At 49.3% G+C, this 72,089-nt stretch overlaps 1 long non-coding RNA gene across 1 annotated transcript; it reads left to right on the top strand.

Moving 5' to 3' along the window:
• The first annotated feature begins 5,586 nt into the window (after positions 1–5,586).
• On the top strand, positions 5,587–54,857 carry LOC140409632 (uncharacterized). The gene is made up of 3 exons (XR_011940448.1): positions 5,587–5,906; positions 43,235–43,497; positions 54,049–54,857. It is a non-coding gene; the product is annotated as an uncharacterized lncRNA (long non-coding RNA).
• The last annotated feature ends 17,232 nt before the right edge of the window (positions 54,858–72,089 follow it).

A 72,089-nucleotide genomic window follows, 5' to 3' on the forward strand; every position in this document is an offset into this window, starting at 1 on the left:
CCACGACAACTGGCTGTTCACCCTCCCCCTTCAGTATGTCCTGCAGCCGATCTGAGACATCCCTGACTGGTGCACCCAGGAGGCAACATACCATTTGGGAGTCTCGCCTTCGACCACAGAAACACCTGTCTACTCCCCTTATGATTGAATCCCCTATGACTATAGCCCTGCCAGTCTTTTTCCCGCCCTTCTGTGCAGCAGAGCCAGCCACGGTGCCATGAGCCTGGCTACTACTGCCTTCTCCTGGTGAGTCATCTCCCCCAACAGTATCCAAAATGGTATACCTGTTTTGGAGGGAGATGACCGCAGGGGACACCTGCACTGCCTTCCTGCTCTTTCTCTGCCTTTTGTCACCCATTCCCTGCCTCCCTCGCCAATACTAATCTGCGGTGTGACCAACTCACTGAACGTGCTATCCACGACCTCCTCAGCATCGCGGATGCTCCAAAGTGAGTCCATCCGCAGCTCCAGAGCCGTCATGTGGTCTAACAGGAGCTGCAGCTGGACACACTTCCCGCACATGAAGGAGTCAGGGATATCGGCCACGTCCCTGAACTCCCACATTGAGCACGAGGAGCATAACACGGGTCTGGGATCTCCTGCCATTTTTACACTTTACCTTAACTGATTACAAATATAATATCAAATAATGAATAAGTGAAAGGAATAAAGATTTTATTTACCAATCACAATACTTACCAACGCACGAAGAGTAAAATTTCTCCCAGCTACTTTCCTTACAAGCCAATCAGGTCACTGCTTTGCTGTGATGTCACTCTTCAAGGTAAGTTTTTAAAGAGGAAAACTTACCTTTCCGACAGACCCCTGGCCACTGCTCCCTCCGAAAATCTGTAGGCCGCTGTGTCCCCGCCGGTCTCCTCGCGCTATTTTATCTTGTATCCCTGCCGATCTCCTCGCATTCTTTTATCCTGTGTCCCCGCCGCTCTCCCCGCACTCTTTCACTGCAGGCTGTCACGTCACAGTTCAACTTCTTTCCACTTCTACCTGCCCTCGAGTCGCCCTCTTGATCTTTACTTGACTGGGATCCTTACAGTGATTGTCTTTTTTTTTTGGTTAGAGGAGGAGGTAGGGAGGGAAACACTGAAATAGTGTTTCGCGTTTAACTGTCACTTGACAACAGCTCCTCCACAAACCACCTTCAAGATACGGTGACCGCAAATTTTCCCTGCAACAGCCAATCAGCAGCTCTGCTCTACTGCCCTCTGCTGGAAGTTGTAGGACTGTGCATAATCAGACCATTCCTGGCTGTAAAAGCAAGGACCGTTGTCGCTCATTAAAGTGAGTGAAATCCCATGCCTGGTGAATGTTTCTTTGCAGGCTTTGATTACCGCCTTCGACGTGCGGTTGGACAGTTTCACCACTTCTGGTTAACTGGAGAAGTAGTCGACCAGGAGTACGTAGTCACGCCCCTTGGCGTGGAAAAGGTCTACACATACTTTGGACGGAGAGGTCACGATCTCGTGCTGTTGCAGATCTTGGGTTGAGCTGGTTGAAACTTCTGACAGATGGGACAGTTGAGGACTGTGTCGCAGTGTCCTGGCTGAGGCCCAGCCAATAGACCGCCCTCCCGAGCTCTGCGTCGGCATTTCTCGACCCCAAGGTGACCCTCATGGAGTTGGCCCAGCACCATAGCACACATACTCTGAGGAATTACGATCCTGTCGAGTTTCAGAAGGATTCCCTTCACCACCGTCAGGTCGGCTTTTACGTTATAGAACTGGGGACATTGTCCCTTCTGCCAGCCATTGGTAAGGGGCTGCATCACACGCTGCAGCAGAGGATCGTTGGCCGTCTCCTCACGAATTTGGACCACCCGTTCGTCAGAGGCCGGAAGGTTGGTGGCACACAACTGCACTTGCACTTCTATGTGGCAGATGAAGTCACTTTGTTCATGCGGTGTGGTAATGGACCTGGATAGGGCACCTGCAACGATCAGCTCTTTGCCTGGCGTGTAGACAAGTTCGAAGTCGTAGTGTCGTAGCTTCAGAAGAATTCGCTGTAACCGAGGTGTCATGTCATTTAAATCCTTTTGGATTATATGGACGAGAGGCCTGTGGTCCATTTCTACCGTGAATTTTGGCAGGCCGTAAACGTAGTCATGAAACTTGACTATCCCTGTCAGGAGGCCCAGACACTCCTTCTCAATCTGAGAGTACTGTTGGTCAGTGGGCGTCATGGTCCTGGAGGCGTACGCCACTGGAGCCCAGGACGAGGAGGCATCTCGCTGAAGGAGCACCGCCCCAATGCCTTCCTGGCTTGCATCAGTCAATATCTTGGTTTCCTTGGGTCGAAGAACGCTAGAACCGGGGCTGTGCTGAGCTTTGCTTTCAGCTCATGCCATTCCTCTTCATGCGTGGGCAGCCACTGGAATTCCGTTGACATCTGGACGAGATGGCGGAGGGCCGTGGTGTGGGATGCCATATTGGGAATGAATTTCCCGAGGAAGTTGACCATCCTGAGGAAGTGGAGGACCGCCTTCTTGTCCTCCGGGGTCTTCATGGTGTTGATTGCCGAGACCTTGTCAGCATCTGGCTGCACGCCCTGCTGCGAGATGTGGTCACCCAGGAACTTAATATCCGATTGACCAAATGAACACTTGGCCCTGTTGAGCTGGAGACCATGTTTATGAATTCTCTGGAATACCTTCTTGACGCGAGCGATGTGTTCCTGGGGTGTTGTGGACCAGATAATTACGTCGTCAACGTATATTCGCACCCCCTCGATGCCCTCCATCATCTGCTCCGTGATGCCGTGAAATACTTCGGAGGCAGATATGACCCCAAAAGGCATCCGGTTGTAGCAGTAGCGGCCAAACGGGATGTTGAACGTGCACAGCTTGCGACTGTACGCATCCAGCTGTATTTGCCAAAAACCCTTGGAGGCGTCCAGCTTAGTAAAGAATTTGGCATGAGCCATCTCACTGGTCAACTCTTCATGTTTTGGTATCGGGTAATGCTCCCGCATGATGTTGCGGTTTAGATCCTTAGGGTCAATGCAAATGCGAAGCTCCCCTGACGGCTTCTTGGACCGTGGAGCTGACCCAGTTTGTTGGCTCTGTGACCTTTGATATGATGCCCTGGTCTTGGAGGTCCTGTAATTGCTTCTTCAGACGATACTTGAGGGGTGCCGGCACCCTGCGTGGTGCATCAATTACAGGGGTGGCGTTCGGCTTGAGCAGGATTTTATATCGGTATGGGAGCGTGCCCATTCCATCGAATACGCTGTGGTACTGCGTCATAATAGGGCAGCACGGTAGCATTGTGGATAGCACAAATGCTTCACAGCTCCAGGGTCCCAGGTTCGATTCCGGCTTGGGTCACTGTCTGTACGGAGTCTGCACATCCTCCCCGTGTGTGCGTGGGTTTCCTCCGGGTGCTCCGGTTTCCTCCCACAGTCCAAAGATGTGCGGGTTAGGTGGATTGGCCATGCTAAATTGCCCATAGTGTCCAAAATTGCCCTTAGTGTTGGGTTGGGTTACTGGGTTATGGGGATAGGGTGGAGGTGTGGACCTTGGGTAGGGTGCTCTTTCCAAGAGCCGGTGCAGACTCGATGGGCCGAATGGCCTCCTTCTGCACTGTAAATTCTATGATAATGTCGTCTATGTCAGCTCGTAAGTTTCCATCAGGCGAGGCCGTCGCCGGTGATGATGACATGGTGTGGACTCGCTGAACCTGGTTCAGGAGCTTGCAGGCTCGGGCACCAAGCAGGGACGCTCTGTCAGGCCCGACGATTTCAAACCACAGTGTTGCCTTGATCGCCTTGTTGGATACCCCTAGTTGACAGGAGCCACTGGCAGCTAAGACATTGCCATTGTCGTCAAGGAGCTGGCAGGCCGGTGGAAGAATGCTTGGTCTGAAGCGGATGGTGTTGAGGTCGGATTTTGAGATGAGGTTCGCTGATGCGCCGGTGTCCAGTTTAAATCGGATGCGAGCCTTGTTAACTATGAGGACAGCTCACCACTCGTCATCGGAATCCACACTGAGGATCGAGAGGCGTTTCGCCGTTGTGGTGGAAGGCAGCACACGTGTAGTTACGATGCCCACCCGGTATGGGGACTTGAGGCATCAGGGTCTGTTGGGCTGTCGGGATCGGAATCTGGCTTGTCTTGTTGTATTGAGCGGACACTTCTGCGCCGCAGTTAGAATCGCTGGCTGCTGAGCGGTGGAGCAGATCTGCAAAGGTCTGCGTAGTGGCCAAGCTTGCTACACTGTGGACACCGGCGTCCTTTTGCTGGACATTGCCGCTTTAAATGGGCGGAGCCACAATTCGGACACTTCATGACGCCGACATCAGCGCGTTTCTTGCGCCATCGCGCATGCGCAGTGCGGTCGGTCGTTGTACGCACCTGCGCAGTCGGGTTATCGGTCTCGTCATCGGCTCGGTCATGGCGCACATGCGCAGGGACCTGGGAAAAGCACCTGAAACGGCCACTCTCCTCGATGCTCAGGCCCTGCATTTGTGCAATGGCCTGCACCCTTTCTGTCTCGTGGGAGGCCAGCTTTGCAGTTTCTGCCGCCCTGATGTGGGACTAACGATTCTTAGCATGCTCATGGACAACGCACGTCTCGATACTGACAGAGAGGGTCAACTGTTTGACTTTTGGCTGCTGCCGAAGGGAGTCGGAGAGGACCCTGAAAACGATCTGATCCCGGATCATGGAATCAGCCGTTGAGTCATAGTTACATGACTGTGCTAGGATGCCGAGATGGGTGACGAAGGACTGAGAACGTTCATCCTTACCCTGAAGCCTCTGCTGGAAGATGTACCGTTCAAAGCTCTCATTCACCTCAATGTCGCAGTGGCTGTCAAACCTCAGCAGGACTGTTTTGAATTTTGTTTTGTCTTCGCCGTCAGCGAACGTAAGGGAGTTGTAGATGTGGGTGGCGTGGTCCCCCGCGGTGGCGAGAAATAGCGCAAACTTCCTGGCACCCGATGCTGCTTCGAGGTCGGAGGCCTCGATGTACAAGAGGAACTTTTGCTTGAAGATCTTCCAATCGGCACCGAGGTTGCCGGAGATGCGGAGCTGCGGAGGAGGTTGGATGTTTTCCATTTCACCGGATGGCTGCTTGCTGGTCAATGGTGATTCACTCGAGGTAGGTCCGTCAAGATCAGTATCACTCTGGTACCGTGGTGTGTTAGGCAGGTAGGTTCGATGTGGACTGCACTCGATGCAGGGAAGCTAGAAACAGACGTCTAACACTGGAGAAGATCCAACACTGTTTTATTCAACGATAGAACTGATATACATATTCATCTGTGGGTCGACACTACTGAACTGACTGGAGACCTTGTACTAGCCTGACCAGACTTACTAGCTACCGCATGGTGTTTGCACTGAGCTAGCTCGTGGACTCTGACTGTCTCAGTGGCTGGGTCCCGAGAGAGCGGGAAACCTAGTGCCCTCTGGCTTTATAGTGGTAGTGTCCTGTCTGGTGATTGGCTGCAATGTGTTGTGTGCCTACTGGTCATCCTGTGTATCAATCTCTGCCTGTCTGCATCTCATTATATACATGAGTGGATATTATGACAGGTATCATCTCAACGAGAGAAATCCTATGAGTATGTCCCAGATGGATCTGTGGATTTTGTCTTCCGGGAATATACAAGGACAGGAATAAAAGCCATCTGAATAGTTGGCCGTGTGTGGGTGTGTGCATGTGTGTGACCTTTGCCAGGTTTATTCAGATATCTCTCTCTCTGATCGCAGATATCGGCCAAGTCAGCAAAGACTACAGCTGCAAAGGAAACTGAGAAGCTTATCAACCAAACTGCAGGACACGCGAATCTCGAAACGGACTGTTCACCTGCTGAAGTCAGGGCGACTGGAATCACTAATCACAACAGCCACAACCTTCAATCGTGCACTTATCCTGAGTCAAAGACTGGTGGGATACTTTTTTTTTACTTACTTATTTTTTTACCAAATTCTCAATTTTTTTGTTTATTTTTCCAACTAAAGGGCAAATTAACATAACCAATCCACCCACCCTGCACATCGTTGGGTTATGGGGGTGAAACCCGCATAGATACAGAGAGAACGTGCAAAGTCCACACAAACAGTGACCCCGAGATTGAACCCGGGTCCTCAGCGCCATGAGGCAGCAGAGCTAACCACTGTGCCGCCGTCCTGCCCCTCAATTCACATTTCCAACCTATATGAATGTACATGCGTGTGTTTTCCCATTTTCTTACATTTATAACCTCATGCTTTCTTTAACACAAGAAAGCCTGGTTAAAGTAACTACTTTTTAAAACATAACTATGGGACTGGGGAAAGGGATCCACAAAGGAATGGATCGTTTTTTGATTTAAATTTTGTTGCGATTAACAGAGGGGAATTGAATAAAGAAAGGGATCCATTCATCCCTCTTTATCCAGGGCATACCAATTTGGGGGTATGCCAGCCAGTCACTAACAAATTGGGATTCTCATCCAGGATTTTTAACAAATTGTGGGCCTGTGTCAAGATAGTTCTCACAGAGGAGAATGAGGCTAACAAATTGATGACGTTTCTGTGAAAATCCCCTCGTAACACCACACTCCAGCGCCTGTTCGGGTACACGGAGGGAGAATTTAGAATGTCCACTTTACCTAACAACATGTCTTTCGGGACTTATGGGGTGAAACCGGAGCACCGGAGGAAATCCACGTAGACACAGGAAGAATGTGCAGACTCCACACAGACAGTGACCCAAGCCGGGAATCAAACCTGGGACCCTGGCGCTGTGAAGCAACGGGGCTACCCACTATGCTACTGTCCTGTCCCTGAGAGTACCCAATTCATTTTTTCCAATTAAGGGGCAATTTAGCGTGGTCAATCCACCTATCCTTGGGTTGTGGGGGCGAAACCCACGTAAACACGGGGAGAATGTGCAAACTCCACACGGGCAGTGACCCAGAGCCGGGATTGAACCTGGGACCTCGGCACCGTCGGGCAGCAGTGTTAACCACTGTGCCGCCGTGCTGCCTCACCCAGGTTGATAAAATTGATGAACTTCACCTGGGGACCGGTCATAAGAGTGGTTCGGTTCTGGAATGTCTGCCTAAGAGTATAGTGGAGGCAGGCTCAATTGAAGGATCAAAAGGAAGTTTAACATAGAACATACAGTGCAGAAGGAGGCCATTCGGCCCATCGGGTCTGCACTGACCCACTTAAGCCCTCACTTCCACCCTATCCCTGCAACCCAATAACTCCTCCTATCCTTTTTGGTTACTAAGGGCAATTTATCACGGCCAATCCACCTAACCTGCACGTCTCTGGACTGTGGGAGGAAACCAGAGGACCCGGAGGAAACCCACGCAGACACGGGGAGAACGTGCAGACTCCTCACAGACAGTGACCCAGCGGGGAATCGAACCTGGGACCCTGACGCGGTGAAGCCACAGTGCTATCTACTTGTGCTACCGTGCTGCCCCAAATTATTAAGAATAATAATAATTGCTTATTGTCACAAGTAGGCTTCAATGAAGTTACTGTGAAAAGCCCCAAGTCGCCACATTCCGGCGCTTGGTATGGGAAGTGAACCCATGCTGCTGGCCTTGTTCTGCACTGTTTAGCCCAGTGTGCTAAACCAACCCCAGCCGTTATCTGGAAAAGAAGAATGTGCAGGGTTGCAGTGTGAAGGCAGGGGAATGGTACTAAGTAAGTTCCTGTTTTGGAGAGCTGGCGCAATCACGATGGGACAAATGACCTCCTTCTCTATAAAACAATTCTGGTGGCGTCATTAATTGCACTGCCAAAACGCTTCCCTTGAGTGAGTTTACAATGTGGGCATGTTTCAAGCGGGTTTTAGTTAATGGTGCGGTCATCTATTAAGGCCACAAGTGGATCAAATTGAAAAATGAAATATATTTACCAGCCTCAGATCAAACACATTGAGGATAAGTAACCTAACAACCAAGTTGTTCATTCTCGTCCTGCATGAACGCTCGCTCAATCTTTGGATTGTGTCTCACTTTACCATTAACAATATGCTTTGAAATGAACACTGACACAACCTTGGTCTAAAACACTCGAAGACATTTTAGAGATAACCTGCCTATTCACAATTCCTCGCCTGCCCCCTGTGTGCCAAATACCTGCAGCTTACTCTAACGCCTGACAATTCCAGTCTCACTATCTGTGATCACATGGCTGACCTCCTCTGCAGGTCAGGTCAGGCATTCCACTTCCAGTCCTTCCCCTCTCCCTCGCACTGTGGGTCTGCTTCTCCTGCAGACTAATGTGCAGATTAAGTGACACCTCAAGTGACACCTAACCCCCTGGTCTGCACACACCCCCATCACACATCCCGGCCATCACCAGTAAGTTGGATCCACACTCTCTCAAAATCCAAACTGCCACATACTTTGGCCTCTGTTACCATGCAGTCCAGAGGCTGATCACACATTCTCCCACCTGACCTAGCTTCCCACTCGCGATGGCCTTGCAAGAGACCCTTTGGTAACATCTGACTGTGCCACTTACCCTGGCAGATTGGAGCAGGTCATTGACCTTTTTCCTACACTGGACTCAAAATCATTGGTGGATCCCACCTCCTCTGCGATCTGCATTTGGGTCGTCTTGGTCACGTGGCTGGGTCTTTTGTTACCATCTGTGAGAAAGAGTTCCTCCATTTCCGTAACGGCCAGAAGGAGAATCTGCAAGGAAGTGTCGCTGAACCATGGAGCTGGACTCTGTCTCGGCTCTGATAAATCTGCAGTTAGGGGAGCTTGGGTGTGATGGGAGGGTGTTGGGAACTGGCAGGATGGGGGTGGGGTGGGTGGGGAGTAGGAGAACAATGGATTGATTGAATGGAGGTGAAAAGGAAGGTTATGGCTGTGATACTGGGTCTCCCTGTTTGTCCAAGAGGCTCTTTTCGAGCTGGCCCATTACCTGCTGCAGGACCCTATTTATAGGGGTCCCCCAGTGACCCCATGAATAGGGAGACTGCCGCTCTCCTGGATCCCCCAAACGAAGGAACCCCCCCCCCCCCCCACAGAGATGCCCTGACTAGAGGGATCCCCACAGACATCCCCTAGCTCAAGGGATCCCATAACTAAAGGAGCCGCCCCACAGAGACTCCCAAACTAAAGGAAGACCCCATAGAGACTCCCTAACTAACGGGACCCCAACAGAGACGTGCTAACTAAAGGAGTACTCCCACTGGGATCCCTGACTAAAGGGGACCCCCCCCTCCACGGACACCCTCCTACCCCAGAAAAAAGATCCCTGTCTGTAAGCTACAGAGAGTCCAAACAGGGACAGTGAAAACAAATATAGCTTTAACATTTACCTGGAGGATATATGTGCCCATCCCTGGAAGGAGAACAGCTGCGACCTATGTTTCAACCGCTCAGATCCATTAGCAGAAAAAACATTCATTCCTTTGCAGTAATGGTCCGTGATTGACAGCTCCCATAACCCAGCTGCAGCCTGGATTCATTTATCTACCTTCATGGGTGAGTGACTCTAAGTGATTAAACCCCAATGTTTGCAAACATCAACCACATCAAAGCGAGGTAAGTGTATTCCAGTCACATACCAGCCTCCCGAACAGGCGCCAAAATGTGGTGACTAGGGGCTTTTCACAGTAACTTCATTGAAGCCTACTCGTGACAATAAGCGATTATTATAATACTATCATTATTAAGTGCATTCCAATTTACTTAGGGGGTCTCTATGGTTGGGTTCTTTTGGTTAAGTGGACTCTCTGGGGGTCCCTCTAGTTAGGGATTCCTTCAGTTAGAGGGTCCCGCTTCCTATTAAGGGGGTACCTGGGGGGGAATCTTCCTGTTAAGGGGTCTCTGGGGGGGTCTCCCTTGTTAGGGTTAGGGTTAGGGTCAGGTCACCCCTGTACTTAGGGCAAGGGAGAACACCCAGGCAATCCTGGGCTGGGGAGTTGCTTTGCGGTGCTGTGTGTGTGTGTGGTGGGGGGGGCGAGGGGGGGGGGGGGGAGAGGGGTGGGGAATGGGAAGCTTTTTTGCAATCTGGGCAGGGGTGGTCGTGGGATTTCGCTATCAGGCCACCCGTTCAAACGGGCGGCCTGATAGCGGGATTCCCTCAGGAATCTCTCATAATCCTCACCATGCATTAATTTGCATAGCAAGAGATTCCGGGCTGGATTCTCCGTCCCTGAGACTAAGGGGCTGGTTTAGCACAGTGGGCTAAATCGCTGGCTTGTAATACAGAACAATGCCAGCAGCGTGGGTTAAATTCCCGTACCAGCCTCCCCGAACAGGCGCCGGAATGTGGCGACTAGGGGCTTTTCATAGTAACTTCATTGAAGCCTACATGTGACAATAAATGATGATTATGATTATTATTATTATTATTATTATTATTAAGGGCGAGTTTTTCTGTCCCGGCACGCTGTCGGGATTCTCCGTTTAGCCGGTTGGTCAATGGCGTTTCCCATTGTGGGGCTGCCCCACGCCATCGGGAAACCCCTGGGCTGCCGACAAAACGGAGCATCACGACGGTGGAGAATTCAGCCCGAAGTGTTGATGCCTGGGCAAGATTTGTGGACTTTCACGACAGCAGAACTGGTGCCAAACCTGGACCGATTCAGCTATCGTAGAGGGGCTAGCACCGGTGCCACGTGGAACACAACCGATTCCAATGAAAAACAATGCGGGATTCACCGGGTCTGTGATTGACACTCAGAATTTTGACAAGCTGCAGCCGCATATACACATTACAATCCCCATATACACTCATCCTAGGGTAACCTTCTCCATAAATCTGTCCTAGTCCACCCACGTCGACCCTGCCACCAAGGAAGCCTATACTTGATGCCAAATTGCAATTGATCTCGACAGTGGCGTCAATGCAGTCCGGAACGCTCATACAGTAAACACCATTTGCATATCATTAGCAGGCCTAACCCTGTACTTGCTGGGACCTCCGCGATGCCCCCCCCTCCAAGGGGCCGAGTTCCCAACGGCACGGTTCACTTGTGCTTTTAAAATCGTGAAACCGGCTTGGCGGCCGCTGAGAGGGAGAGCGAGGGGGTACAGTTGTGCCGCTGGCCGGCAGCTTCTGCCAGGACCAGGGGTTGTAGCGGGGGGGGTGGCCAGGAGGTGGGCCTTGGGGTCGGTGTGGACAGGCACAGAACACCATTGCCGAAGCCATACAGGCCACCCCGCCTAGGTGCCCTCTGGTCCCAGGTTACCCATCAGCTGTATGTCCGTGCTTCATCTACACCTCCCGCTGCCTGGGGAAAGCAGGCAGCATAATCAAAGACCCCTCCCACCCGGCTTACTCACTCTTCCAACTTCTTCCCATCGGGCAGAAGATACAAAAGTCTGAGAACACGCACAAACAGACTCAAAAACAGCTTCTTTGCCGCTGTTACCAATCTCCCAAATGACCCTCAGAATGGACTGACCTGATTAACACAACACCCCTGTATGCTTCACCCGATGCCGGTGTTATGTAGTTTCATTGTGTACCTTGTGTTGCCCAATTATGTATTTTATTTTATTTTATTTTCATGTACTTAATGATCTGTTGAGCTGCTCGCAGAAAAATACTTTTCACTGTACCTCGGTACACGTGACAATAAACAAAATCCAATCCAAATCCAGGCATCACTGACTAGGCCAGTAGTAAGTGCCCAATCCTAAATTTTTTCATTCATTTTTTATGGGATGTAGCCTTTGCTGGCCAGGTCAGCATTTGCTGCCCATCCCTAATTGCCCTTGTGAAGGTGGTGACAAACTGCTTTCTTGAAACGGTGCAGTCCATGTCCTGTAGGTAAACCCACCATGCTGTCAGGGAGGGAGATCCAGGATTTTGATCCAGCGGCAGTGAAAGAACAGTGATATATTTCCAAGTCAGTGTGATGAGTGACTTGGAGGGGAACCTCCAGGTGGTGGTATTCCCATGTGTCTCCTGGTCTTGTCTTTCTAGATGGTAGTGGTCGTGGGTTTGGAAGGTGCTGACGAAGGAATCTTGGTGAGTTCCTGCAGTGCACCTTGTAGATGGTACACATGGCTGCTACTGTTCATCGGTGGTGGAGGGTTTGAATGTTTGTGGAAGGGGGAGCAATCAAACGGGTTGCTTTGTCCAGGATGATGTTGAGCTTCTTGACTGTTGTTGAAGCTGCGCTCGTTCAGGCAAGTGGAGAGTATCCCATCACACTCCTGACTTGTGCCTTGTAGATGGTGGACAGGCTTTGGGGAGTCAGGAGGTGAGTTATTCACCATAAGATTCCTAGCCTCTGACCTGCTCTTGTAGCCACAGTATTTATATGGCTGTTCTAGTTCAGTTTGTGGTCAGAATGTTTGTTGGAGGGCATTTTCTGATACTGGACTATGATATAACTTATAGGTGGCCCTGTAACTACATTTGTGCTCCTATATTACTTTTGAATAGTTCTGATGAGACAAAAGGTACTCATTTTAGAAAGTTTAGAAAGAGGCAATTTGTAGAAATAAATAGTGTATACACAATGCTTGTTAATATCAGAAAGGACACAAAATGGCTGTTAGCTATTAAAGCAATACTAAAGACACAAAATGGCCGAACTAGCCCCATTCCTGAACAATAAGTTACAAACTGTGTAAACTACCTCATGAGAACCGAGGGAGTATTTTAACAGCCACTGATACCAGCTTCACAGAACAAGAAAAGCTATATGTCCTTGATAAGCCCAAGGACCCCAGCTGTAGACAGGACATCATTATGTTAGTTTTGAATGGCTTCTGTATGAAGTTAGGGGTGGGTAAGACAACACCCACTTTAACCATATATGTGATGACTGGGATGCTAGGAAAATTGATTGACTGCATGTAATGAAGCGTGATGCGAATATAGTTGATTGGTTGTATGTAAATAAGAATACAACTAATTCTGCCCCTTGAATCTGCATATTAACCCGTGTGAGCCTTAGCTCAAGTGAGAAAGGGTTTTGTCAATAGGCTGCAGAGTCTGAGACCTCCTCTCCCAGAATTCTGATATAATAAACTGCTTTTTTTTAACTTATACTCAGGCCTTCGTGTGAATATTTTCACCTCTAACAATGTTGATAGTGAGGGATTCAGTGATGGTATTGCCATTGAATGTAAAGGTTTGATTCTTTCTCGCTAGAGATGGCCATTGCCTGCCACTTGTGTGGTGCGAATGTTACTTGTCATATTGTGCAGTTCTTTCTACATTTTCATGTGGACTGCCTCAGTGTCTAAGGAGTTGCGAATGGTGCTGAACATTGTGCAATCATCAGCGAGCATCCCCACATCTGACCTTATGATGGAAGGAAGGCCATTGATTAAACAGCTGAAGATGTTGGGCCTACGACAGTACCCTGAGGAACTCCTGCAATGGTGTCGTTAGTCTGAGATGACTGACCTACAACTACCACAACCAACTTCCTTTGTGCCAGGTATGATTCCAGCCAGTGGAGCGTTTTCCCCCTGATTCCCATTGACTCCAGTTTAGCTCGGGCTCCTTGATGCCATACTCGGTCAAATGCTGCCTTGATGTCAAGAGCAGTCACTCGCACCTCACCTCTGGAATTCAGCTCTTTTGTTCATGTTTGAACCAAGGCTGTAATGAGGACAGGAGCTGAGTGACCCTGGCGGAACCCAAACAGCATCAGTGAGCAGGTTATCGCTCAGTAAGTGCCGCTTAATAGCACTGTTGATGACTCCTTCCATCACTTTACTGATGATTGAGAGTAGACGGATAGGGCAGTAATTGGCTGGGTTGGAATAGTCCTGCTTTTTGTGTACAGCACATAACTGGGCAGTTTTTTTACATTCGGGGAGATGTCAGTGTTGTTGCTGAACTGGAACAGATTGGCTAGTGGCGCAACATGTTCTGGAGCACAAATCTTCAGTACTATTGCTGGAATATTATCAGATGCCATAGCCTTTGCAGTATCCAGTGCCTTCAGCCATTTCTTGATATCACGTGGAGTGAATCGTATTGGCTGAAGACTGACAATCTGTGAAGCTGGGGACCTCTGGAGGGGACTGAGATGGATCATCCACTCGGCACTTCTGGCTGAAGATTGTTGCAAATGCCTCAGCCTTGTCCTTTGCATAGAAGTGCTGGGCTCCTCCATCATTGGGAATAGGGATATTTGTGGAGCCTCCTCCTCCAGTGAATGGTTTAATTGTCCACCGCCATTCATGGCTGGATTGGCAGGACTGTAGATCAGATCCATTGGCTGTGGAATCGCTTATCTCTGTCTCTTGCTTGCTGCTTATGCTGTTCGGCACGCAAGTAGTCCTGTGCTGTAGCTTCACCAGGTTGACACCTCATTTTTCGGTATGGCTGGTGCTGCTCCTGTTATTCCCTCCTGTAATCTTCATTGAACCAGGGTTGGCTTGGTGGAAATGCTGGATTGGGGGATATGCTGGGCCATGAGGTTGTGGATTATGGTTGAATACAATTCAGCTGCTACTGATGGCCCACAGTGCCTCATGGATGCCCAGTCTTGAGTGACGTGATCTGTTCGAAGTCTATCCCATTTGGCATGATGGTAGTGCCACACAACACGATGGAGGATATCCTCAATGTGAAGACGAGATTTTGTCTTCATGAGGACTGTGCAGTGGTCACTTCTACTGATAATGTCATGGACAGATGCATCTGCAGCAGGCAGGTTGTTGGGGATGAGATCAAGTATGTTTTTCCCTCTTAATGGTTCCCTCACCACCTGTTGCAGACCCAGTCTAGCTGTTATGTGCATTACGGCACAACCACCTCGGTTAATGGTGGTGTCATCAAGTCACTCTTGGTGATGGACATTTAAGTCTCCCACCCAGAGTACATTCTATGTCCTTGTCACATGGGGATATTTGTGGAACCTCCTCCTCCAGTGAGTTGTTTAATTGACCACCACCATTCACGGCTGGATTGGCAGGACTGCAGGTCAGATCCATTGGCTGTGGGATTGTTCAGCTCTGTCTATTACTTGCTGCTTATGCTGTTTGGCACGCAAGTAATCTTCATTGAACCAGGGTTGGCTTGGTGGTAATGCTGCCTGCTTCAGATGCATCTGTCCATGACAGTATCAGTAGAAGTGACCACTGCACAGTCCTCATGGAGACAAAGTCCCGTCTTCACATGCCCTCAGTGCTTCCTCCAAATGGTGTTCAATATGGAGGAGTATGGAGTTATCAGCTGAGGCTGGATGGTATATGGTAATCAGCTTGGTAATGCTTGACCATGTTTGACCTGAAGCCATGAAACTTCATGGAGTCCAGAGTCGATGTTGAGGATTCCCAGGGCAACTCCCTACTGGCTGAATAACACAGTGCCACGACCTCTGTTGGATGGGACAGGAAATACCCAGGAATGGTTTCTGGGATGTTATCGGCAAGGCATGATTCTGGGAGTATGACTATGTCAGGCTGTTGCTTGACTAGTCTGTGAGACAGGTCGCCCAACTTTGGGACAAGCCTCCAGATGTTAATAAAGAGGATTTTGCAGGGTCAGGTTTATCTTTGTCGTTTCCAGTGCCTCTGATGATGCGGCTGGTCTGTCCAGTGTCTTTCCTTTTCATTGACTTTGTACCGATTTGATAAATTGTTTACTTGCTAGTCCATTTCAGAGTCAACCTCTGAGGATCTGAGTCACATGTAGGCCAGATCAAGTGAGGACTGCAGATTTCCTTCCCTAAAGGACATTAGCGAACCAGCAGGCTGGATTATTTACCACAATCAACAATGCTTTTATGGTCATCATTAGATCTTTTAACTCCAGATATTTATTGGATTCAATTTCTATCATCTGTCATAGGTGGGATTCGAACACGGGTCCCCAGAGGATGCACGGTAACACAGTGGTTAGCACAGTTGCTTCACAGCTCCAGGGTCCCAGGTTCGCTTCCCGGCTTGGGTCACTGTCTGTGCGGAGTCTGCACGTTAGAACATAGAACATAGAACATTACAGCGCAGTGCAGGCTCTTCGGCCCTCGATGTTGCGCCGACCTGTGAAACCACTCTAAAGCCCATCTACACTATTCCCTTAACGTCCATATGTCTATCCAATGACCATTTGAATACGCTTAGTGTTGGCGAGTCCAGTACTGTTGCAGGCAGGGCATTCCACACCCTTACTACTCTCTGAGTAAAGAACCTACCCCTGACATCTGTCTTATATCTATCTCCCCTCAATTTAAAGCTATGTCCCCTTGTGCTAGACATCACCATCCGAGGAAAAAGGCTCTCACTGTCCACCCTATCCAATCCTCTGATCATCTTGTATGCCTCAATTAAGTCACCTCTTAACCTTCTTCTCTCTAACGAAAACAGCCTCAAGTCCCTCAGCCTTTCCTCATAAGATCTTCCCTCCATACTAGGCAACATTCTGGTAAATCTCCTCTGCACCCTTTCCAATGCTTCCACATCCTTCCTATAATGCGGCGACCAGAATTGCACGCAATACTCCAAATGCGGCCGCACCAGAGTTTTGTACAGCTGCAACATGACCTCATGGCTCCGAAACTCAATCCCTCTACCAATAAAAGCTAACACACAGTCCGCCTTCTTAACAACCCTCTCAACCTGAGTGGCAACTTTCAGGGATCTATGTACATGGACACCGAGATCTCTCTGCTCATCCACACTGCCAAGAATCTTACCATTAGCCCAGTACTCTGTCTCCCTGTTATTCCTTCCAAAATGAATCACCTCACACTTTTCAGCATTAAACTCCATTTGCCACCTCTCAGCCCAGCGCTGCAGCTTATCTATGTCCCTCTGTAACTTGTAACATCCTTCCGCACTGTCCACAACTCCACCGACTTTAGTGTCATCTGCAAATTTACTCACCCATCCTTCTACGCCCTCCTCCAGGTCATTTATAAAAATTACAAACAGCAGTGGCCCCAAAACAGATCCTTGTGGTACACCACTAGTAACTGGACTCCAGTCTGAACACTTCCCATCAACCACCACCCTTTGTCTTCTTCCAGCTAGCCAATTTCTGATCCAAACTGCTAAATCTCCCTGAATCCCATGCTTCTGTATTTTCTGCAGTAGCCTACCGTGGGGAACCTCATCAAACGCTTCACTGAAATCCATATACACCACATCAACTGCTTTACCCTCATCCACCTGTTTGGTCACCTTCTCAAAGAACTCCCCGTGTGTGCGTGGGTTTCCTCTGGGTGCTCTGGTTTCCTCCCACAGTCCAAAGATGTGCAGGTTAGGTGGATTGGCCATGATAAATTGCCCTTCGTGTCCAAAGCAAAAAAAGGATAGATGGGGTTACTGGGTTACGTTGATAGGGTGGAGGTGTGAGCTTAGGTAGTGTGCTTCTTCCAAGGGCCGGTGCAGACTCGATGGGCTGGCTGGCCTCCTTCTGCACTGTCAATTCTATGATTCTATGATTCTATTACCCTGGGTCTCTGGATCACCAGATCCAGTGACATTACCACAACGCCACCATCTCCCCTGCCCTTGGGGAAGTAGCGGTGAGCTGCCTTCTTGTACCGCTGCAATCCATGTATTGTAGCAATACCCACAGCCCCATTAGGGAGGGAGTTCCAGGATTTTGACCCATTGTGGCCCCCATTGAAATGGGAGCTGTATAAATGCAAATTTTTCATTTTCTCTTCTAGCTTCTGGCTTGAGTCCTTTGTTTTGGCATATGCATGTAGCAACGGCCTTGGAATGAATCTCAGTCAGAACATGTCAACTCTGTACTGACCCATGTCTGTAACCCAGATGGCTGGTGTCTGCATAAATATTTGGCTTCACCAAAGCAAACCAAGGCTGGAACTAACAGAACAAACCTTTTAGATCCTGACCTGCATGCTCGCTGATGCGTTTGCTGTGATCTTAACCTGGAGCAGAAAACCCTTGGACTTTGGCCCATCCCTGAAATTCCTCCAGCTAATTAATGCTCTGTCTCCCAATCTGTTTCGTAAGATTACTGTTATTAAGTTATTTTTCTTAACATGAAAGCTCTACTCTCCATCTTCTGTGATGTATGCAACTACTGACCAACGTTGACAATGAATTAATTAGTTGCCAGGCAACTACTAAGCAAGACAACAACTTCATCACAGAGTGCTCCATAGCCACCCAAAGGGTATGCCGACATACAATATCGCTCTCATTTTTTGGAAGAAATATTATTTAAATGTGCTTTTAAAATTTGAAGTATGATGTGGATCACACCTCTAATAAAACTTAAAGCTTGACAAGGATAGCATGCGACTAGAGAATAGAACTTGGCGAGCTCAGTTCACATTTAAACTCATTAGCGATCAATGAGTATTGATGGCTTCTATTTCCGTAAACCCACTAGGCCCATCTGTTTACTCAAACTTGCTTCAATTCAGCTTGCAGTTGGCTCAGGTGCAGCGTCAAATAGTAGTAGCTTGGATTTTGTGGTAACAATGGCAGACAAATTGCCGACGTATGCCATTATTTTTGCTTTGAAGCTTGTAGCAGCTTCTGCACTTCGCAGAGTTGCAGTTAAACATAGAATTACTTTCAGTGGTTTTATGCTTCCCCATTGGGTGCACATTTGAAATCCCCCTAGACTGCAATCACTGAGAATCACTGAACTGACGAGAAGTTGTCATTTCCCACTGTAAGTTTCGCTGTAATAACACTCTGAAAGCACCTTGCTGAATAAGGTTTAATTGTTTTTAATGATCTACTAAGTTCATAATTACTGATCAAAAGAAAATCCATCAGGCCCTGGAAAACCAACTTTATATAGTGGGTTGTCAAAATTTTCCATTACCTTAAAAAAATTGTGGACATATTTAATATAACCTGATACTCATTACAGAGACATGGTTGCAAGGTGACCAAGGCTGGGACCTGAATAATTAGGGTATTTGACATTTCAAAAAGATGGGAAGCTAGGAAATGTTGGTTAATTAAGGGTGTTCATTAAGGGTGTCATTAGTTAACATTAGCTCAAAAGAGTAAGATGTGGAATCAGTTTGGGTAGAGAAATAGGAAAGGTAAGAGGTCAGGTGTGGACTGTAGCCCCCCTAACATAAGTTACACTGTAGGGAAGAGTGCATAGGAAAAAATCAATAGGGTGTGTAAGAAAAGTACTCCAATAATCATGGGTGACTTTAATCTACATCTGGATTGAACAAATCAGATTGGCCAATGTGACCTGAAAAATGAGTACATAGAGTGTAGTCAAGGAAGTTTCTCAGAGCAGTGTGGTCTAAAGCAAACCAGGGAGCAGAATGACCATTCTAGATCAGGTAACGTGCAATGAGACCAGATTAATCAAGTAAAAGAGCATCGAGGTGACAGCAATCATAACATAATATAATTTCATGCTTAATTTGAAAGGAAGAAGTGTGGATCTTTGACTAATGTTCTAAATTTAAATAAATATAAGGACATGAAAGCAGAGTTGGGAAATTTGGTTAAAATTTAGGACAGCGGGGATATAGTGGCAGAATTTTAACGTGATATTTGATAACTCTCAACAAAGATTTATCCCAATGGAAATTCCTTGAGAGGAGGTATGATCTGTAGCTAAATAAGGAAGTTAAGGAGAATGTCAAATTGAAAGAATCAGTATACAAATTTGCAAGTGGTAGGTCAGATATTTAACAGATTTTTGAAACCAGCAAAGAATGACTAACAAAAAGGGGGGAGAAAGTTTTCAGAAATATAAAAATTCTGTACAAGTATTTGAATAGGAAAAGAATAACCAGAGCAAGTGTTGGTCCTCCAAATAGTGAGTCTGGGGAATTGAAAATACAACACAAGGGAATGGTGGAGGCATTGAATAGGTATTTTGTATCTGTCTTCATTATAGAAACTTAGAAAATTTCCCAAAGGCATTTCAAAATCAAGCGGCGGAGAGAGGGGGGGGGAACTTACAACAAAGAACATGACCAGGGAAAAGATGCTGGGAATAAATATTAGACCTAAAGGCTGACACTGCCTCCCAGGGTTTAAAAACATAGAAATATAGAAATTAGGAGCAGGAGGAGGCCGTTTGGCCCTTCGAGTCTGCTCCGTCATTCATTAGGATCACGGCTGATCATCCAACTCCGAACCTGTTCCCGCATTCTCCCCATTTCCTTTGATCCCTTTAGCCCCAAGAGCAGTATCTAACTGCTTCTTGAAAACATACAGGGCGGGTGTCTCCGTGGGCCAACGCCAAATTCGGAAAAGACAGCAGCAAATCGTCCGTGAAGTCAAAATCGCGGCAGGCGTTGGGCGCTCATCAAATTGCAACGCTCCCGTACCTCGACTGTGATTATAATGCATTCTACTCTGCGTGTACAGTAAACGGTCTTTGCATATCATTAGCGGGCCTCATCCGCATTCGCTGGGACCTCCGCGATGCTCTGCCTCTGCCGGAGGGGAAATACCGACGGCGAGTATCACTTATGGTTTTAAAAATCGGGAAACAAACGCCGTGGCTGGCGAGGGTGAGAGAGGAGGTAGGACATTCAAAGGCTGCCGGTCCTGCCGCTGGCAGGTGGGGGGGCCAGGGGATGGGCTGTGGGGCGGCGGTGACCCCCCATGAGTCCGGGGTGTCCAGACATGGACCGCCATTGCCACAGCCTGAAAGGCAGCCACCATGGTGCGCACCCCACTGACCGTGCACCCCAAGCCCCCTCCACCCAACTGGTCACCATCCACAAGGGGGGCACCACACGGCCCACCCAAGGGCAACGCACACAGTAGCACCTGCAGGAGGGCATCGGGAGGGGCCATGGAGCATACCGCTGGTATGGGTAGCACCAGCTACCAATACCCCTGATAGCAGGGATTGGCACCAGGGCCAGAAGCCCCCATGGTGCCGGGCACCGACAGGGCTAGGGATGCGGTGGGCAGAGTGCCAGGGGGAACGGCTGGGGGTGGGGGTGGGGATGGGGGAGGGGGGGTTAAGGGGCAATGTTGGGGCAGGGTCTGCAGTGCAGACCGGGGACCACCATGTGGCCTGGTGGACCTGGTTGGGCACGGGGGTATGCACAATGCTAACATGTCTGACTTTCACCCCCTGCAGATAATGGCAATGGTGGACTTCATCCTAGTCACCGCAGCCCTGGGGGGGTGCACTGAGGCTCTACGAGCTGAAGCTGCTCGGGGAGGACGCTGCAGCAGTGGAGCCTGCCCCAGAGGAACGGAAGGCAGCCGGCGAGGATGGAGAGCCGGCCGCCCAATAGGCTGAGGAGGAGGGGGTGCAAGGGAGGCACCGCGTGAGATCTTGTGTGTACCGGCAGTGCCTGATATTCGAGGACCTGCCAGACAGGCAATGCCGTCAAAGACTCCGGCTGAGCAGCGGGGCAGTGCAACACAACTGCCAGATCATGGCGCACCTGGCACCGCAGGGATATGGGGGAGGATACCCGCTTCCGGTGGCTGAACATAAACACCATGGGGTCCTTCCAGGGTCCTTGTGAAGACTTGTCCGGAATCGCATAGAGCTGGGTGCATAGGTGCATCCCCGCTTTCACGGAGGCCCTATATGCCCAGTTGCCACAATCTGTCAATTCAACGTAGACTGAGCCCACCAAGTGGCCCAGGTCTAGGGGGTGATCAATGGGATGCATGTCTCCCTACGAGCACCTGTATATGACAGGCTGGTCTTCACAAATCAAAAGGGGTTCCACTCGTTAAATGTGCAGCTGGTGTGTGACCATGAGATGCGCATCATGCACGTCTGTGCCCGATACCTGGACAGTGTGCACTATGCTTTCATCATGGCACCCTCAATGATTCCTGACCTCTTTGAGGCGCACCCCTTGACCGGAGGGCTAGCTCTGGTTGACAGAGGTTATCCGCTGCACTCATGGCTGATGGTGCTTATCCGGAGGCCTCAACGACGCCCATGCAGTGAGCAGCGGCGTGATCGAGCGGTGCTTCAGCATCCTGAAGATGCGGATCAGGTGCCTGGACCACTCTGGTGGGGCCCTCCAGTTTGGCGCTAGGAGAGCCTGTGACATTGTGGTCGCCTGTCGTGTCCTCCATAACATCGCACAACAGAGTGGCCATGTACTGGAGGAGGGGGATGATACATAGATACATAGAAGATAGGAGCAGGAGGAGGCCGTTTGGCCCTTCGAGCCTGTTCCGCCATTCATCACGATCATGACTGATCATCCAACTCAATAGCCTAATCCTGCTTTCTCCCCATAGCCTTTGATCCCATTCACCCCAAGTGCTATATCCAGCCGTGACTTGAATATATTCAAGTGTGAACTCCAGTCCTTCTCCGACAAGGAGGATGCGGTAGTGTGCGAGGATGGGGAGGGCATGGGGCCATGAGACTTCAGGTCCAACCCGCAGGAGACACTCTAATAGCTCCAGGTTCACCGACACGGGGGATTGGCCTGCGGCATGGACATCCCATCCCATCCTCAAACCGCCCCCCCCCGATCCCCAGAAAACCACCCATCCCAAGGATAATCCAGGAAAATTACAGGCCGGTGAGCCTTACGTCAGTGGGAGGGAAATTATTGGAGAGGATTCTTTGAGAGAGGATTTACTCCATTTGGAAGCGAGTGGATGTATTAGCGAGAGGCAACCTGGTTTTGTGATGGGAAGGTCGTGTCTCATTAACTTGATCGAGGTTTTCGAGGAAGTGACGAAGATGATTGATGAAGGTACGGCAGTGGATGTTGTCTACATGGACGTCCATAACGCCTTGACAAGGACCCTCATGGCAGACTGGTACAGAAGGTGAAATCACACGGGATCAGAGGTGAGCTGGCAAGATGGATACAGAACTCGCTAGGTCATAGAAGACAGAGGTAGCAGTGGAAGGGTGCTTTTCTGAATGGAGGGCTGTGACTAGTGGTGTTCCATAGGGATCAGTGCTGGGACCTCTGCTCTTTGTAGTATATATAAATGATTTGGAGGAAAATGTAACTGATCTGATTAGTATGTTTGCGGATGATACAAAGGTTGGTGGAATTGCGGATAACGATGAGGACCATCAGAAGTTACAGCACAATATAAATCGGTTGAAGACTTGGGCGGAGAGATGGCAGATGGAATTTAATCCAGAAAAATGTGAGGTAATGCATTTTGGAAGGTCTAATACACGTGGGAAATATACAGTGAATGGTCGAACCCTTAAGAGTATTGATAGGCATGGGAAATGGGTGTACAGGTCCACAGGTCACTGAAAGTGGCAATGCAGGTGGAGAAGGTAGTCAAGAGGGCATACGGCATGCTTGCCTTCATCAGCCGGGGCATTGAGTATAAAAAGTGGCAAGTCATGCTGCAGCTGGATGGAACTTTAGTAAGGCCATACTTGGAGTATAGTGTTTAATTCTGCTCACCACACTACCAGAAGGATGTGGAGGCTTTAGAGAGGGTGCAGAGGAGGTTTACCAGGATGTTGCCTGGTATGGAGGGCATTAGCTATGAGGAGAAGATGGATAAACTCGGTTTGTTCTCACTGGAGCGAAGGATGTTGAGGGGCGACCTGATAGAGGTATACAAAATTATGAGGCGCGTGGACAGTGTGGATAGTCAGAAGCTTTTTCCCAGGGTGGAAGGTTCAATTACTAGGGGATATAGGCATAAGGTGCGAGGGGCAAAGTTTAGAGGAGATGTGCGAGGGAAGTTTTTTACACAGTGGATAATGGGTGCCTGTAACTTGCTGCCGGAGGAGGTGGTGGAAGCAGGTATGATAGTGATGTTTAAGGGGTTGGAAAGTGTGGGGGGGTGGGATGGGGGTGGGACACCGGAGCGATGATCACTGGCTGAACTGCGGTCCCTGGGCCAAGCTCACCCCCAAAGTCTGGCCATACCCCTCCCCCACCCCCTTCTCCCCACCCCTCTGTGGCCAGCCCAGACCAGCCCGTCCCTCACACCATTCTGACAGAGCACCGAGGCAGGTTGTAACATTGTGCACAGGCGTTTAATATGAGCAAATATCTACAGCTTTGTGCCCTAGTCCATAAACACCCTGCGCCCGTGCCAACTTAACTGATGACTACCTTCCTGGCCTTACGGGCCCTTGTTGCTAACTTTTGGTTGGTTCAATTGGCTCTGTTTTATTACCTTTGCTCTCGAGTCGCCAGGTATCTTTATGATACCGCCACGAGGTTCAAGTTCAAGTAATGATCAATAACTCAATACACCGATTAGTAAGATTCAAATAAAAGCACATTTATTATACACAGTAAATCACTACTCATGCATAAATTCTACTTCTCAGCTACTTCTACAACTAACAGGCCTATACTTAGCTTCGGACTGGTCCACCAGGTCAGGGGAACAAATGGCCTTTCGTTCGGGTTCTGAGTCTGCGGGATTCGAAGTTGGTACGGACTGGTAGCTAGGAGCGCCTGTCTCGTAGCGAGGGTTGACTTAAGACTTACTGGATATCGGCGGCAGCTGCACCGGTCACAGTCAAGGGTTGGTTTGCGTTGCTGAGTGACCCGGTCAAGAAGGACGATTTGAACTTGGGGCTTACCTTTATAGTCGCCAGGGGCTTCCCGCCTTTCAGGGCGGACCCTGTACCTGGTTCCAAGTGATTGGACTTCGTTCCAATCGCTTGGTTCGATTTCTCCAATACTGGAGCTGTTACCTGATCGGTGGGCGGTCTTGAGGTGTCAGTTAACCTCTTTTGTGTTGGCTCCTGCTGGCGCCGGGGAGTCTGGCTTGGCTTTGTTTATCCCAAATGTTGCGATTGTACCTGGGGATCGCTCATTAGTATGTAGATGGCTGCTACATTATTATGCAAATGGTTGCTGGTATCGATGCTGTCTGGGCTTTTGCAGAGTTTAATAGACAGTAAACGTGCACCTGCTAGTTTCTGCCTGTGTTGGCTGAATTTCCCTGCAGCCTTTGCTGTTCTCCATTTTACGTCGGGAGGTGGCCAACCCAGGAGGCTACACCTTAACGTTAGGGGACTCCCCAGGTGAGATTTCAGGAGTGGAGACAGCCTGCCGCGATACCCTCCCTGTGACCTGGGTCCTATTTGGCGGTTGTCTTTTGGGGAGACAGGGTATGAATGGGCACAGCGGTTGCTCGTCTGTTCCAGGTGGCATGGTGCCACCCTGTTCTGCCCGTTGTCCATCGGATGTGCCAGGGACAGGAGTGGGGGGGGAGTCAGAAATGCTGCGGTGTTCCGGCACCTCCCTGCGGGAGTCACCGGCATGGGACACGCTACTCCATGGAACTAACTCATGAGGCTCCCACACCACTAGTCCTGAAGGCCCTCATCTGCCCTGACCAGGGTCTTGATGCTTGCATCCATGGAGCACAATGAGTAGACCACCTCACTCTGGGACTGCGCCACATCATGCTGCGACTGAGCCACCACCTTCTGGGTCTGTGCCATGTCAGTCAGTGCTTGGGCAATGCCACTGACACCCTCAGCCTTGGCCCACTGTGACTGGGCCACGCTCAGGAGCGCCGCTGCAATGTCCAGGTGGCTCTGGGACATGGCTGCCTGTGAGAGGGCAGTGCTTGGACCTCAGCCGCCACCTACACAGAGTGCCCCAGGCCTTGGACCATCTTGTCTCAAGGCCGAAACATTCACCCCTTGGCCGTCCACTGCAGACGCCACCCATGCGGTGTTGGCCTGGTTGGCACGCATGGTCGTCACCACTTCCTTCTCTTGCAAGCAGTTCGACTCCTCCAATTGCACCTGCAGGCGCTGAATGGTTGCCGACACCTCCCTGGCTCTGAGACTGCCTCTCCACAATAGATGGGACTGTCCATTCCAGAGGTCCGAAAGCCCACTGGACGACAGCTAGTCCCTGGGGTCGGGCCGTTCCCCGACCGTCCTCCCCCTTGGAAGTTCCTACCTCCACCAGTTGTTGAGGAGCATGTGTATGATGCACAGCAGACAGTGTCCCTGGAGCCTCGTCACTAAAGTGCCTAACAGAGGTGAGTCTGTCTGGGGTGGTGGAGTGTGTTGGAGACAGCTATGACGGGAAGTCAGTGTCGTCCCTGGACTGGTGCTCCCGGGTGTCTCCGGCTGCGGGTCGAGCACTCCCGTCCGTGTCCCCCTCCTCCTTGCTGCTCTCCTCCTGGGGTTGAGGTTGTGGTTCGGGTGGGTAGACACCAGAAGCGCTCGCGTCATCGGCAGGTGATTCTGCACGACACAAGGCAAGATGCATGATTGGACCATGGGTTGTGATGGCATGTGGTGGTGGAGAACGATGGGGGGAAGGGGAATTGGTGTGGAGGTGATGGAGGTCGGGTCCTCATGGCGACACACGTGCCATGAGGAACCACACATGGGGTCTCACTTGCTCGCCCGATGACGACCGCATGGGCAACTGCCCTCTCCCCAGGCCCACATATCAGTTCCAGTGCCCGATGCTCTGCTGTAGTGAGGGGCCGCAGGTCCTGCAGCCCCGCTCCAGTTTTCTCCCTCTCCTGGTGGGTGTGCTTGGATGGGGACAGAAACGCAGTGTTAGACAGTCGTTTGTATGCAGCTGAGGTGGTGTGTTGTTAGTGGCTTTCATGGCCAGGGCACCCGGCCATGGCTGCCCGTATGGGTGCTGGCAGGTGGCGCAGGATGGTGGTTCGGTCGCTACCCCCCCACCCCCAGGCCCAGGCTGGGAGGGAGGGGCGGAGTTACGGATGTGCGGGATGAGGTTAGTGCCAGGGCCACAGCGCTGCCTACTCACCCTGGCCGCCCTGAGGAGGTTGTGCACTTTCTTGCGGCAGTGTTGCCCAATCCTAACAGTGTTGTCCATGGCGCCCATGACCTCTCTCACCTGCTCCCAGGCCCAGTGCTCCATGGTGGTTGGCAACCGCCTTCCCACCCCTGGCACAGGGTGGCTCGTCTCTCCTCCACTGCGTCCAGTAGGGTCCCCAGTTCGGCATTGGTGAACTACTGTGTCGCTCTCCTTGCTGTCATCTTGTTGGCTGGCATGAGTGTGTGTGGGGAGTGGAGCACTTATATGAGGCTGCAGCTTGTCAGCCTCTCGAGTGTCAATCCTGAATCTGGCGAATCAGACACCGTTTATCATTGGAATCGGTCGTGTTCCATGTGGCCCCAGTGCTAGCCCCTGAACAGTCAGGGAATGCCGCCAATTTTGCTGTCATAGAACACCATAGATTCTGTCCTGGCGTCAACACTTCATTTTTGCCACAAAGAATGCAGCCGACAATATTTTGGCCTCAACTGCTTTCTGTGGTAGCGATTTCCACAGGCTCATCACTCGCTGGGTGAAGACATTTCTCCTCATCTCAGTCCTAAATGGTTTCCACAATATACTTCCATCGGGAACATCCATCCAGCATCTACCCTGTCTAGTCCTGTTCAAATTTTAGGAGGTCTTGTCAATGATTGGTGGGAGAACCCTGCCAGCGAATGGTGGGGGGGCCTTGCCACCAGTTGAGGTGAGACACTTTGTCAGCGATAGGAAGGGCCTTGCCAGTAGTTGTGAGGGGCAACCTTGCTAGTGATTACGGGGAGGAGCCTTGTTGGGGGGCAGGTTCTTTGCCAATGACTGAGGTGGGATCTGCTGTTGTGTTATTTTGAGATTGGGGCAACCTTTAAAAATGGCGCCCAGTCTCTGAGGATCCAATGTCTAGATTGTTTATTTTCATTTCCTTCATGCTTGAATGCATCTCAAGTCCTGTGATTTGAACCTAGACATAATCAATGGAATTCTCCGTTGGCGGGTTCCTCCAGTCTTCCGACAGACATCTGTATCGGGCTACCCACTCAAAACAGAGGCCCGATAGTGGGATTTGGAATGGAATACCTGACACTTCCTGCTATGAATCAATTTGCATGGCAAGGGAGAGGGCATCGCTTCTGGGTGCCATTTCTAGCACCAGTACAAACCAGAAGTAATTCAGTTCCACAGGGAGAACATCGGGCTGGATTCTCCATCGGCGGGATCCTCCCTTCGCTGGCAGCGCACTCACACCTGCGGATTTCCCGATGGCATGGGGAACCCACAATGGGAAACCTAATTGGCCGGCTGCTGGGACGGAGAATCCCTTTGCTAGCGGGGCGCACCGAACCAAAAAAGGGGTGTGGCGAGATGGAGAATCCCGCTCCTGTTCTCCAAACAGAGAATCCAGGCTGTGGTGTATTTAGACCTCCAATGGGCTTTTTGTTAGGGCACCACATCAAAGGTTACTGCACAAAATAGAACAAATGGGACAGGATTCTCCGGAAAAAGTTTGAAATATGGTTGCGATCCGGAACTGCCGTGAGCTTCCCGGCGCTCGACCCAGCAAGGCCGGCAACGCTAATCAACTTTAATTGGTCGGACAGCATGGTGGCGCAGTGGGTTAGCCCTGCTGCCTCACGGCGCTGAGGTCCCAGGTTCGATCCCGGCTCTGGGTCACTGTCCGTGTGGAGTTTGCACATTCTCCCCGTGTTTGCGTGGGTTTCGCCCCCACAACCCAAACATGTGCAGGGTAGGTGAATGGGCCACACTAAATTGCCCCTTCATTGGAAAAAAATGAATTGGGTACTCTAAATTTATTTATTTTTTAACTTTAATTGGTCCACTTAACGAGGCCCCGTGGGCTGCTCGCCATAAATGCAGGTTCGCCAGCTGATTCTCCCGGACCGCGTTCGCCAACCACTCTCCCCCCCGCATCGTTAACAAGTTCGAGCAGCACTTCAGCTGCACGTGCTCAGCCAACCCCAGCCAGCTCGCAACAATGGCACCCAGGAGACCAGCCCCAAGGCTCAGGGATGCAGATCTTGCCAGGCTCCTAGACGCAGTGAAGGCCAGGAGGGATGTCCTATTCCCCTGAGGGTTCTGGAGCATCAGCCGAAAGGCAGCCAATGCTGCCTGGGAAGAGGTGGCGGTGGCTGTGAGCGCCGGGGGTGTTACCAGGGGGAGTGGCGTCCAATGTGTAAAAAAGGTCAACAACCTACACCGGGAAGCATAAGTGAGTAGACACCAATTTTTCCCCCAAAACCTTTCCATCCCCACATGTGCCTACCCCCAACACTCCATGCGACCCCCAACCCTCCCTCCATCCCCCTACCCTTTCACCCCTCCAACTCTTCCATTACACCCCCCTCCTCCCGCCACTGTGAACCATGCATGTGGCCAATGATGCCCTCTTTGTGTCTTTTCTGGAAAAGTTACTCCCAAAATCACCGGAAGCGGGCCCAGATTGGCTGTGGTGTGCCAGATATAAGAGTCCTCACCCTTATTGAAGAGCTGGCTCAGGAGGTTACTGGGATGGCCAAGGATAGGGTTGTCACCAATGCAGAGGCTGGCAGACGGGGCAGAGGTGAGGAACCACCAGGCCCCGTCCGGAGGACCTGTCAAATGTGAGTTGTTATTGCCTTACTGTCTGACCCATCCTCCGGCCAATGGCACCGGCCCATCCCGGATGGCCCCCTCTCTAGCCTCCCCTGAGCCCACCTCGATCAGCGAGCATTATTTTCAAAGCACACCCACACTAATCTCAACCACACGAGTGATTGACAATCCTGGCTGCAGCCCCCTGGTGGATTTTATGTATCGTGTACATCAAAGGCCCTCAATTATTTCTAAGAGGACATTGGGGGACGTCAATTTAACTTAGGGCAGTGGCAATAAACGAGCTACTTCGAGTTGGCCGTACATTTTACATCTCCCATGATGGTCTCTTCTACTAATATCAATTGCTATTGGTGGATAATTCAATAATGATTGTTTTCCACTATCACCCAAAATTAAAATGCCTCCACTTAATTGAATGTGCCATAAACTCTAGCTTCACTTCTCTGGCCATTCTGCGTATGTAAGTCTAAATAATGACTCTAGACTTAGAAGATTCAACTTGAGGGCAGCGTTGGTGAACCAGATTGCACAGTCAGTCGATTTTCACCCTCACAGAATCTCCATCAGGATTCAGTGATGAGTAAGCGGCGGGCGGACTGTGACGACGAGGGGATTTTCACAGTAGCATCATTGCAGTGTTAACGTAAGCCTACTTGTGACACTAATAAAGATTATTATTACAAAGAGCCGGAGCTCTGGCTAGTTTTCCAGTTGGGTTGAGAGAAGAACAAAGCCCAGACCAGTGCTTGAATCTCTGACCTTTTACAACCGCGCAGCTCAGAGCCACAGAAGAATTGCATTTACCCATTACTCGGGGGAAGCAACTTGCGCCTTTCATTCAATCTGGTCATGTCGGACTGGCTAAATTGCGTTGGATCTACATTTGTCAGGAGGTCGGAGAGCTTATGCCAGCGACTCCTGTTACTGGGTTTCCATTTGACATTCAGCTTCTAATTTACTTTCATAAACACCTGAAGCCGTGACCTCTAAAAACCCAAATGCTCATATCATAACTACCAGCCCAGAATCACTGGAGAGGAGAAACTAAGTCAGGAGTTAAACCGCACATCATCCTGACAGTTAAATGGAAGGATCGATTGATCGATCAGGTCTACAGTTATAATCTACCACAATCTGTTGTCTGGCATTCTTTTTTTCCCCTTAAATATGGGGCAGATATGTCATCTTTATTCCAGCATACAGTTTTCTCAATTTTATTGAGCGTATAAAAGCATTCCATTTATACACAAGTGCTAAAGAGGGAGAGGATCCGGCAGTGCTGCTTTCAACTTGCTTCCTGTGCTGTTACACAAGGTCAATCTGAGAGAATGCTCACCATTTCTATTTCCCCTTTCACCCCAGGGAGGGGAGTGGGCAGTGGAACATTATCCTCAGGTGGAATCCGCTGCTGCGTAGCTGTCAAACGATCATGTAGGGCCAGGATCGACTCTTGCAGCTTCCACAGTCGAACTGCATCCTGGCATTTACTTTTTAAACTGTTTTAAGAGGTACTCCTGTGAGGAGGCCAAGGTTCTCTTGTCCCCGCTGTGAAGCTGGACCGACTTCAGGAACTCGCCCTCGTGAAGTCCCTTTACAATAATGTGGTCAAGCATCCCAAGGCACTTCACACACACACACACAATCAGTATGTTTACAAAAGGAGAGAACCACTTTTCTTTTGAATTATTTACCCCTCTTTTTCCTCCCTCAAATTTTTTCATTTTGTGCGCTCTCCTAAGGATGGTCAGATTGGACCAGACCTGCTGCACAACCTCAACTGATATGTCCTGCGTATTGGCTGCTACCATGTTCCCCGGGTGCTTGGAAAGCAGTGACGCGATTTAGGGACCTCGTTGTGCCCGGCGTGGATCTGGGCATGCTGGGTGAATAGCAGGAGAGGGCAAAGTCGAGATTTGGGCCGGGCGCGAATCAGTTTTCAATTCACCCGACAACTCCAAATGGTGAGTTCCGGATCTCGCCCAAAAATTGAATCACGTCCCAGACAAACATTAAAAAATGCAAACAATCTTACAAAACTAAGATGCAGAGCTAAAGAGTCAGAAATCAGGGCTCATCTCTGCTTACTGCTTCTTACAGTATCCTGACAAAGAATAAAACTACCAGCTCTGCAATTGGTACGAATCAGCCATTCTTGGTTTGAGGGTGGAACAGGTTTGAGGGCTCAATTGCCTAATTCCTCCTCCATTGCAATTGGCTTTGATAAAACGCAGCCAACATACTTCAATTGTTCCAACTCCCTGGGTGCGGCATAAGCACCTGAACTGTAAGCAGTTACATCGCAATATCCTTTGCCAACCGACTGAAATCCAATTCTGTTCATGACCTTTTGAAAACTGACCGAAACGACCAGAACAGGTTTTCCAACTTGTGTAGTGACTTTAGTTGAAAACCTCTTTGCAGATAGTGGATTACTGCCTTCGAGGCCCAATATTTGAAGGGCAAGGATGCAACAGGGTGCAGGGAAGGAGCGGCAAGATAGGATTTGAGAGGATAGCTCTGGTCCGTCCAGGAGAGATTTGCTTTTGATTTCATTCTCTCTGCTGCTTGATATGCCAAGCACTGCCATTTCCTTGATGAAACTCTCTCTCGTGTGATGTGTTACTGTGGCAGTCAGTTTCTATTAAAGAAAGCATATGTCACGGCAAAATGACTGTTCCGCTCTTATATTTTATTGACTGGTGTCACAATTGTTGATGAAGCTGTACAAATTAAATTATAAAAGAAATCTGCTTCGCTTTCCTCCCCAACATTTGCGCCTTTATGCTTGAGAATATATGGCCTCAAGATGTGAGAATCGTTCTGGGTTAGATTTGCTTGTGCCCATCTGAAAGGAATATTGCTTAAAATTTGCATACTTGTTGAGGAATCTTTTTATTCAAGAGAATATCACCAATGTTCAGCCTGAACTGCCTACTAGTTGTGTTTAGCTATTGACATGTGCAACTTACATTTTATCAATGACTTCCAACAAATCTGCTTGTCATTATTTTTTATTCTTTCATGGGTTGCGGGTATTGTTGGCGAGATCAGCATTTGTTGCCCATCACTAGTTGCCCTTGAGAAGGTGGTGGTGAGCCGCCTTCTTGAGCCGCTGCAGTCCATGTGGTGTAGGTGCACCCACAGCGCTGACATCACCCATAAATGGCAGCCTACTTTTTCAAACTCACCCACGTTCCTTTCACCTTTGAACTGTCACCCTTACTAACAAGTACAAGGAGATAATTAGATAATTTCACCAGGTAGAGACCATCCATCCATACTCACTGCTGCTTCCCCCCTTCCTACTGTCCACAAGCCAGGCCTCCACCTGCCCTCGGTTTGAACTCGGGTCTGTTCCCTATCTGCAATTGTATAGGGTGTTGGTGAGGCCACATCTGGAGTATTGTGTTAAGTTTTGGTCTCCTTACCTGAGAAAGGACATATTGGCACTGGAGGGAGTGCAGAGGAGATTCACTAGGTTGATCCCAGAGTTGAGGGGATTAGATTATGACGAGAGGTTGAGTAGACTGGGACTGTACTCATTGGAGTTTAGAAGGATGCGGGGGGATCTTATTGAGATATATAAAATTATGAAGGGAATAGATAGGATAGATGCGGGCAGGTTGTTTCCACTGGTCGGGGAAAGCAGAACTAGGGGGCATAGCCTCAAAATAAGGGGAGGTAGATTTAGGACGGAGTGTAGGAGGAACTTCTTCACCCAAAGGGTTGTGAATCTCTGGAATTACTTGCCGAGTGAAGCAGTTGAGGCTCCTTCTTTAAACGTTTTTAAGAAAAAGGTAGATGCCTTTCTAAAGAATAAAGGGATTCGGGGATATGGTGTACGGGCCGGAGAGTGGAGCTGAGTCCACAAAGATCAGCCATGATCTCATTAAATGGCGGAGTAGGCTCGAGGGGCCAGATGGCCTACTCCTGTTCCTAGTTCTTATGTTCTTATGTTGCCTCCTGCCCCATCTCAATTTGAATGTGCCACCAGCCTGCTATTCCCTTGACAATAATAATCTTTATTAGTGTCTCAGGTAGGCCTACATTAACACTGCAATGAAGTTACTGTGAAAATCCCAACTGCTTGTGTGAAACCGTTGACCATCCAGATTTCATTATTTTGTTAGTTGAATCATTCTCTCTTCTCAGGCATTGTTTCGCTCCATTTCCAAATCGCCTTCATTACACCCCTCCTCAAAAAACTCATCTTCAGCCTTTCTACTATTACAACCTATCTTCCCATCTCCAATCTTCCTTTCCTCTCCAAACCTCTTGAGCATGTTGTAGCTTCAGAAATCAGTGCCCAACTCTCTATGTTTTATTTGCTCGAATTCAGGTCTCTGCTCAACCCTCTGCATCAAATCAGCTTCACTCAAAGTCATAAGTAACAATCTTTGTGACTGAGGTCATGGTAAATTATCTCTCCACATTGTTCTTGACCACTTGACATGGTCAGCTCCACCCTTCTCTCTTCCATTGTCCACCTGAAGGAGGCTACCACCTTGCTTGGTTCTATCCTTATCTATCTTATAAAATCCAGAGAATCTCCTGCGATGGCTTCAACTCCATCCTCAAAACCATCATCTTCGAAGTCCCTCAAAGATCCTATCTTTGGTCTCCTTCTCTTCCTCATCCCCTTGGTAATATCATCCGTAAATTTCGACCGGATGATGAAGGTCACCAGCATGTCATATCTTCACCTTGATATTATCAGTTTGACTCAGTAGTCAGATCAATTAATCAAGGATCAGACGTTTGGGGGTTCAAGACGTACTCAAAGACTTTAGCGATTGATAACTTTGAAAAGGATATTTGAATTTCCAGTATCTGATGAGAAGGGATAATTCAACAACATTTCAAGGTTTAAGACTTTTACTGCAACAAATAAACTAAAAGTAAAATTAACAAACCACTATTTTTGAGGCAATTTATATTTTAAACTTTAGAAAAATGTCCCCATGTAAATTTTAATAATAGCTGAAATTCCCACGCCACAGCTATACTTTATATTAACCCTTAACTGGACACTTCAGGTGGAATTCTCCCCCCCCATGCCGGGTGGGAGAATCGCTGGGGCGCCGCACGTGTCCCGCCACGCCGCCCCAACGCGCGCACGTGATTCTCCCACCCCCCCTAAACCAGCGCGGCGAGAATCACGGCTGGCCACCGGGAGAATCGCCGCTCGCCGTTTGCAACGGGCAAGCGGCGATTCTCCGGCACGGATGGGCCGGGCGGCCTGCCCAATACGATGGATTCCCACCGGCGCCGTCCACACCTGGTCGCAGCCGGCGGGAACAGTGCGGGAACACTGGGGGGGCGGCCTGTGGGGGGGGGGGGAGGGGGGTTCCTGCACCGGGTGGGGCCTCAAATGGGGTCTGGCCCATGATCGGTGCCCACCGATTGGCAGGCCGGCCTCTCTGAAGGAGGACCTCCTTTCCTCCGCCGCCCCGCAAGATCCAGCCAACATCTTCTTGTGGGGCGGCACGGGTGACGGCAGTTACGCGGCGACGGCTGCGTCATTTACGTGGCGCCGCTTTTACGCGGCGCCAAGGCCCGGCACGCGTAAATGACGTGACGCTGCTCCTAGCCCACCGGGGGCAGGAGAATAGGGGGCTGGGAGCGGGCTCCGACGCCGGAATCCCGCCCCCGCCGGTTGCCAAATTCTCCGGCACCGGAGATTCGGCGGGGGTGGGAATCGCGCCGCGCCGGTTGGCGGGCCCCCCCCCCCCCCCCCCCGGCGATTCTGGGCTGAAGTCCCGCTGCTGGAATGCCAGTCCCGCCGGCGTGGATTAAACCACCTCTCTTACTGGCGGGACAAGGCGGGGGGTGGGCTCCGGAGTCCTGGGGGGGACGCAGGGCGTTCTGGCCCCGGGGGGTGCCCCCACGGTGGCCTGGCCCGCGATCGGGGCCCACCAATCCGCGGGCGGGCCGGTGCCATGGGGGCACTCTTTTCCTTCCGCCTTCACCACGGTCTCCACCATGGCGGAGGCAGAAGAGACAACCTCCACTGCGCATGCGCGGGGATGCCGTGAGCGGCCGCTAACGCTCCCGCGCATGCGCCGCCCGGCAATGTCATTTCCGCGCCAGCTGGTGGGGCACCAAAGGCCTTTCCCGCCGGCTGGCGGGGCGGAAATCAGTCCGGCGCGGGCCTAGCCCCTCAAGGTTAGAGCTCGGCCCTCCAAGATGCGGAGGATTCCGCACCTTTGGGGCGGCGCGATGCTGGACTGATTTGCGCTGGTTTTGGCGCCGGTCGGCGGACAACGCGCCGATTACAGAGAATTTCGCCCCAGTTTAGCATTATTGTCCACACCTGATGGCCTGTTTTATTTTATTCTTACCCAGCCAGGTAACTTCTAATCCCAAAACTAACTGTCACTAGGAGAGTTACACTAGAGTTTCCTTCTCTCTAGGCCAAGCTAAGAGAATCTTCCAGCCCCAACCAGCCCACCAGGCTCATTGGCGGGCAGAATTCAGAGTAGATCACAGGATGTATATATTCCTTCATTTTACCATACATTAAAGAGATAGTTCCAAAGTGTAACAATCTTACCAATGTTGGATTGTATACTGGATAGCAGAGGGATGGGAACCTATGTAAGGGGTCAAAGGAGGGGGCATCAAGTGGACGAACAAAAGACAGAAAGGGGAATAAGAAAAGTGAACGACAGATAAAATCATGGGCCTGATTCAAAGACGGCCAGTGAAAAACAAAGGGAATGGGAAAAGTAATGTTAAAAAGACAAGCCTTGAGGCATTGTGCCTTTACACGTGGAGCATTCACCAATAAAGGTAAGTGAATGTGATATAATGGGGATGACGGAGACACGGCTGCAGGGTGACCAGGGATGGGAATTGAACATCCAGGGTTATTCACTGTTTAGTAAGGGCAGACAAAAGTGAAAAGGCGATGGGGTTTCATCGCTGGTTAAAGAGGAAATTAATGCAGTAGTGAGGAAAGACATCAGCTCCGACAATGTGGAAACTGTATGGGTAGGGCTGCGAAACACGAAGCGACAAAAAACATTAATGGGGGTTGCATGCAGACCCCAAAACTGTCGTGTTGATGTTGGGAATGGTATTAAACAAGAAATTAGAGACGCATGTGATGAAGCAACATCTGTAATATGGGTGACCTTAATCTGCATATAGATTGTGCAAATTAAATTAGTCACAACACCGTAGATGAGGAATTTCTGGAGTGTGTATGGGTGTTTTTTGACCAATACATCGAGGAACCAACTAGAGAGTAGGCCATCCTAGACTGTAACGTAGTGAGAAAGGAATAATTGGCCCCTTGGGGATGAGCAACCATAACATGATAGAATGTTTTAATCAAGATGGAGGGTGACGTAGTTGCTTCTGATACTGGGGTCCTGAATCTTAATAAAGGAAACTACGATGGTATGAGGTGCGAATTGGTTATGATGGATTGGGAAACATTACTTGAAGGGATGATGGCAGATAGGCAATGGCAAACATTCAAGGGGCACATGGGTGAGCTGCAACAATTGTTCATTCCTGTCTGGTGCAAAAATAAAATGGGATAGGTGACCAAACCATGGCTCACAAGGGAAATTAGAGATAGTATTAGATCCAAGGAAGAGGCATACAAGTTGCCCAGGAAAAATAACATACCTGAGAATTGTCAGTAGTTTAGAATTCAGCAAAAGAGGATCAAGGGATTGATTACAAAGGGGAAAATAGAGTTTGAGAGTAAGCTTGCAGGGAATATTTAAACTGACTGTAAAGGCTTCTATAGGTATGTGAAGAGCGCAGAAAAAACTGGTGAAGACAAATATATGTCCCATATAGTCAGAAACAGTGGAATTTCTGATGGGAAACAAAGAAATGGCTGACCAACTAAATGCATACTTTGGTTCTGTCTTGACAAAGGAGGAGAAAAATGACATACCATAAATGTTGGGGAACAAAAGGGTTTAGTGAGAGGGAGGAACTAGAGGACATGAGTATTTGTAGAGAAATAGTGTTGGAGAAATTGATGGGATTGAAGGCTGATAAATCCCCAGGGCCCAAATACCTACATCCCAGAGTACTTGAGGAAGTGGTCTAGAAATGATGGATGCATTGGTGGCCATCTCCCAAGATTCTATATACTCTGGAACCATTCCTTCAGATTGGAGTGTAGCTAATGTAACCCCACTATTTAAAAAGATAGGTAGAGAGGAAACAGGGAATTATAGATCAGCCAGCCTAACGTCGGTCGTGTGAAAAATGCTAGAATCCACTGCCAAAGATTTTATAGCATGTACTTGGAAAACAGTGGTAGAATTGGACAGTCAGCATGGATTTATGAAAGGGAAATCTATTGGAATTCTCTGAGGATGTAACTAATAGAGTTGATGAAGGGGAGCCAGTGGATGTGGTTTATTTGGACTTTCAGAAGACAAAGGCCCACAATATTGATCGGGCAGCACGTAGCACAAGTGGTTGGCACTGTGGCTTCACAGCGCCAGAGTCCCAGGTTTGATTCCCCGCTGGGACACTGTCTGTGCAGAGTCTGCACGTTCTCCCCGTGTCTGCGTGGGTTTCCTCCGGGTGCTCCGGTTTCCTCCCACAGTCCAAAGATGTGCAGGTTAGGTGGATTGGCTATGCTAAATTATACATGTTAATCTCTTCTAGAACATAGAACATAGAACATACAGTGCAGAAAGAGGCCATTTGGCCCATCGAGTCTGCACCGACCTCTTAAGCCCTCACTTCCACCTTATCCCCATAACCCAATAACCCCGCCTAACCTTTTTGGACACTAAGGGCAATTTAGCATAGCCAATCCACCTAACCTTACAATGGCCCCCGACCGGCGCGGCGGAGATCCCGTGGGTGCCCAAAAATCGGTGCCGGAGGATCGGTGAGCAGGCGTCGGGGTGGCATGGCGTGATTCTCGCTCCCTCCCGGGGATTCTATGACCCGGCGCGGGGTCGGAGAATCCCGACCCCTGGCTGTCAACTCAGGTAAGCCTTCCCATGGCACTATTTTGAAGAAGAGCAAAGGAGATATCCCGTCTCATATCCTGTCCAATATTTATCCCTCAGTCAACGATACAGGAACAGATTATCAGGTCATTATCTCATTGCTGCACGTGGGATCTTGCTGTGCACATATTGGATGCCATGTTTACCACCTTACAACAGTGACTGCCCGTCAAAAAATATAGCCGGAACGTGCTTTGGGACATCCAAAAGTGAAAAGTGAAATGGTGAAAAGTGCAATATATGTGCAAATCATTTATTTCTATTTGCTGATCCTGTGCACTCCTGAGGACTGGATCGGCCCACGGTGTGTAAGGCTATCTCAATGAAGTGGCTTTTGGAAATTCAAAGGTTTTGGAAGGTGCTATATATAAAAAAAATCAATCTTCCTTTCCATTTGCCTTAGTGACTTTCAGCCACACTTTAAAATTGGAAGCCTGTTGAAAGCATTTGGTTTATTTTCGGATACTGGAGCTGCACTGAGCATACTAAAGGCATAAAAATCAGAGGTGGATGCTGGTGCTTTTCAGAGGGAAACTTAATTGATTCACGTCGCTGTGTACCACATCCCTTCATAAAAACCATCAAACAGCAGGTGCCCATCCAATTTCGTGTCTGATTTCAGGTTTTGCTGTAATTCTGACTCTTATTTTACACTGAGAGTGCTTTCTTATTCATATACAATAGAATATCACTTTTCCCCTCTATGCTCCATGCCAGCTTTGATCTGAGTTGGAACTTGATGTCAATGGTAATGAAAATGTTCACTTTTATGTCGCACACTCTACATGCGTCTTTTAACAACTGGTTGTTTTTGAAAAAGTTTTGGATCTTCCTATTTTTACATTTTGGTTTTCCCTGAGCATCCAATTTGAAACTATTCCTCTTTACTTCTCCTTTGAAACCCCAGTTTACCAGCGACTCCTTTTTCTCTTCACTGTGTTTTCCCCCCTCCTGCCCCTAAAGCCACTCCTTGACTTTGATTCTCCGTTCCTTCATCCCGGCGGAATTCTCCATCCCTTCCCGCCGCAGTGAATGGAGATTTGGCTGAGTGCCACATTCACCATCCTCGCTAGCAACGGTGATGAGGCGAACTCGCAATGGAAAATGCCCGCCTCTTGGGCGGGATTCTCTGATCCTGGGGCTGGTTTAGCACACTGGGCTAAATCGCTGGCTTTTAAAGCAGACCAAGGCAGGCCAGCAGCACGGTTCAATTCCCGTACCAGCCTCCCCGAACAGGTGCCAGAATGTGGCGACTAGGGGCTTTTCACAGTAACTTCATTGAAGCCTACTCGTGACAATAAGCCATTTTCATTTTTCATTTCAAGTGTTGACGCCGTCGTAAACGCCGTCGCATTTTACGACGGCGTCAACAGGCCCCCACGAGCAGCGATCCTGTGCCCTACAGGGGGCCAGCATGGCTCTGGAGTGACTCACACAGTTTCAGCTGCCGATACCGTCGTCAAACGGGCACCGCGGGTCTACGCAGGTGCGCTGCGACCGGCGCGAACTCGCGCATGCGCGCGACTTGCCTTCTCCGCGCCGGCCCCGATGCAACATGGCGGACAGCTACAGGGGCCGGCTCAGAGTAAAAGAAGCCCCACCAGGAGAAGCTGGCCTGCCGATCGGTTGGCTCCGAACGTGGGCCAGGCCACGGTGGAGGTCCCCCCCCCACCCCCCCAGGGTCGGATCCCCCCCTCCAGGCCGCCCCCTGCAGAATGGACGCCGGGGTCCAGCCGGGTAGGGCCACATGTGAACGGCGCCGGCGGGACTCGGCCTATCTCGGCGGCCACTCGGCCCACCCCGTATGGAGAATCGCCGGACACCGGGGAATTGGTTGACCGGCGTGAATCGCACCCCCACCCCCACCCCCTACCCCTCCCCACCCCCCGCCGATTCTCCGACCCGGCTCAGGATCGGAGAATCCCGCTCCTTACCCTTGTAACCTCCTCCAGCCCTGATACCATCCGAGATCTCTGTACTCCTCTAATCCTGGCCCCGTGAGCATCCCTGATTTTAATTGCCCCATCTTTGGTATTGTCTTCCGATGCCAAATGGAAAGCAAAAAGGCCCATGACTCAAAGTTAGCCGAACAGCCTTGTGTTTCCCGTTTTCAACACTTTTTGCATCTGGCAAAATAATCTTTTCTAATATCCCGATGATTTTGTTTCCAGAGTTTGTGTACAGCAGTGTCCGGGAGATTGATCTTCAATTCCTGGAGACTGCAGGCCAATCCTGGAAGGTTTGGCAAACTCACGCCCAGGTTGCTCATTAAAGCAATCTTTTGATTGTTCCCCTTAATATCTCCTTCCATGGTTCGGTATCAAATGTTGTGTGATACTGTTCCAATGAAACAACTTGGAACTATGTGAAAGGTGCTATATAAGCATAAGTTTCTTTTGCTGTTGTGGAATTCTGCCAAACGTCTGTTTTACAAAATGTGATGGAAGGTCTCAGACCTGAATCATTGGGTGGAAGTCTCCCATCTGGGGCTAAGTCCGGTGGCTGGGGTGATGCCGACAGGAAACCGCACCATATCTTCCACCCCCAGTGTAATTAATTAGGCATCCTGGGGTTTGGTGCTGTCTTCCGTGGTGGGGCGGGCTTGATGGCGCCCGGTCATATCCGGGAGAGATATTTAAACGGCACCTGATATCATTGACCCACCATCGAACAAAGAAGATGGATGTCCTGAAGAAGGAAGATGGATCTCCAGAAACACTCTGAGGCTAGAAGATAGAGCTCCTCAGTCACATTGAAGCTGGAAGATCCACCTGATAGATGCTCTCCCCCCTCCTCCCCCCCCCCCCCCCCCCCACACACCTACTGCTGCGGTGTTCCAAAGTTGATGGTGGCCTCCATCCCAAACTCCGAAGACAGCACTTCTTCATGCCAGACGTGTTCTAGACTGCCATGATTTCCTTCTGCATCATAGAGAATCAGGAATGGTTGGAAGATTCCGGTCCCTTCATCTGCATCCCATTCATGGGATGCAAGCCAGTTTCATGCCAGCCACCAGCAGGATTCCAGATCCACCACGGTGGGAAACGTTGGAAGATCCCGCTGTAATTTCACACCAGCGTAAAACTGATTTTGGGCTTCCCGCCAAATTTACCACCCCGCCCCCATCATTGATCCCGTCAATGGGGGCATGGGGGAATTCCACCTGATCACTGTTTCTCTCTCCACAGATGCCGCTGGACCTGCTGAGCATTTCAGATTTCCAGCAATTTGTAGCACTTTGCTTTTGCTCTGGTTGTTCTCGTTCATTCAGGTGATTGAAACGAGTATCTGTGTGAATGCAGAACCCATCGTGTCCGAGCCCAGTAATATATTGTCTTATTCATTTACGGGATGTTGGCGTCGCTGGTTAGGCCAGCATTTATTGCCCATCCTGAGTTGCCCTCCAGAAGGTGGTGGTGAGTTGCCTTCTTGAACCGCTGCAGTCCTCGAGGTGTAGGTACACACACTGTGCTGCTAGGGAGGGAGATCCAGGATGTTACCTCAGCGACAGTGAAGGAACGGCTATATGTTTCCAAATCGGGGTGGTGAGTAACTTGACGGGGAATCTCCAGGTGGTGGGGTTCCCAGGTATCTGCTGTGCTTGTCATTCTAGATGGTAGTGGTCGTGGGTTTGGAAGGTGCTGTCTAAGGAACCTTGGTGAGTTACTGCAGTGCATCTTGTAGATGGTTCACACAGCTGTCACTGTTCGATGGTGGTGGAGGGTTTGAATGTTTCTGGAAGGAGGAGCAATCAAGCGGGTTGCTTTGTTCTGGATGGTGTTGAGTTGCTTGAGTGTTGTTGGAACTGCACTCATCCAGGCAAGTGGAGAGCGTTCCATTACACTCCTGACTTGTGCCTTGTAGATGGTGGACAGGCTTTGGGGGGGTCAGGAGGTGAGTTACTCACCGTAGGATTCCTAGCCTTTGACCTGCCCTGGTAGCCACAGTATTAATATGACTAGTCCAGTTCAGTTTCTGATCAATGGTAACCCCCAGGATATTAATTGTGGGGGATTCAACAAAGGTAATGCTATTGAACGTCAAGGGGCGATGATTAGATCCTCTCTTGTAGGCGATGTGGGCAGCACAGTAGCACAGTGGGCAGCATGGTAGCACAAGTGATTAGCACTGTGGTTTTACAGTGCCAGAGTCCCAGGTTCGATTCCCTGCTGGGTCACTGTCTGTGCGGAGTCTGCACGTTCTCCCCATGTCTGCGTGGGTTTCCTCCGGGTGCTCCGGTTTCCTCCCACAAAGACATGCAGGTTAGGTGGGTTGGCCATGCTAAATTGCCCTTCGTGTCCAAAAAAGGATAGGAGAGGTTATTGGGTTACGGGGATAGGATGGAAGTGAGGGTTTAAGTGGGTCGGTGCAGACTCGATGGGCCGAATGGCCTCCTTCTGCACTGTATGTTCTGTATGTTCTATGTGCTTGGCTCCTTCATTATTGAGAATGGGGATATTTGTGGAGCCTCCTCCTCCAGTGAGTTGTTTAATTGTCCACCACCATTCAGGACTGGATGTGTCAGGACTCTCCGCCCAGCATCCAGAGACCCGTACCTTCCAACAGAAGTTGCTGGATAGGGGTCAGGAGTTGCACAATTCCTAGTCTGGGGAAAGCACGGCCACTCCATTTGAATGGGGCTGGGACATTCCTGATTTATGTACCGCAGCTCCACACCAGGCAGCTTACCAGCTGAGCGACTAGGAGACCTCCAACATCACTTATTGCCTGAGAGAGTTGGTAGCTGTATCTGCCAAGCTTGTTCACATGTCACCTTCCTGACAAGATGCTGAGTCCGTGGATTCAGGAGTCCATCACTTTCAATGTCGCGGAGACCTGGGAGACTAAGACGTTCTGTCACCCGTCCAATATGACTTCTAAATGAAGATTGCTTTTCTCAAAGTTACGAAATGGTGAAAAAATTGATGGAAAATCAAGTCTGTCACATGACGATTCGAGTTAGATTTAGAAAATGGCCTGGAACTCGCTTGAAGCTGATCCTCTCTGTACATAGGCAGGGTGGCTCGAAGTAATGTTGCTTTATTTGTTGTCTTTTCTCAGGTCTGCTCAGAAAAGAAAGGAAGCAGTGCTGCTCACTATCTATTGCGCATTCCACATAGCGCTAGTTGTGTGTAATCATGGGGTCGTAGAACCTTACAGCACAGAAGGTTGCCATTCAGCCCATCATGTCTGTGCCAGCTCTTTGAAAGAGCTTACACTCTCCTCAGCTCCTGCTCCACTGCACTGCAAATTTCACCCTTTTACATATTCATCCAATTCTCTTTGGAAAGTCACTATTGTGTCTACCCCCAACATCCTTCCAGGTAATGCTTTCCAGATAACCAGGCTGCATACTGCATAACCTCTTTTTTAATCTCGTGCCACCTCTGGCTCTTTTACCAAGATGTTTGTCAGGTTAACCTGTGCAATAATCAAAATTGAAGCCAAATTATTTTCTGTAGTTTGCAGATAGACACAGAATCTTGAATCCTGATAAGCCTCCAGACAAAGAACAAAGGAAAGTACAGCACACGAACAGGCTCTTCAGCCCTCCAAGCCCACGCCGAACATTGAGCCCTTCTGACCTAGAACCTTCTACACTTCCGGAGTCTGTATCCCTCTATTTCCATCCTATTCATGTATGTGTCAAGACGCCCCTTAAAAGTTACTATTGTCCCTGCTGCTACCACCTCCTCCGGCAGCGAGTTCCAGGCATCCACTACCCTCGGTGTAAAAAACGTCCCTCACACACCTCCTCCCAACTTTGCCCCTCGCAACTGAAAGGGGAAGTTCAGCGATGATACCTCTTAAAACTGAATAGTTAGCATGTCACTGGAGTAATTTTACATAAGTTACTTTATTAAGGATAGAGATGAATTATAGGAAGAGTACTGAGTAACCATTATTAATCATTAAACATGTATTTTTAGGACATAGCAGTAATAAGTAATCAAATGGGATTTATGATAGCTAACTTTGATCAAAAGGACATTACTTCTGACATCCTGGGCGGGATTCTCTCAGCCCAGGCCGGGTCGAGCGTGAATCGCGCGACGCCACCCTGATGCCGGTCCACCGATTCTCCGCTCTCTACGCGCCCCGCCCATCCCCCCGGTGGGATGGGCCGAGCGGCCGTAAAAGAAATCCGAGTCCCGCCGCACTGTCCACGTGTGGTCTTACTTGGCGGGACCTCGGCGTGCATTCATCTGGGGGCGGGCTGGGAGTGTGGGGGGGGGGGTGTTCGACCCCGGCGGGGGGGGGGGGCTCCGCTGTGGCCTGGCCCGCGATCGGGGCCTACTGATCGGCAGGCCGGCCCCTCGGGCTGGGGTCCCCTTTTGCTCCGCGCCGTCCCCTGTAGCCCTACGCCATGTTACGTCGGCCCGGCGCGGGAAAGAGAGCCATTGCGCATGCACGCAATCGCGTTGGTCGCACTGCGCAGGCGCAGACCTGTGGCGCCCATCTGGCGCCGGTATCAAAGAAGAAACAAAGAAAATTACAGCAGAGGAAAGGCCCTTCGGCCCTCCCATTTTGCCCCGATCCAGATCCTTTATCTAAACCTGTCTTCTATTTTCCAAGGATCTAATTCGCTCTGTTCCCCGCCCGTTCATATATCTGTCTAGATGCATCTTAAATGATGCTATTGTGCCCACCTCTACCACCTCCGCTGGCAAAGCGTTCCAGGCACCCACCACCCTCTGCGTAAAAAACTTTCCACGCACATCTCCCTTAAACTTTCCCCCTCTCATCTTGAAATTGTGACCCCTTGTAATTGACACCCCCACTCTTGGAAAAAGCTTGTTGCTATCCACCCTGTCCATACCTCTCATAATTTTGTAGACCTCAATCAGGTCCCCCCTCAACCTCCGTCTTTCCAACGAAAACAATCCTAATCTACTCAACCCTTCTTCATAGCTAGCACCCTCCATACCAGGCAACATCCTGGTGAACCTCCTCTGCACCCTCTCTGAAGCATCCACATCCTTCTGGTAATGTGGCCACCAGAACTGCATGCAGTATTCCAAATATGGCCTAACCAAAGTCCTATACAACTGTAACATGACCTGCTGACTCTTGTACTCAATACCCCATCCGATGAAGGCAAGCATGCTGTATGCCTTCTTGACCACTCTATCGACCTGGGTACACCTTCAGGGTACAATGGACCTGAACTCTCAGATCTCTCTGTACATCAATTTTCCCCAGGACTCTTCCATTGACCGTATAGTCCGCTTTTGAATTAGATCTTCCAAAATGCATCACCTCGCATTTGCTTGTATTGAACTCCATCTGCCATTTCTCTGCCCAACTCTCCAATCTATCTATATTTTGCTGTATTCTCTGACAGTCCTCCTCGCTATATGCAACTCCACCAATCTTAGTATCATCTGCAAACTTGCTATACCTTCGTCCAGATCATTTATGTATATCGCAAACAACAGTGGTCCGAGCACGGATCCCTGTGGAACACCACTTGTCACCTTTCTCCATTTTGAGACACTCCCTTCCACCACTACTCTCTGTATCCTGTTGCCCAGCCAGTTCTTTATCCATCTAGCTAGTTCACCCTGAATCCCATATAACTTCACTTTTTCCATCAACCTGCCATGGGAAACTTTATCAAATGCCTTACTGAAGTCCATGTATATGACATCTACAGCCCTTCCCTCATCAATTAACTTTGTCACTTCCTCAAAGAATTCTATTAGGTTTGTAAGACATGACCTTCCCTGCACAAAATCATGCTGCCTATCACTGATAAGTCTATTTTCTTCCAAATGTGAATAGATCCTATCTTTCAGTATCTTCTCCAGCAGTTTGCCTACCACTGACGTCAAGCTCACAGGTCTATAATTCCCTGGATTATCCCTGGGGCTACCCTTCTTAAACAAAGGGACAACATTAGCAATTCTCCAGTCCTCCTGGACCTCACCCGGAGGTCCCGGAGCTCAAGGATGCTGCAAAGATATCTGTTAAGGCCCCAGCTATTTTGTCCCTCGCTTCCCTCAGAAACCTGGGATAGATCCCATCCGGACCTGGGACTTGTCCACCTTAATGCCGTTTAGAATACCCAAAACTTCCCCCTTCTTTATGCCGACTTGACCTAGAGTATTTAAACATCCATCCCTCGCCTCAACATCCGTCATGTCCCTCTCATTGGTGACTACCGATGCAAAGTACTCATTAAGATTCTCACCCATTTCCTCTGACTCCACGCATAAATTCCCTCTTTTGTCTTTGAGTGGGCCAATCCTTTCTCTAGTTACCCTCTTGCTCCTTATATATGAATAAAAGGCTTTGGGATTTTCCTTAACCCTGTTAGCCAAAGATATTTCATGACCCCTTTTAGCCCTCTTTATTGCACGTTTGAGATTTGTCCTACTTGAAATGAAATGAAAAAAATGAAATGAAAATCGCTATTGTCACAAGTAGGCTTCAAATGAAGTTACTGTGAAAAGCCCCTAGTCACCACATTCCGGCGCCTATTCGGGGAGGCTGTTACGGGAATCGAATCGTGCTGCAGGCCTGCTTTGGTCTGCTTTCATAGCCAGCGATTTAGCCCTGTGCTAAACAGCCCCATATACTTTCCCGGTATTCCTCCAAAGCTTCATCAGTTTTAAGTCGCCTAGATCTTATGTATGCTTCCTTTTTCATCTTAGCTAGTCTCACAATTCCACCCATCATCCATGGTTCCCTAATCTTGCCATTTCTATCCCTCCTTTTCACAGGAACATGTCTGTCCTGCACTCTAATCAACCTTTCCTTAAAAGACTCCCACATTTCAAATGTGGATTTACCCTGAAACAGCTGCTCCCAATCCACATTCTCTAGCTCCTGCTAAATTTTGTTATACTTGGCCTTTCCCCAATTTAGCACTCTTCCTTTAGGACCACTCTTGTCTTTGTACATGAGTATTCTAAAACTTACGGAATTGTGATCGCTATTCCCAAAGTAATCACCGACTGAAACTTCAACCACCTGGCTGGGATCATTCCCCAAGGTCCAGTATGGCCCCTTCCTGAGTTGGACTATTTACATACTGCTCTAAAAAACTCTCCTGGATGCTCCTTAGAAATTCTGCTCCATCTACGCCTCCAACACTACATGAGTCCCATTCAATGTTGGGGAAGTTAAAATCTCCCATTATGACCACCCTATTGCTCCTACATTTTTCTATAATCTGTCTACATATTTGTACCTCTACTTCACGCTCGCTTTTGGGAGGCTTGTAGTAAAGTCCCAACAATGTTACTGCACCCTTCCTATTTCGTAGCTCTACCCATATTGCCTCAGTGCTCTAATCCTCCATCGTGCCCTCCTTAATCACAGCTGTGATATCATCTCTGACCAGTAATCCAACTCCTCCACCCCTTTTACCTCCCTCTCTATACCTCCTGAAGCATCTATACCCTGGGATATTTAGTTGCCAGTCTTGCCCTTTCCTCAACCAAGTCTCAGTAATACCAATAACATCATGTTCCCAGGCATTAATCCAAGCCCTAAGTTCATCTGCCTTACCTGCTACACTTCTCGCATTGAAACAAATGTACCTCAGACCACCTGTCCCTTTGCGTTCATCATCTCTTCCCTGTCTACTCTTCCCCTTAGTCACATTGAGTTTATTATCTAGTACCTTACTGGCTTTAGTTGCTGCCTCTTTACTGACCTCTAACTTCCTAATCTGGTTCCCATCCCCCTTCCACATTAGTTTAAAGCCTCCCCAATAGTGTTAGCAAAAGCATCCCCTAGGACATTGGTTCCAGTGCTGCCCAGGTGTAGACCATCCGATTTGCAATGGTCCCATCGGCAGATGGAGCGGCATGGGTCGCTCCAGTGCCATGTTGGCCCCCGATAGGGGTCAGAATCGGCTGCTCCTGAGGGCATGTTGACGCTGTCGTGAAACGCGACGGCGTTTACGACGGCGTCAACACTTACCCTCAGGATCAGAGAATCCCGCCCCCTGTCCTTGTGAAACAATCCAGGGTACTGGGTTCTGTTCTGTTTCTCACAAACAATCAGCACAGGATGCTAAGATTGTACATAGCTGCCAGGATGAGGATTAATCATGGGTTGCGATTCTATTGGGTGAAGTTTAAACATTGCTTGCAATTCTATTGGGTGAAGTTGAAATATAGCAGCTTCACGGATTGGATCGTGTCCAACTGGGGAGGGCTATTGATTTTGAAAGTTGTATGTGTGCTGAGTTTGTGTTTTTGTTCTGTAGAAGGATCTTGGCAGCTTTCCAGGTCTTATCTCTCATGTACATGAATGCAAGCTTGTAGAAAATAAAACCATCTTCAGATTGTTGATGTTTCTGCTGCTCTTTATACTGAGTTGAGCCACAGGAGAAAATCCCACGTGGAAGTCGACTCAATACCTTGAAGCCTTGAAACCGCTCCTACATTTTTTGGCGCTGCTAGCATTATCGTCCACAGGATTCTGACCAGAATGATATGCCTCCCCGGATGAGTACATTTTAATTTACCACCCAGTAGATAGAGGTTGCGTATCACACGGTCGGATCCATAAGTTGTGCGACTCGAACAAGGGGTACAAGTTGCGAGTAGGTAGCGGCACACACAAGCAGCACTGAGAACGCACTAATATTGGGTAGATGCTGTTTTAGCTCAGTGGGCTAGACAGCTGGTTTGTAATGCAGAACAAGGCCGGCAGTGCGGGTTCAATTCCCGTACCAGCTTACCCGAACAGGCGCCGGAATGTGGTGACTAGGGGCTTTTCACAGTAACTTCATACTTGTGACAATAAAAGGTTATTATTATAGGGGCAGCATGGTAGCATTGTGGATAGCACAATTGCTTCACAGCTCCAGGGTCCCAGGTTCGATTCCGGCTTGGGTCAATGTCTGTGAGGAGTCTGCACATCCTCCCCGTGTGTGCATGGGTTTCCTCCGGGTGCTCCGGTTTCCTCCCACAGTTCAAAGATGTGCAGGTTAGGTGGATTGGCCATGATAAATTGCCCTTAAGTGTCCAAAATTGCCCTTAGTGTTGGGTGAGGTTGCTCGGTTATGGGGATAGGGTGGAGGTGTTGACCTTGGGTGGGGTGCTCTTTCCAAGAACCGGTGCAGACTCGATGGGCTGAATGGACTCCTTCTGCACTGTAAATTCTATGATTCTATGACAAAGACAGATTTTTGTACCACGCCAAGGAGTGCAGGATAAATCACCGCGCGTTTTAAAAAAGAAGAATGGAAAGGGTAGGGCCCCGTGACGATTCGATGGAGCCCAAAACAGGGAGCTCCCAGTGGGGCCCTGATGGCAGTATGATACAAACAATTGTTATTGAGCATAGGAAGTTGATCAAAAAGATGGTTGAAAAAGGATACGATTCAGAAGCGCTCTAAGCTGAGCAAAAGGCTTGGTGGCTCGGGCAGACTAAAAGTAAGGCAGAGATGGCAGCTGTAGTACTTGCTGCTCTAATGAAAAATCACCTCAAAACTGAGGCAGAGCAGGAACAAGCAGCCTCTATAAGAAAAGCGCAGGAGGAGGGACTTAACAAACCACAGGGAAGGATGGTGGCTGAGCCACTGTATCCCTCCCTCCCTGAGGAAGAAGGAGAACAGGGGAAAATAGGCGGGGGAAGTTTAGCTGACGAAGCAGCCCAGTATAATGACTGTCCACCCCCGTATAATTCAAAAATCCCATCCGCTCCCATGGCACCAATTCGAACTACATTAAAAACCGCCACGGGTGGGAGAGGGGCCATAACGGCCACTCAAGCAATGCCGCTGACTGCAGCGGAGAAACAAATGTTCATGGACAAACTCGGTCCATTGCGCCGAAACCATTCAGCCTTTTGGGAAACCATGGATGAATTAAGGGTAACCCACGATCTAACGCTGGATGATGTGAGACTGTTAACAAAGGGGAAATTACCAGGTTCGGCCTGGCAGATGTTACCCGCCAATGTACAAAGCAGGGGCTGGATAACGGCAGCCGGCAGAACAGAGCAACAGAACCCAGCATCCTGGATTGTTTCACAAAGACCTTGGGCGAAATTCTCCGGTATCGGCGCAATGTCCGCCGACCGGCGCCAAAAACGGCGCAAATCAGTCGGGCATCGTGCCGCCCCAAAGGTGCCGAATCCTCTGCATCTTGGGGGGCCGAGCCCCAACCTTGAGGGGCTAGGCCCGCGCCGGGCTAATTTCCGCCCCGCCAGCAGGCAGAAAAGGCCTTTGGTGCCACGCCAGCTGGCGCGGAAATGACATCTCCGGGTGGCGCATGCGCGGGAGCGTTAGCGGCCGCTCACGGCATCCCCGTGCATGCGCTGTGGAGGGAGTCTCTTCTGCCTCCACCATGTTGGAAACCGTGGCGAAGGCGGAAGGAAAAGAGTACCCCCACGGCACAGGCCCGCCCGCGGATCGGTGGGCCTCGATCGCGGGCCAGGCCACCGTGGGGACACCCCCCGGGGCCAGATCGCCCCGCGGCCCCCCCAGGACCCCGGAGCCCGCTCGCGCCGCCTTGTCCCGCCGGTAAGGTAGGTGGTTCAATCCACGCCAGCGGGACAAGCATCCTAGCAGCGGGACTGCGGGCCATCCGGTGCCGGAGAATTCGCCAACCGGCGGGGGCGGGATTCACGCCAGCCCCCGGCGATTCTATGACCTGGCGGGGGGTCGGAGAATCTCGCCCAGGATGTCAGAAGTAATGTCCTTTTGGTCAAGTTAGCTATCCTAAATCCCATTTGATTACTTATTACTGCTGTGTCTTAAAAAAACATGTTTAATGGTTAATAATGATTACTCAGTACTCATCCTACAATTCATCTCAATCCTCAATACAGTAACTTATGTAAAACCAGTCTAGTGGCATGCAGTTTTAAGATTTCAGTTTTAAGAGGTATCATCGCTGAACCCCCTCCTTCAGCACCTTAAACCTATGTCCCCAGTAATTGACTCCCCCACTCTGGGAAAAAGCTTCTGACTATCCACTCTGTCCATGCCCCTCAAAGTTTTGTAGACTTCTATTAGGTCGCTCCCCAACCTCCATTGTTCCGGTGACGACAAACCAAGTTTATCCAACCTCGCCTCATAGCTAATGCAGCACGGTAGCACAGTGGAGGGTGGCACGGTAGCACAGTGGTTAGCATTATTGCTTCGCAGTGCCAGGGACCCGGGTTCGATTCCCGGCCTGTCGTGAATCTCAATTTTGGTCTTTCCCGCTATTTAATCGGCAAGCCCAGATCTGCACCAGGCATAACGCAGTGGTTAAATCGTGCCCAAGATCTCAGCTGACAAGCACGAGAGTCGTGATTCAAATCCACAATACTCCCAATAAAGTGGAGCTGTCATCCCATTGTTAAACTTTTCTCCTATGATTGAGGCTGATTCTCACATCTTTGGTATTATATTTGACCACTTGATGATTGACTATCACATATCCACACAATCACCAAGACCGTCTCTTTCTTTCACTAACACACTGTCGTACTCCATCCCCTACCTGAAGTCATCAGAATCTCATTCATGCCTTTGTCACCCTTTGCCTTTGGCTATTCCAATGCAATTCCGGCTCTCCTCCCACGTTCTACCCTCCATGAACTTATGTGTTATATTTTAAATAATGACTTATCTAAATTATATATATTACTCTTGAATCCACCAGGATGATAAAATGTCCAATAGTCTTCTTGTTGAAAGATGAACTATTTAATGAGTAATAAAATAATAAACTGAGTCCTTTTACTTAATACTAAATTAACAACAAAGAATGAAAGTACAAGACAGATAACTATACAACTATACACTATTATAAATGATAATAAACTAGTTGTAACTTCTCTCACTCTAGTATTCTATGTCTTGCTTGTTCACTGTTCTGATGTCATCTGACTTAGAAAAGGTGGAAAATCAGTTCTTATAGTATCTGACTGTGTACCATCTAGTGTTGAAATGACTGTACTAGATTTACATACATAGATCATTTATATTGATATCTGAATATTGCTACATTATGCTCATAAAACAGCTTCTTCCCCGCTGTTACCAGACTCCTAAATAACCCTCTTACGGACTGACCTCATTAACACTACACCCCTGTATGCTTCATCCGATGCCGGTGCTTATGTAGTTACATTGTATACCTTGTGTTGCCCTATTACTATTTTATTTGATTCCTTTTTCTTTCCATGTACTTAATGATCTGTTGAGCTGTTCGCAGAAAACTACTTTTCACTGTACCTTGGTACAGGTGACAATAGACAAATCCAATCCAATCCAATAATGCAAAACTCTGCTGCATATGTCCTAATTAGCATCAAATTCTATTCATCCACCATCCTGAGTTCACTGAGCAACACTGGCTCCCAGGTGAAGCAATTCCTCGATTTTAAAGCTCTCCTTTGTTTTTCAACCTGCTCCTTGTCCTTCCCTCTTCCGACCGCTGTGACCTCCTCCAGTCCTGCAACCCTCGATGATCCCCAATTCTGGACCCTTGATCGTTCCCAATGTTAATCAGTCCTCCATTGGTGGCTGCCTTGGCCCTAAACTCTGGAATTCCCTCCCTAATCCTCTTTTCCTCTCTCCCCCTTCGCCCCTCTCCTTAAACGCTCCTTCCTTGGCCAAGCTTCTGGTCCTGTCTATCCAACTCCGAACATGGCTCGCTGGCGAATTCTGTCCAATAATGGACCTCCTGCCTTGGGATATTTTGATCTGTTTGGAGCAAATAAAAGCTCTCTATTGCTGTGATCCCAAATCTGACAGTTCACTTTTCATTTTCTTGAATTCTGTGGTTTTCTGCAGTCATAACATGAAATTCGTTTGTTTCTTCTCACAACTTGCCACTTTTATGTTCGAGAATTATCACATTCCAGCTGAGAATCAGCTTAGTTCTTCAATCCCGGGGCATTTGATGAAATATTTATTCACACTTTGATAGACTCTGCTAATATTTTCACATAAAACAACGTTTGCTCTACACCATCGTTCCCCAAACACACATATATGTTGAAGCAAGATTTCAGAGCCAGAACAGACAGTGTGTGAAGGCACAGAGATGCGTCAATGAAAGCTTCCCAAATTTGAGGATTGGTGATAATTGTTGGGAAACTGCATGAAAAATTTCCCAACAGACATTGGGAAAAACAAGCTGAACATTTTATTATGCTTAGTCAGATAACTTTCAAATTTTGATGACATTTCCTGAGGAAGGCAAACAATTGGTATTGTAACAGCAGCACCAACATTTTTATTTATATCAGCTTCAGTGCAATAAAAACATCACAGGATCGATGCCAAATTTGACACTAAGTTCCAAATGGAGATGTGTGGACCGGCATTTTGCCAGCTCTTTCAGGACAGCCTGGGAGGTGAGAAGGGTGGGAAAATAGCAGCGGAAGGGGTCAGGGGTCAAGCCAGACATATTGCTGCTGCTCGGCGAGGTGGCCCCCTAGTGGCAATGGCTGCCACCGCAGCTCTGACACCGCTGATGGAGGGTTCACCTCTCCGATCGCCGGGGCCTGCCTCCCTGGCCCTGGCCCATCCTGTAACTCTCTTACTGGCCCTTCGAGAGTGTCTCAATACGGAGGTGCTCTCCGTGGACTGGTGGTGATAAAAAAAGAAAGACAACAGTCAAAACTATATTGCTGAAAGTCAGGATCACAGTGACTATTTGCGTTTTTACAACTCTTTGACAGCAAAATACATGGCCCAGTGTTATCACTCTTGGCTCAAGCCAGAAGGTCATTGATTCAAGGTCCAATATAGAAACCCATCGAGTCTGCACCGACCCTCCGAAAGAACACCCTACCTGGACCCATGCCCCCACACTAAACCTTTTGGATATTAAGGGACAATTTAACACAAGTTGAAGTTGAACTTTACCCCCAATCTCTCCTGCTCTGTCTCCGTTCTTTTTCTTTTATAGAATCTACAGTGAAGAAGGAGGCCATTCAGCCCATCAAGTCTGCACTGACCCTTGGAAAGAGCTACCCACGCAAGGCCACACCTCCACTCCATCCCCTAATCCCACCTAACCTCCTTGGACACTAAGGACAATTTATCATGGCCAATCCACCTACCCTGCACATCTTTGGACTGTGGGAAGAAACCGGAGCACCCGGCAGAAACCCACGCAGACACGGGGAGAACGTGCAAACTATGCACAGACAGCGACCCAAGCCGGGAATCGAACCTGGGACCCTGGAGATGCGAAGCAACTGTGCTAACCACTGTGCTACCGTGTTGCTCTAGAGGCATGGAACCAAACATGGCAATAGGCTTAACCATGCTCCAGTGTTGGCTCGAAACTGGTCTGTGCAGAGAAGTTCATTTAACTTCGGAAGTCATGATGGCATCTACTATGTACATACCACAATTACAGTGACATTGGCAGAACATACTGCTCCTCCTAACCTGCAAAATTAAAATGTTTATCCTCATGTTCAAATCCCTCATGTTCAAATGACTCTGAGTTGAATCAAAGACAAGCTGGCTGGTTTAAATTGTCAATCAATGCGAGGCGGTTATTTGTCAGTCACCATTAATTGGTGCATTCTCAATGTGCTTATTTTGAAAAGTTGGTTCCTCTCCACGTTCCTCTGTGTTGATTGCATATTAGGTGTGTTTAATTGTTTGCGGGTGTTTGGTATTAACTGGGGATTCACTTTGCACTTCCAGAAATTGGAACAGCAAACTGGCTGGTTTAGGAGGAGTTTGTATTTCTGGAAATAAATGCATTTGAATGTGTCTGAAGATTGGTTCCAGTTCTATGTTTCATAACTTGACTTTCTGGAGTGTAACATGGTAGCAGAGGATATCTGCTAAAAAAAAAGAAAGTTTATAAACTAAAAAAGGTCTTCCCGCAGAAAGATACAGGGTGTGATTTTAAGCCCCCCCCCCCCTTTCTGGCAGCAGAGGAGGTGCGCCATTGGTCGGGGAGTGGGGGGGACTCTGCACCGATCCTCCGAAAGAACACCCAATCTGGGACCTGCACGGTAGCATTGTGGATAGCACAATTGCTTCACAGCTCCAGGGTCCCAGGTTCGATTCCGGCTTGGGTCACTGTCTGTGCGGAGTCTGCACATCCTCCTCCGGGTGCTCCGGTTTCCTCCTACAGTCCAAAGATGTGCAGGTTAGGTGGATTGGCCATGATAAATTGCCCTTAGTGTCCAAAATTGCCCTTAGTGTTGGTTAGGGTTACTGGTTTACGGGGATAGGGAGGAGGTGTTGACCTTGGGTAGGGTGCTCTTTCCAAGAGCCGGTGCAGACTCAATGGGCCGAATGGCCTCCTTCTGCACTGTAAATTCTATAATCCTACCCCCGTGAGCCAAACTAACCTTTTTGGACACTAAGGAACAATTTAGCATGGCCATTCCACCTAACCTGAAGATCTCTCAACTGTGGGAGGAAACCGGAGCACCGGGAGGAAAACCACGCAGACACGGGGAGAACGTGCAAACTACACACAGACAGTCACCCGAAGCCATAATAGAAACCGGGTCTCTGAAGCTGTGAGGCGGCAGTGCTAACCACTGTGCCGGCGTGCCTCTGTCCTCAGCGTCTGAACCATATGACCAATGGAAGGATGAAGTAGATCTGGAAAAATGAGTTACATCCCGACTAAAAAGAGAATAAGAACATAGAATTGCCTAAACTTGGCCACTTTCTACAAGTAAAATACTGGAAAGGATTCTGAGAGATAGAATTTATGATTATTTAGAGAAACATAGTTTGATTTAAGATAGTCAGCATGGCTTTGTGAGGGGCAGGTCATGCCTCACAAGCCTCGTTGAATTCTTTGAGGATCTGACGAGACACATTGATGAAGGTCGGGCAGTGGATGTGGTGCATATGGATTTCAGTAAGGCATTTGATAAGGTTTGATAAGGCATTTGATAATAGTAAGCTCATTCAGAAAATCAGGGGGCATGGGCTATAGGGAAATCTGGCTGTCTGGATACAGAATTGGCTGGCCGAAAGAAGACAGCGAGTGGTGGTTGGAAAGTATTCCACCTGGAGGTCGGTGACCAGTGATGTCCCGCAGGGATCTGTTCTGGGACCTCTGCTCTTTGTGGTTTTTATAAATGACTTGGATAAGGAAGTGGAAGTGTGGGTTAGTAAGTTCGCCGATGACACAAAAGTTGGTGGAGGTAGATAGTGTTGAGGGTTGTTGCAGGTTACAGCAGGACATTGGCAGGATGCAGAGCTGGGCTGAGAAGTGGCAGATGGAGTTCAACCTAGATAAATGTGAAGTGATTCATTTTGGAAGTTCGAATTTGAATACTGAATACAGGGTAAAAGACAAAATTCTTGGAAGTGTGGAGGGATCTTGGGTCCACGTACATAGATCCCTCAAAGTTGCCACCGAGATTGATAGGGTTGTTAAGAAGACATATGGTGTGCTGGCTTTCATTTAACAGGGGGATTGAGTTTAAGAGCCGTGTGGTTTTGCTGCAGCTTTATAAAACCCTGGTTAGACCACACTTGGAATATTGTGTCCAGTTCTGGTCGCCTCATTATAGGAAGGATGTGGAAGCTTTGGAGAGAGTGCAGAGGAAATTTACCAGGATGCTGCCTGGACTGGAGGGCATGTCTTATGAAGAATGCTTGAGGGGGCTAGAGCTTTTCTCACTGGAAAGAAGAAGGAAGAAAGGTGACTTTATAGAGGTGTACCAGGTGATGAGAGGCATGGATAGAGTGGATAGCTAGAGACTTTTCCCCAGGACGGAAATGGCTGTCATGTAGGGGAGATGTCAGAGGTCGGTCCTTTACACAGAGAGTGGAGTCATTGGGGACATTTAAGCCACTCTTGAAAGGCACATGGACAGCAGTAAATTGAAGGGGTGTAGTTTAGTTTGATCTTACATAGGATAAGTGATCGGCACAACATTGTCTGTTGAAGCGCCTGTACTGTGCTGTACGTTCTATGTTCTCAGTAACATCAGGAGTGAAGTATCTTGTAAGATGAAAGCCCATCAGTTGGATAATGATGAATGCTTTTAAATCTTTTATTAGGGTTCTTGGATGAAATTTACAACAAAGATAATCCATTGAATGCCTTTGAGGCAAGACGAAATGTGATCGATTTTCAAAAATAGATGCTCATTATATGGAAGAAAATATCTTGGCTTTAGCACAGTGTATAAAACATTTATGAAATCCAACTTGGAGAGCCCTGGACCAGTATTCATGTTTAAATTGCTGGATTGTGCTAAGATATCTTACATAGATGGGGTCTTGGTTCTAAATGGTGTTCTATTCTCGGAAAGGTGGAAAACCCTGCTGGCTCAGATGTCGGTTGGTCATATAAAATAATCCTGGGGAAACAGTCATTTCAATAGAACAATAGAATTCCTACAGTGCAGGAGGGGCTGGTTTAGCACAGTGGGATAAGCAGCTGGCGTGTAATGCAGAACAAAGCCAGCAGCGCGGGTTCAATTCCCGTACCGTCCTCCCCAAACAGGTGCTGGAATTTGGCAACTAGGGGCTTTCCACAGTAACTTCATTGAAGCCTACTTGTGACACTAAGTGGTGATTATTATTATGAGGCCATTCGGCCCATTGAGTCTGTACTGACCCTCTGAAAAAGCATCTTATCCAAGGCCCACTCCCTCCATAGCCCCACCTAACCTGCACATCTTTGGACTGTGGGGGGGAAACCGGAGCACCCAGAGGAAACCCATGCAGACACGGGGAGAAAGTGCAAACTCCACACAGACAGTCACCCAAGGCTGGAATTGAACCCGCTACCCTGGAGCTGTGAGGCAGCCGTGCTAACCACTGTGCCACCATGCTGCCCCATGGGGTAGCCGACATGGCACAAATGAAAAATGTTGTGGCAGCATAAAGAATAGAATTCTCAATGGCGGCCAGATTGGGAAATGGTTCAGCTGTCGGGAGCACGCATCAATATAATTGATGGATTAAAGACTGGGAGAGTAAGGATGAAAGCAGGTATGGCCATCACAGCAGAAGACAGAATTGGAACAGCACTAATGCAAATCCCAGGATTAACTTAAGAACAGTTGATAGTTTCTTCGGATGTGACTCCAAATATCATTAAACGGGGCACAAAACAGAGAGGCAGGGCCCTCAAAAAATGCCAGGCCACACATCTGTCACAAATCGGCTGATCGTAAACTCATTCACCTGTGCAGTACGAAATAGTACTTGCACTTCAACAGTATGTGGGGTAGGTTGGATAACCTATTATCCTGATTGACTAAGCAGTGAGCATCGGCACACGGTTAAGGAATATAAATGTACTGCTTGCTCCAGGTATGGAGATGACAACACAGTGAAGACACGAGAGAGAATTGCATTTCCATGTGAACAGCTGGAGTAAGCCTTGGTGTAAATGATGATGCTGTCTCTAGCGTGAAACATATGCTGTTGAGTAAGTCGTCTATGCAAAAGGCATAAATGAAACTTGACGTGGAGCCCAATCAGGGGATTATTTTTGAAAGTCAGTTAATCTGCAGTTTACCTGGTCAGGGCATTATTGTCCCCTTTACAAAAAAGCTAATGTTTCTCATCAGAGTGTTAGACAAGTATTAATGGTATCAGTTGATAAGAATTGGAGAGAAAAGAAGCAAGTAGTCCTCGAGTTACAGGGACAATTTACTCACCATACTTGACAAAGGTTAATAAACCTTGCTCACAAAAGTATACAAGGCTAATAGGCTAGTGAGAAGTGAGAAATTTGTAAAAAGTATCAAAGGACAGTGCCACTTTTTTTTGTAAGCTTTCATTGGTACCTGAATTCAACAGGTTAGTTGCCATTGGTCTAAAAGTATAGATGAAATGAAATGAAAATCGCTTGTTGGCACAAGTAGGCTTCAAATGAAGTTACTGTGAAAAGCCCCTAGTCACCACATTCCGGCGCCTGTTCGGGAGGCTGGTACGGGAAGTGAACCGTGCTGCTGGCCTGCCTTGGTCTGCTTTCAAAGCCAGCGATTTAGCCCTGTGCTAACTCAAAGAATGAACTATTTTCATCCCACATTTTATAGATCAAGGCATGCGCAGGAGAAATTACTGGCATGTTTAAATATTGAATGAATGTTCAGAATGATGGTCATGAAGTGAGATCCATGGATTAGGAGAATGGACTGACAGTGTGAAGTGTAAGAAAACACTGAACAAGTACTGATAATGAGGCCAGAAGTGAATTTTGCATCAGAACGAAATCACGGGAGGGATTCTCCCATCTGGCGGCTAAGTGCCGATGCCGGCGTAAAAACGGGAGTGTTTTACTCCGGCGTCGGCGCCCATTCCGGGACCCCATTCTGTGGCCCACAGGGGGCTAGCATGGCGCTGGAGCGGCCCACGGCGCTCCAGCTACCGATCCCGGCCTGAACCTGGCGCCGTGGTGTCCGCACATGCGCAGTTGGGCTGGCGTCAACGCGGGACTCGACTTTTTGTGATGGCCGCTCGGCCCATCCAGGCCGGAGAATTGGCGCGCCTGCCTGTGCCAGCCCGAGACGGAGAGTCGCCGCATACCCCGACTGGCGCCGTGCCGACCACGCCGATCCCAGTGGCGCAGATGCAGAGAATCACGTCCTGGCATCGGGGCGGCGTGGCGCGATTCGCGATTCTCCGACCCACATACCTGACATAGAACCTCTAATAGTTCAATAAAATGTCTTACAACATCAGGTTAAAGTCCAACAGGTTTGTTCGAATCACTAGCCTTCGGAGCGCAGCTCCTTCATCAGGTGAGTGAAGAGGTGGGTTCCACAAACACATATACAGACAAAGTCAATGATGCAAGATGATACTTTGAATGCAAGTCTTTTCAGGTAATTAAGTCTTTACAGGTCCAGACAGAACTAATTAATAGTTCAAGACAGAGATCTCACAATAGTCGCCTCGGCAGCCAGAAAGGTGGAAGTAGAGATTATAGCTTGAATAAATTAAATGATGAAATAAAAGTTGCAGAACAGTTTTGGGACAGAACTAGAAATGAACACCCTCATGATCATGAAGCTTTGGGGCTGCCAATAAATTTGATGAAAAACTCAGAGTGCGGTATTGAATGTAGACAAAAGGGGTCTAGCCCACCGGCTGGAGAGCCGACCAGAGCCCCACATCACCGACATTTGGGAAGGCCTGCCGCTTAGACAGCGGCAGGTCAAGGACCAGGGGAACAGAAATCACATCCTCCACACCCCCGAGAGCTGCCAGCCAATCAGAGGCCAGCAGTGGTGGTGGCGGGGAGGTGGGGAGGGGCTGGTTGAGGTGCGGTGGGGGGGGGAATGCTGCTGCCTGTAATTCACTCACCCTAGGCCCAGGTTTTCTGAGGGACCCAGGCCACACATGGATGGTGCGGAAGTGTGGGTGGGTGGGGGGGGCGTCACAGGTGAAGGTGGTGGTGAGAGGGGGGAGGGAGGTGGTACAGCACGTCATGGGGGTGGCTCTTAGCGGCCCCCTGTTCCTGATGCCAGATACCTTCATCAGGCACTGAGTATTTGCCAATGAGGGACCCCGTCCTGGAATCCCACAAGCAAACCAGGCAAGCATTCATTAACAAGGGCACACCAAAATTTGATGGCTTGTATTTAACCTAATGCCCTCTCCTGAAAATGACCAACTGACTGGACATAAACTAGCCAAGTTCTTACATGAATCCCTATCTCAATCTCTCTTTCCACCCATGCCAGGCCTGCTGTGTATTTCCAGCATTTTGTCTTTTTATTTTCTGCATCTGCTTTATTTTGACAATTTTACAAGTTTACAAGTTGGAGATAAGGTAGCTGTTGGACCTTTGGAAGTCAGTGGGATGATGGTGTCAACATCAGGTGCTGTTGATATCAACTTATTTCAAACCATTAGGATCAGAGTGCGGAAAACTCCAAACACCGGGCGGGAATTTCCGTAGCCCCTCCGCTCGCCCCCATGGTGTGCCTTACAGGGGCTGAGGCATGTCGACATTAGCCAACAGCTGGATCTTTCAGTCCCGCCACTGTCAATGAGGTTTCCTATTGTTCTCACCCACCAGCGTCGGGGAATCTGCGGCCAGGGGATGGGCATCTGTGAGATCGGAAGATCACACCAGCACGGAGGGCTGGAAAATCCGGCCCCATCTTTTTGACAGACGGAATGGTTCTGATGTGACCATCAATTCACACAAAGCCAGGAGTAGAAGTAAACTGTGGCTTTAATCAACTAGAACAGTGCCTGCCTGCGACTGATCTGTTAGTGGGAGCCGCCTACAGGGCGACTGCTCTTATACCTCCCCTCAAGGGGTGGAGCCAGGGGTGGAGCCCACACAGGCCCCAACAGGCTACATCATAGGTAATACCTTACCATGGTCCATAGGTAGAGCCCACATGGGCAACGGCGTAATACAGATATGTACATGGTGAATTGTTACAGCAATACATTCACCACATTTACCCCCTGTTAAAAAAATGAAGTCCGGCAGGGGTGAAGGGTTCATAAGTTCAGCCTGTCCGGTGCACGGATTGTGCGCTGTGATTGGCGAAGCTCTGATATCGCAGCTGGCCCGGGCATCAAACTCAGCCGTGCTGGCATCGGTAGTGAAGTCGCCGTGCGGGCACAGGCGTGGACTCTGGGAGCGTGTCTTCTGGGGCTTCATTCCTGTGGGTCGGTGAAGGAGGAATGGCGGGCGGGAGGGGGTGCGGGTACCATGTAGGGGTGGGGGTGCTGGTCAGCGTAGGTTGGGCAAGGTAAGATGGGGTGGTGGTGGTAGTGGAACCTGCGGGTGCCAGGTCCCGGAGACTTATAGCTCCTGATGTGTTTGCGGAGCAGGACGGGCCGCGGTGTCTTCAGCCAGGATGGAAGAGAGGCCCCTGAGGTGGATTTCCTGGGGAAAACAAATAGGCGGTCATGAGGGGTCTCGTTTGTGGCCGTGCAAAGTAGGGACCTAATAGAGTGGAGTGCGTCGGGAAAGACCTCCTGCCAGTGGGGAACTGGGAGATTCCTAGACCGTAGGGCCAGGAGGACGGTCTTCCAGACCGTCGCGTTCTCCCTCTCCACCTGCCCGTTTCCCCTGGGGTTATAACTGGTAGTCCTGCTCGAGGCGATGCCCTTGCTGAGCAGGTAACAGCCTCCCCAAACAGGCGCCGGAATGTGGCGATGAGGGGCTTTTCACAGTAACTTCATTTGAAGCCTACTTGTGACAAAAAGCGATTTTCATTTTTTTCATTCTGACGCAGTTCGTCGCAAATGAACAACGAGCCCCGATCACTGTGAACGTACGTGGGGAAACCAAACAGGGTGAAGACACAATGAAGGGCTTTAATGACGGTGGCCGTGGTCATGTCGGGGCAAGGGATTGCAAAGGGGAAGCAGGAGAACTCGTCAATGATGTTGAGGAAATATGTTTTGCGGTTGTTGGAGGGGAGGGGCCCTTTGAAATCGATACTGAGGCGCTCAAAGGGCCGGGATGCCTTTACCAGGTGGGCCTTATCCGGTCAATAGAAGCGTGGCTTACACTCCGCACAGATTTGGCAGTCCCTGGTTATGGCTCTGATCTCCTCAGTGGAGTAGGGCAGGTTGCGGGCCTTGATGTAGTGGAGAAGCCGGGTGACCCCCCGGGTGGCAGAGATCATCATGGATAGCATGTAGTCGGTCATCTTGCGTGCTGGCGCATGTGCCGCGGGACAGGGCATCTGGGGGTATGTTGAGCTTCCCAGGACGATACACTATATCGTAATTATAGGTGGAGAGTTCGATTCTCCACCTCAAGATTTTATCATTCTTGATCTTGCCCCGCAGCGTATTATCGAACATGAAGGCTACCGATCGTTGGTGGGTGACGAGGGTAAACCTCCTACCAGCGAGGTAGTGCCTCCAGTGCCGCACGGCTTCCACGATGGCTTGGGCTTCCTCTTCGACTGAGGAGTGTCGAATTTCGGAGGTGGTGAGGGTTTGTGAAAAAAATGCCACTGGCCTGCCTGCCTGATTGAGGGTAGCGGCAAGGGTGACCTCTGAGGCGTGTCTCGCCACCTGGAAGGGGACGGACTCGTCCACCGCACGCATCGCTGTTTTGGCGATATCCGCCTTGATGCAGCTGAAGGCCTGGCGGGCCTCAGCCGCCAGTGGGAAGATGGTGGCCTTGATTAGTGGCCGGGCTTTGTCCGCAAAGTTGGGGACCCACTGGGCGTAATAGAAAAAGAACCCGAGGCACCTTTCCAGTGACTTGGGGCAGTGGGGATGGGGGAGTCGCAGGAGGGGGTATACGGTTGGGGTCGGGTCCTAAAACCCTGTTTTCCACGACGTAGTCAAGGATGACTAGTCTGATTGTACAGAAAATGCATTTCTCCTCGTTGGAAGTGAGGTTAAGGGTTCGGGCGGTTTGGAGAAATGTCTGGAGGTTGGCATTGTGGTCCTGCTGATCATGGCCGCAGATAGTGACGTTGTCCAAGTACGCAAATGTGGCCCGCAGCCCGTACTGGTCCACCATTCGGTCCATTGTCGTTTGGAAGACTGAGACCCCGTTCGTGATGCCAAAGGGGACCCGGAGGAAGTGGAAGAGGCGGCCGACTGCCTCAAAAGCCGTGTAGTGGTGGTCCCCTGGGCGGATCGGGAGCTGGTGGTACGCAGACTTCAGATCCGCCATGGAGAACACCCTGTAGTGCGCGATTTGATTAACCATGTCTGCGATCCGGGGAAGGGGGTACACATCGAAGTGCGTGTACCGGTTTATGGTTTGGCTGTAATCAACCACCATCCGGTTCTTTTCCCCGGTCCTGACGATCACCACCTGGGCTCTCCAGGGGGTATTGCTGACCTCGATGATTCCCTCTCGCAAGAGTCGCTGGACTGGATGCTGTACCACCTACTTCTGGTAGCGACTGGTTTGCAGTCGGCAGTGAGATTTGCGAAGAGCGGGGTAGGGTCGACCTTTAGGGTCGCGAGGCTACAGACGGTGAGTGGGGGTAGGGGTCCGCCGAACTTCAGGGTTCGGCACCTGAGGTTACATTGGAAATCCAGTCCCAATAGAAGAGGAGCGCAGAGGTCAGAAAGTACAACCCCCGTTGGTGGCACGTGTCGGGCAGTGAGGAAGACGGTGAGTGGGGGTATGGGTCCGCCGAACTTCAGGGTTCGGCACCTGAGGTTACATTGGAAATCCAGTCCCAATAGAAGAGGAGCGCAGAGGTCAGAAAGTACAACCCCCGTTGGTGGCACGTGTCGGGCAGTGAGGAAGATGGCGTCCAAGATAGCGGCCCCCATGAATCACACATGACGGGCCGCGTGGGCGAGGATGGCCAAGCTGGCGGCCCCCGTGAGTCGCACACGCTGTGCAGGCTGGAAGATGGCTGCGCCCACGGACAACACGAGGCCGATGACTCGTCTGGGGGGCGCGGAGCCGGCAGACACGCTGCCACACTGCGGGATCTGCGGGCCTGTGAGTCTGAGGGTCAGGCCTGCGATTTAGAGTTTTTGGACCTGGCCAGGCAAACTTTAGCGAAATGTCCTTTTCTCCCGCAGTTGCTGCAGTTCGCGTTCCGGGCCGGGCAGCGCTGCCAGGGGTGTTGAGGCTGGCCGCAGAAATAACAGGATAGACCCCCATGGTGGGCGGGCAGCCGCGTGGCACAGGCCTGGCGTATTCTTTGGTCGGGGGTCCACGAGGGGGTTCACGTGATCGGACGGGAACGCGTTAAGGCTTTGGAACGCTACTTCCAGAGAGGAGGCTAATTTTACCCTCTCTTCCAGGTCGAGGGCACCTTCCTCGAGCAGGCGCTGTCTTACGTAGTTGGACCTGACTCCAGCCACATAGGTGTCCCGGGTGGCGAGGTCCATATGTTGAGTGGCCGTAACGGCCTGGTAATTGCAGCTTCGTGCAAGGACTTTGAAGTCGTTGGTACTCTTCCAGCGATTCCCCGCGACGCTGGCGGCAAGTGGTGAGGAGATGCCGTGCGTATACCTCGTTCACGGGCCTTACATAGAGGCGCTCTCGCATCGCGAGAGCATCTGCGTAGGTGGAGGTTTCCTCGAGTTGAACAGAGATTCGATGGCTCAGCCATGCGTGGAGGAGACTCAGCTTCTGTTCGTCGGTGACGGAAGGCGAGAGGGAGGTGGCGACGTAGGCCTTGAAACAGCGGAGCCAATGCAAAAAAATTTATTTTGCCTCCGTGGCCTGCGGATCGAGTTCCAGTCGGTCAGGTTTCAGGGCCGATTCCATAGTGGCGGTGTAGTTGATTAAATTGATGTGACCATTAATTCACACGAAACAAGGAGTAGAAGTAAACTGTGGCTTTAATCAACTAGAACACTGCCTGCCTGCGACTGATCTGTTAGTGGGAGCTGCCTGCAGGTCGACTGCTCTTATACCTCCCCTCAAGGGATGGAGCAAGGGGCGGAGCGCACCAAGGCCCCAACATGCTACATCATAGGTAATAACTTACAATGGTCCATAGGTAGAGCCCACATGGGCAACAGCGTTATACAGATATGTAGATGTGAATTGTTACAGCAATACATTCACCACAGGTTCAAAACCAGTGGTTTTAATAAGATCAGAGAGACAGGGCTCCTTATCTGTGGAAGGATGTTCTTGCCATGGAAAGGAGTGCAGCAAACGTTTACCAGGCTGATTCCTGGGATGGCAGGTAGTTGAGGACAAAACGTTGTGTGATTTCAAGAAGGAATTAGATATAGCCAATATTGTGAGCAGTTTTGGGCCCCGTATCTAAGGAAGGATGTGCTGGCTTGGAAAGAGTCCAGAGGAGAGTCACAAGAATGATACCTGGAATGATCCCTGTATGAGGAACGGTTGAGGACTCTGGGTCTCTACTCATTGGAGTTTAGAAGGCTGAGGTGGGGATCTTATTGGAACTTACAGGATACTGCGAGGCCTGGATAGAGTGGATGTGGAGAGGATGTTTCCACTTGTAGGAAAAATTAGAACCAGAGGACACCATCTCAGACTAAAGGGACGATCCTTTAAAACAGAGATGAGGAGGAATTTCTTCAGCCGGTGGTTGGTGAATCTGTGGAACTCTTTGCCGCAGAAGGCAGTGGAGGCCAAATCACTGAGTGTCTTTAAGACAGAAATAAATAGGTTTGTGATCAATAAGGGGATCAGGGGTTATAGGGAGAAGGCAGGAGAATGGGGATGAGAAAAATATCAGCCATGATTGAATGGTGGAGCAGACTCGAAGGGCCGAATGGCCTCCTCCTGCTCCTGGTTTCTATCTGTGCTTCTATCTGTGACTGTCCAGGAGAAAACAGACCAGGAAAACATGACCATGGGTTTTTGATGGCCGATTACCCTCTCAGACTCCTGAAGTCGAGGAATCGGTCATTGTGAGTTTCAACCTATGGGTGTAATCGTCTGCTCTCGCTGGTGGTGGGCCTGGATGTGTAAGGCCATTTAATTAGGCAGGATGGTGATGCACCTAAACTCGGCGTGTTCTGCCTCCACCAGAATTAAGTTCTGGATAGGAAGGCCCATGGTTGACTTTCTAGCTCCGTTGCCGATTGAGGCCCTTGAATGGCCAGTTAAGGACCACTTAAGGGCCTCCTCCCACTTCCACTGGCATTAACCCAGCTGTAACCTTGTCACAGCATGTCACCTCCTTGAGGGAATCTCACGATCAAAAGCAGTCAATGCCTGATTAAGGGACTTGCAATATCAATGGGAATTTAGGGCCACTGAGAGCCTCCCAATGCCCATGCTGCCAACCCCCCTACACCCCTTTCCTCACGTCCCCAACACCACGAAACCCAAACCACCACATTACTTATGTGTGGCCTGCGTTACTCCATAGTCCTGGGACTCTGGTGACAGTCCTTCTGGTAGCAGTCATGGACTCCTCAGTGGTGCTACCTCTAATTTTGTCGGCAGCTCTTGGGTAGATGAGAGTACGGCCCCTGTGATCTTGATTGTAGGGCACGGCCTGAGATCACTACCTTTGAGCTCAAACTTCTCAACTTTCTTCCTAACTCCCTATATTCTGCTTTAAGGACCACATCCATTTTTAAAATCTATACCGTTTGTACCGATGTGCACCACGGCCACTGGCTGCTCCCCCTCCCCCTCCAGAATGTCCTGTAACCGCACTGAGACATCCTTGATCCTAGCACCAGGGAGGCAACATACCATCTTAGAGTCTTGATTGCGGCCACAGAAACACCCATCTATTCCCCTTACAATCGAATCCTTGAAAACTATTGCATGCCCACACTTTTTACCCCTCCCCTCTCCAGCAAAACCAACAAATTTGCCTGTTGCTGCTTTCTCCTGAGAGGTCATTCCCCTCAACGGTATCCAAAACGGTATATCTGTTCTGCAGGGGAATGGCCACTGGAGATTCCTGCGCTACCTACCTCGCTCTCTTGCTCTGTCTGCTGGTCACCCATTCCCTTCCTGCCTGTAGAGTCTGAGCCTGCGGTGTGACCACCTCTCTATACGTGCTATCCACGATAATCTCCACCTTGCGGATGCTCCACAGTGTCTCCAACCATCGCTCCAGCTCCGAAACACAGACTTCCAGGAGCTGTAGTTGGAGCCACTTCTTGCACACTTCATGCTGGCCCCGGGCACTGGAAATGTTCCCGGTCTCCCACATGGAGCAAGAGGAACAAACCAAGGCTTTGAGTTCTCCTGCCACAACTTACCCTTTTAAATTAAAGCTTTGGAAGATGCTTGATATTAGATTAAATCCAATTATCTAGGGCCCTTCTTTGCTTGTCCTCGTTACCACCAATTATACCCCTTACAGCTTATAAACCACAATAGTTATTTTCAAACTATAATTGATGAAAGTTTTAAAGATTTATCAACTTTGCCCACTATTTACCAATCAGCTCTCTCATTGTAGCCTCAGATGCAGCAGGGCAAGAACACTCTCTTAAAAGTTACAAAGCAAGGAGAAAAAGCAAAGAGAACGTCTTCTCTATCTGTACCAAATCCCCTCTCTGCCTCAAATTCCCAGGTTTAAAGCTCACTCTGCCTGTAGCCTCACTACGGATGAGGCCTCTCTCCCACTGCTCGTGTGCAAAGCTCACTGTCACCCCTCACTGAAGGAGCGAGACCTATACCTCATTCTGATTCAACCCGCCCCACCATCCAACCCGCCCCACCAACAACTTAAATTGTAAAAGATTGGGGGGCCATTTAATTAAAAATTGAAACCCTCCTCTCGAGGACCCACCACCTCCCAACTCGACCGAACGCTCTCCCTCAACACTTCCCCTTCAATATATCCCCACCTACAATACAACCCACCCACTCCTCTGCACAGAACATCCCCCCCCCCGCACAAAGCACCTACCCGCACAGCACCCCCATTAAAAAATTGAAAAACAATGAACTGGACTCTCCACTGTCGGGATTCTCTGTTACGCCGTCAGCGCACTCACGTCCGGGGATTTCCCGACAGCGTGGGAATGCGCACAATGGGAAATCCAACTGGCCGGCTGGCGGGTCAGAGAATTCCGCTGCTGGTAGGGGCGCGCCGCACCAGAAAACGGTGTGCGGCGGGACAGCGAATGCCGCCCAATGTTCCACTCAGTTGTGCAGCTGCAGAGCATTTGTGAAGGCGCTGCAGTGGCTACACACAAGCTGTACTTTTACAGGCACCACGCTTCAAGGCTGCTGAAGGAACTGCACTTTGAAATAAAGTGGCCGTGCACAGCAAACAATATTGAGAGGGATCATTAATTTAAAGCTTTGATTGATCTTATTTCTGATTACCCTGGAAAGTAAAGAGGGATACAAAAAAAAAATCAGATAGCAATATCATGATTAAATATAACCTCATCAAACGCCACTCTGCTTTGCCAGAGCACTGAGTTTGAGCTGGAAGACAAACATTACAAGGATCTTAACTTTGCTTTTATTGAAACTGTACTAAAAAATAAGCTGCAATGTGAGAAGTATGGATATAAATGAATAAACTTGCCATATGTCAGAGCTCATGGGGTACTATTTGTTAGCAATGTGAATAATGTGACACTGCAGACTTGCAGCAAAGGTGAATTCACACACAGTCAAAAACATGAGGGCCCTTGCCCTTGGCACCAAGGCAGCATTTGACTGAGTGTTGCATCAAGGAGCTGAACAAAGTTCAAGTCGAAGGGAGATGGGTGGGTGAGGGGAGGGGAGGCATGGGGGAGGGGGGAACTCTCCATTGCAGGGGGGGGGCGGGGGGGGGGGGGGTTGGAGTCATACTTGGCACAAAGGGAAATGGTTGTAGTTGTTGTAAGCCAATAATCTCCGTCCCAAGACAACCCTGCAGGAGTTCCTCAGAGTAGTGCCCAAACCCAACCATCTTCAGATTCTTCATTAATGACCTTGAAACCATCATAAGATCAGAAGCAGGGATGTTCGCTAACTCCTCAGTTACTGAAGCAGTCCGTGACCACATGGCACAAGACATGTTGGGCTGATAAGGACAAGTTAATATTAGCGCCTTTCAAGTGCTAGTAATAAGCATATCCATCAAGTGAACCTAACCATATTACTTGATCTTCAATGACATTACCATCCCTGAATACATGACCATCAAAATCCTGGGGGTTACTATCGGCCAGAAATTGAACTGGGCCAACCATAGAAATTACTGTGGTTACGAGAGCAGATCAGAGGCTGAGAATATTGTGGTGAGTAACTCACCTCCTGACTCCCCAAAGTCTGTCCATCAGTGTGATGGAATTGTGTACACTAGCCCGGATGAGTGTAACTTCAAAAACACCCAAAACGCTCAACATAATCCAGGACTATGCAGCCCCCTTGATTGGGACTTCATCCACCACCTTTAACGTTCACTCCTTCCATCACTGATGAACAGTGGCAGCAGTTGGTGCCACCTACAAGATGCAGTAACTCACCAAGGAACCTTCAGCGACATCTCCCAAACTACTAACACCTTGAAGGACAAGGGTAGCAGACACATGGGAACACCACCAATTGCAGATCCCCTCCAAGCCACTCACCATCCTGACTTGGAACTATATCACCATTCCTTCAGTGCCACTGGGTCAAAATCCTGGAACTCCCTCCCTATTAGCAGGGGGTGGGGACAGACAGCAGAGTGGAGTTGACCACAACCAGATCAGCCACCATCGTATTGAATGGCAGAGCTAAATCCCTGCTGCTAAATCTCTCAGCAGTGTGGGGGTACCTAGACCGTATGGGCTGCAGCAAACGGGAGGCAACGGCATTGTAGTTTTATCGCTGGGTTACCAATCCAGAGCCGAGTGTAATGCCCTGGGGACCCGGGTTCGAATCCCAGCACAGCAGATGTTGAAATTTGAATTCAATAAAAATCTGGACTTAAAAGTCTAATGATGACCATGAAACCATTGTCGATTGTCATAAAAACCCATCTGGTTCACTAATGTCCTTTCGAGAAAGAAATCTGCTATCCTTACCTGGTCTGGCCTCCATGTGATTCTAGACCCACAGCAACATGGTTGACTCTTAACTGTCCCCTGAAATGGCCTGGCAAGCCACTCAGTTCAAGGGCAATAGGGATGGGCAACAAATGCTGGCCCAGCCTGCGACATCCACATCTCATGAGCGAATGAAAAAAAGCTGCCTAAGAAGGTGGCTGACCGCCACCACCATCCATGATAAGCAACAAATGCTGGACTTGCCTCACATCCTATGAAAGGATAAAAAAATAATTAAAGGTTAAATAAACTAACCTAGCAAGAGCCAATATTGAGTGATGGATGCTTTGCCATAAAAGATCCACACATTACAGTCAGGTGAGGTCAAACTTCCTGATGTTCCCCTTCTTGATCTCTCAACCTCACATTTAATGTTCGTTCTTCTAATTGCAATGTGACAACCAATATTTGTCACTCAATTAACATCACTAAAAACATACCGATGGATTGCCACATTTCCAATGTCAGAGTGAGAAGGAACTTGAAAAGTACTTTATTGCTTGCAATGCTCTCAGAGAGAATGATGTGAGGTCATAAAAGATGCAAAATAAAACACAGGGTTTTATTTCGTTCAATTCTTATCTGATCCAGACAAACATACCAAGAAATATATATGCAGTATTTATGCATTTGAGCAGTCTCAAGTATCTAATAAGATGGGGAGATAAGTAATATCATCAAATGCGTCCACTCATTCTCTGATGCTATTCATAGGGTAAGCAACTTTAATTAATGCTTCAATATTGCTCACTGGTTTTAGCCAGTGGGTAGCTGAGTCAAACAGACCAGGAAGTCTGGGTTCATTCCTCGTCTACTTGACATTTAGCTCGCTCTGCCCGGGACGGTGGTGGCATGTCTATGATATGGCCTCAGCACCCACAGATTCCCACAGGTACATTCCTTTAGAAGGGAAAGGTAGGGTGAACAAATCCAGAGCTCCCTGGATGAAAAAGGAGGTCTAAATTAAGATAAGGAAGAAAAAGTGTGTCTGAAAGGTGTCATGTAGAAAATACAATTGGACTCAAGAGAAATGCGGAGGGTTCAGAGGGGAGGTGAAAAAGCACATTCGAGAAGCAAAGAGGGATAATGAGTTAAGACTGGCAGCCAATATAAAGGAGAATCGCAAAGTCTTCTATCGGCATCTAAGTAGTAAAAGGAGCGCCACACTATAGGAAGGGTGCAAACAAATTGGAGGGGGTGCAGAAGAGGTTTAGAAGAATGGTTCCAGGGATTGGAAACTTCAGATCTGTGGATAGATTGGAGAGGTTGGGACTGTTCTCCTTGGAGAGAAGAAGGCTGAAAGGAGATTTGTTAAAGATGTTCAAAATCATGAGGGGGCTGGACAGAGCAGACAGGGAGAAACTGTTCCAGTTCACAAAAGGATCAAGAGAAAGCAGGCACAGAATTAACGCTATTTGCACAAGAAACCAATCTGATGAGATAAACAGAGGGCGGGATTCTCTCAGCCTGGGGCCGGGCGGGAGAATTGCCTCGATCGGCGCGAATGGCGCCACGCCACACCGACGCCGAGACGCGATTCTCTGCAGAGCGAAGAATCAGCGCATTGGCGCCGGCGGGGTCGGCACGGAGCCGGCCAAGGGC

Source organism: Scyliorhinus torazame, chromosome 3, assembly GCF_047496885.1.
Source record: "Scyliorhinus torazame isolate Kashiwa2021f chromosome 3, sScyTor2.1, whole genome shotgun sequence".
NCBI lineage: Eukaryota > Metazoa > Chordata > Chondrichthyes > Carcharhiniformes > Scyliorhinidae > Scyliorhinus > Scyliorhinus torazame.